General features: G+C 46.0%; 2 non-coding genes across 2 annotated transcripts; both read right to left on the reverse strand.

Annotated features, from left to right (window-relative positions):
- Positions 1–40,278: 40,278 nt before the first annotated feature.
- On the reverse strand, positions 40,279–40,442 carry LOC142443825 (U1 spliceosomal RNA). The gene has a single exon (XR_012783570.1). It is a non-coding gene; the product is annotated as a U1 spliceosomal RNA (small nuclear RNA).
- A 17,921-nt stretch (positions 40,443–58,363) lies between these two features.
- LOC142443814 (U1 spliceosomal RNA) lies at positions 58,364–58,526 on the reverse strand. The gene has a single exon (XR_012783561.1). It is a non-coding gene; the product is annotated as a U1 spliceosomal RNA (small nuclear RNA).
- Between the last annotated feature and the right edge of the window lie 13,563 nt (positions 58,527–72,089).

Below are 72,089 nucleotides of genomic sequence, written 5' to 3' on the forward strand. Positions count from 1 at the left end.
AGACAAAAACAAACAAACAAACAACCACAAGCCCACTTCCATCACCATCAAATTGATTCCAATTCCTAGTCATCCTATAGGACAAGGCAGAATTGCCACCTGGGGATTCTAAGCATATGAATCTCTATGGGAGCAGAGAGCATAATTGTTCTCCTGAAGGACAACTGGTGGTTTCCACCTGCTGACCTTACAGTAACAGGCTAGCCCATAACATACCGTGCCATGAGGGCTTTCAGAAACTGCCCCAGGACCCTGCAACTCTACTTGCAGCTGTAAGGACACAGACGGGCACATGTGCATCCATGTTCACTGCAGCATTATCCACGAGAACCAAAAGGTGGAGCCAACCCAGACGTTCACCCACGGATGAAAGGAAACACAAAACCTGGTGTGTGCACACAAAGGCCTATTACCCTGACATAAAGAAAATCAATTCCTAATGTGTTACACAACATGGATGGAACTTGAGGACATTATGCTGAACAAAATCGATCAATCACAAAGGACATGGGTGTTCCAAAGAGTTTGTGGGGAACTTTTTGAAGCCCCTTCATATTGTATGGTACCACTAATATGACATATCTAACAAAGATAAAGGTATAGAGTTATAGTGTAATAGTAGTTACCATGGGTGACAAGAACGGGCTGAGAGGGGATCCATTGTTTAGGGAGCACAGGGTATTTGTTTGTTTGTTTACTTTTAAATAATTTTATGGGGACTCATACAACTCATCACAATCCATACATGCATCCATTGTGTCAAGCACATTTATACATTTGTTGCCATCCACTTGATATAACCTAACAATAATAACATGTAGTCCACACTAACATATACAGGGAACAGACATCATATATAATTATCAACCGCCCCCTTAAAATTTTTTTTAGGTAGAATTTGGATTTTTTGCCAAATCAAACAAAAATATGCTGAATCTTTTAACTTGTGGCACTGTTAAGTGTTGAGTCTCTGCCTTCTCCAGGGCTTTGAGAAAGTTCCTATTTATGAGTGAAACATTACATTCGTAGATATGGATAGAGGGGCTAGAGGTCATCACAGCCATCTGTCCTAAAACAGACGAAACAGTGGCAAAAATCAAATAAGGATAGAACCTGCAAAAATCAGATGTAGGACCCTAGGATTTAGTCCAAACTAGTTCTGAGTGTGAAGTGGGTCCTTCATGTTTTGTCCATACGTGTAAGAAATGAGCCACGGTTGACGTGAGTGCTGGCCCTTAGGCTCCCTTCTTTGCTTTCAACATGGTTAGGTTCCAATGACCAAGCAGCTGTGTGGGGCATTAGGCAAAAATGGAGCCTGGTCACGTCAGACGAGAAGATGGAGGATGACGAGCTCATTACCCAGCTGACAGATTACAACGTTGCATAACTGCGCAGCCACTGACCCAGCCAAGATGACGCATACTCACCATCACAGCCAGCATCACTCCTATGTTTCTCCTTGGCATCCTTACTGCCAGACATGTATCAGTGGTGCACAGATGGGTTGTGTTTCAGCATCGTTCATGCAAAATGTCTGCTAATGAGATAATTAAGTGAGGAAAGGGTGTAACAAGACAATAAAAGCACACAAAAAAGCTTTAGGAAATGTTTACTTTTAGTTGCTGTATCACAGTTGTTATTGGTGTTAAAAAGGTGCTCAGATTTATAGAGTACAGTAGAACCCTAGACTTTGAAACTGATCCATTCTAGAAGGAGCATCTAGATATGATGCAGTTGATTCTGAATCAATTTTTCCCCTAAGACATAACTGAAGACAGAATAAGCCATTATCGACCAACAAGCTTTCACCATAACCTTGCTTTTTTTATACAAAACATTGCAGAGCAATTTAAAAGTAAATAAGTTCAGAGTTAAGTAATATAATTTAAGTGAAAAACACAACATTAAAAAGTGTTTAACAACTACAGTGTGGCCCTACCTTGATGAGGATCGGGATCTGAGGGCATGGATATGAGGAGGAGGGATGGAGAGAGACTCCTTGTTTGGAAGGGGAATCCCCTTCCATCGAATCAACTGGCAGCTGCTTTTTCAGGAGTTTTTTTTTGCCCCCTTCTTTACCTTTTTTTCACTAGGACCTGGATGGCTTTCTTGGGGAAAAAAAAAGTCTGTCTGATGTGGTCTGCTGTTGGCATTTCCTTAGCTGTTTTCTAAAAGGGTTTATTAAATTATTATCAACAACATCAGTAACACGGCTAACCAGTTCCTTATCATGATGATTGTTTTCAAAAAACTTTCTTAGGACTCAGGTTTTTCTTAATCTCTAAAAAAAGTACAAAAAGTCACAAAAAATAAGAAAATTACAGCAAAATGCTTCGAACACAGCTGGAAAAGGGTTAAACAACACGTACCAACAATGGCAACTAACCTCAGAGTGACTGAAACATGAACTACTTTTGTTTACAAGAATCACGTGCATCGGGTCGGATTCCAATGTTTTGTTCTAGCTGCGATGAAAAGTTTTCTTGCATTTCACATAGAAATCCGATCATGTTGGGTTCTGATATGGGCAAGTACCTGGGTTCTACTGTAATAAGAAATCTCCGTAAATGAAGTTGCCATCTCTTAGGCCAAGGGAGATTTATTGATAAAGGTTGACTTGGATGTGGATCTTTAAAAAGGGGGTCAGATTTGAACACGCAAGAGGGTGCTCAAGGAGGGAGGCTGGGAGAGACGTGGGTGTCCACTGTGTGCAGGACTAGTGTGTCAGGAAAAAGAAAAGCGGCAGGAATAAATACCTGGGGCTGTTTTAAGCTGATCAGGTGTCTGATAAAATCAAGGGCTTTCTCAAAATCAAAGCTGAAGAGAATGGCGCCGTGACTTTGAATCCTTCCAGCAGTTGGTTAGGTCTGGGATGGGGCGCTTGTCTTCCACAGCTGTACTTCTCTGCAGTTTCCCGGTTTCCCCCAGTGTGGCCAGCGGTTCAGGGAGGCCGCCGGTATGAATTCACACTGCTCCCATTCTAGGTCCAGCTTCATGATGCTACTTGAGTCCTCGGAAGGTTCAGGTTCCCAGGGTTAGCCCAGGTGAGTGTAATTACCTAGGGCATCTGCCTACCTTTGGACCAAAGGGGGCCCATCCCTTAAAGCTGTGAGGCTTAGGACCATAAAGCAATAATCACATGGCAGGACACTGGCCCGAGGAGCCGCAATCATAGCATGATGTGATACGAGCAGCATGGAGGTAGTGTCCGGGGACTCTCCTACCCACACACGCGCTGCCCGCTCTGCAGCATTCTAGCATGACTGCATTCCTGACCTCGCCTGGAACTCTTCTTAGAGGGCTTCCAGATCTGGCTGGATGCATTAACTCCCCTCTCAGACCCTCCAAGGTGGATGCCACCCTGCCTTCCCGGCACCATGCCTTCCACAAGTGATCAAACACCCATCTCCAGGCTTCCTGAATTCAGAATCCCCTGGGGTGAGTGTGGAAGCACAGGTGGTTGGGCTCTTGTCCACCTACTGCATCATGATTTCGGCACATGAACGAGTTACCCAGGTGATGAGGGCTGCTCATTTGAAGGCTTTGTTGGGGTTGGAAAGAAGAAAGAAAAAAGATGGGTTGGGTTAGGGAGTCGTGGGTTCTGCCTCTGCTCTACCAGTTCCTGGTTGTGTGACTTTTGCGGTGTTCCTCACCATCTCTGACTGTCTGTGAAACATGCCCAAGGAAAACACTTGTGCATGGCCCACAGGTGTTCAACAAGTATAGGTCTCTTCCATTCCCTTAAGACTGGCTTTTTATCCTTGGGGTTCCTGGGCAGTGGGCAGGTGGAAGAGACCCTCCCAGTGTGAGGATGTAGCAGTGAGAGGTACCGTATAGACCTGTCTATAAACCGAGTTTTTCAGCACAAAAAATGTGCTGACAAACTGGGGTTTGGCCTATATATGGGTTAGTGGTGCCCCAGCGAGGTGTAACATCTCATGGGTGATTGTCATTCCTCCGCTGTTCATTCAATGCCCCGCTGACACTGCAGGGCTTTGAATGTTTGTTTACTCACATCTAACCAATCAGAGCCGGCCTATGACATAGCTCCAATTTGCAGAAGCATCTGTAGTGATTCACTTAAGCTGGCAGCTGAACTGGTAAGGATGTGTCTGTGACTGTGCTCTGTCTCTCCCCTCTGGTCTCTGTGTTAATTCACATCCTGCATTTCCCACCCTAGGCTTATACTCGAGTCAATCAGTTCTTCTGCTTTCCCAGGTAATAATTAGGTACCTCGGCTTATACTCGGGTCGGCTTATATTCAAGTATATACGGTATTTTTAGGATTCTCCAAAGTTTCATTCTTTGTTTTCTCTGTGTGATTCTCAATTCATTTTACTGGGAGTAAGCAAACTCCGGAAGGGTGGCAACTCAGGGCTGTTACTTTGAGGCCTGAAGCATTGTTGAACTTGAATGGTGGCCCTGGAGAAGAATAGTCCAATACCACGGATTGCTACAAAGATAAGCACATATGTTTGGAGAGAAGTGCTCCTTAGAAGCAAGGACGATGAGACTTCATCTCACATATTTTGGATATGTCGTCAGGAGAGGACAGTCACAGGAGTAGGACATCATGCTGGTAGAGAGGCAATGGAAAAAGAGGAAGGCCCTCAATTAGATGGATTGATACAATGTCTACAACAATGGGTTTAGGGCATAAGAGCCAGTGTGAGAATGGAGCAGGATGAGGCGGTGTTTCTTTCTGTTGTGCATAGGATCACTGTGGGTCAGAACTGATTCAATGGCACCTAACGACAACAAAATATGAGACTTAAGGTGTACCTTACCCCAGCCATGGCCTTTTCAATTGCTTCATATGCGTACGAAAGTTGGACATTGACTAAGAAAGACTGAAGAAGAATCCATGCATTTGGATTATGGTGCTGGAAAAGTATATTGCAAGTTCCATGGACTTCCAAAAGAACCAACTAATAAGTCTCAAAAGAAGTGTATCCACAATGCTCCTGAGAGGCAACAATGGTAAGGCTTCTCATATACGTGGACACATTGTTACTAGAGACCAGTCCCTGGAGAAGACATCATTCTTGGTAAAGTAGAGGGGCAGCAAAGAAGACGAAGACGTTCAATGACATGGGTTGCCATGTGGCTGCAATTATAATGGGCTCAGGCGTAGGGACAATTGTGATGATGGTGCAGGGCAGTGTACTCTTTCATTGTGTTGTACTAGGATCGCTATGGATCAGAACCAATTCGATCATCCCTAACAAAACCAACACAACCTAGATGTCTCTGTGCATGTTTATGCATCTATATGTATGTATGAGGCTTTGAAAAACGTATAGAAAAGGGGAATGAATAGATAATGAAACTTTTCCACAAATTTGGAATGTGTGTGTGTTTCGTTCCTACTAGAAACGTGATTTCCCTTGCCTGAGAGCTTGCTAGAAAGGCATACGTGCTGACCCCTGCCATATCTACTGAATCAGAATCTTATTTTAATGTTTTAATGTGATCCTCGGGCATTATATAAAATTGTGTCCTTACCCCACCCCCCACCCCCACCATAAATCATACTGAAGTCATGATCCTTTACATGTGGATGTGGTTATGGATGGAAATACTTTTTTCTTCCTTCTGTAATACTAATGAGGCCATCCCAGAGTAAGGAGGGACCCAAAGCCTAGTCCTTTCTAACTGATGTCTAATAACAGGAAACACAAACACAGGCCAACTTCTGGGGGAGCTCTCACGTGATGACAGGCAGATGCTGACTTAAGCAGCAAAAACAAAACAAAACAAAATGCCAAGGGTTGTTGCAACCACCAGAAATCAGCAGAAGAAGGAAACCACTAAAGAAACCAACATCCCAGGATCGTGATCTCGACCTTTAGCCTCCAGAACTGTGAGAAAGTAAACCGGCGTTCTTTAAAACCGCTCCACGTGTGGCATTTTGCTACGGCAGCCCTAGGATACCAAGGGATGTCAAATACACATCGACGCTTGAGAAGCACTGCTGTAAAATGCAGAACCTTTATTGGAAATAATTATGTTTTCTCCAAACACTTTTAAAAACTGATTTGATTTATTCTAGAGAGATCCTCAACAGGAAGAGCTGGCTCTCATGTATCTCTATTCCGTACTTATAACATACCTGCCCCTTAAATGGTGTTGAATGAGTAATGCAATCGTAACTCTTTTGGTCTCATGGTCACCCCCTACTTTGTCTCCACCTTGCTTGTCATAGCAGGAGGGGGTTGTGACCATTGCAGCAGCTTGTCAGCTGATGCTGTGCACAGAGGTAGGTACTTAGTGTGCAATTAAGGACAGAGTAATCCACTTAATGTGGGCTGTGGGAGAGATTTGGCAAGAAACAAGGGGCAGGCTTTGGGTTTTAGCTTCCAAAGATAAGGTCTTTCCCAGCTAGTGCAAACCCCTAGTCACTTGGAGCACACCCAGACTCCAGAAAGAACCTAGCCTCCAGAAGACAGATTGTTTAACAGAACTCCTTGATCATATTTGCTGCAGGACCAGGACGCTACTAACCTGCTTGTGTGTCTGTGTAAGATGGTGTGAGGGGGCGTCTACCATCGGGACCTCTGTTGAGTCCCATAGATTGACCATCTACGAGAAATGTGCTTTGTTTACTTGCTTGACAAAGCGGCTGCAGCAACGGGCTCAGGCACAGCAACAACTGTGAGCATGGTGCAGGACCCAGCAAGGTTTCGTTCCATCGTGCACAGGGTCACTGGGAGTTGGGCCTGCTTGATGGCACCCATCACCACCAGATAGAGTCCTGGTGGCTCAATGGTTAAGTGGTAGGCTGCCATCCCTACCAAACTGTGTTAATCTGGGTACTTTAGAGAAACAAACCCACCAAAACTCATGCATAAGGGAGAGTTTTATATAAACGTTAAGTTCACATCAAGAAAACCTCCAAACCCAGTGCTGCCCAAGCCCACAAGTCCAACATTAACTCATATGTCCAAAACAAATCCACAAAGTCCTCCTCCTTCTCACAAAACACACACTATGACCTGATTATAGGTGGAAAGCCAAATCAGCGAACGTGTAAACATCTCAGCACTGGCAGGCATCTCCACACGGCTGCTCCAGCACCCAGGACTACATCGGGGTAAGTCCATACAGCTTCCCCTTGGGGATATCTTGGAGGAAGTGAGCCTTGCCAGCTGAAGCAGGGAACTGGCTAAGGCAACTGCACGCTGATCCGACCATCACAAAGCATGAGACCGGAGAACTAGAAAGGTGAGGCTCACTGAACCATTTATCACTGCCCTTCAATTAACCCCATATGTATTTATCAGCCAGGTTGGCACAATAAACTTTAACTATCTCATAAACTTTGGCAGTTCAAACCCACCAGCCGTTCTGTGGGAGAAAAGCCATGATGGTATGTTTTTGTGCAGCCTAGAAACCCCTGAGGGAGCCCTGGTGGTGTGGTGCTTAAGTGTTGGGCGGTGATCCCTAAGCTCTGCAGAAAACCCTCTGGGCAGCTGTTGTCAGTCTGGGTTACGATGAATTTACAGTGGATTTGATGGCATCTCCCAGCAATAATTACCAGATACATTCATGAAAGAATTCATCTGTTCAGTCTTTAACCAGCTATTGCAATATCTGTCATAGGGATACTGTAGTAAGCAAGGAAGCAGGTAATCATTAGGTGGAGAGCTGGACAGTAAACCAAGTCATTGCAAAGAGGTTTGAGGACGTGCAGACGGATCTGCAGAGTGAGGAAGGCAAGCAGATAAGGATCAGTGGTGCCACTCTGGTGATGTCACTGAGTGTGATTACACATGGTGTCCACCTCCACCCTCATGGACCTCCTCTTGTATAAGGCCATAGAGAAATCTTAGCAATGTGTACTCAAGCGTATTCAGAGAGTCATATGTGATAACTAATGTGCTTAAATGTCGTACTTCTTAAATCATATGGATAGCTATCCAAATTGTCAATCACCCTATAAGGCACATTAAATAGTGACATCGACTGAGAAAGACAGAGGAAGAATCAGTGTTAGTGAAACATGACTAGAGTACTGTGAACCACCAGAAGAACAGGCATCTTTGTCTTGGAAGAAGTACAGCCGAAATGCTCCTTAGAAGTGGGCATGGCAAGACTTCATTTCATGTGCTTTGGCCCTGTCATCCGGAGAGATCAGTATTTGGAGAAGGACATCATGCTTGAGAGAGTGGAAGGACAATGAAAAAGAGGAAGACCTTTGAGGAGATGGATTGACACAGCAGCTGAACAATGGTCTCATGCATAATGAGGAGGAGGAGGACAGTGCAAGACTGGGCAGTGGGTAGTTGTGTTGTACACAGGGTCGTTAGGCTCAGAAACAACTTCAAAATGCCACACAACCATAATTACAAAAAATATTTTTCTCACAATTTTTCTACATTGAATGATAACATGATTTACTATGTGGTGGCTTCAGAGAATTAGTGGGAAAATGGAATGAAAAGATAATGGAATTTTCTCAAGAAATTCTTGAAGCTCCCTTCCTACAACATGATTAGAAAGTAAAGCATCTATTTTGATTTTCTACTTCTTTTCCTTTAATTACGGCTTTATTCTTGAAGAAGCTACGGTTGTTGTTGTTAGGCACCATTGGGTCCGTTCTGATCCATAGAGACTCTACATACAACACAACAAAGCACTGCCCAGTCGGCGCTGTCCTGACCAGTGTTGATCCGGTGGGGCCTGTTGCTGCAGCCACTGGGTCAGTGCATCTCTCAAAGGCCCTTCCTCTGTTGCACGGCACCTCTTCTTGAACACGCAGGTTCACAAATCGACTGACTGCAGTGTGGTAGCTACGTACCAGAGGACTGGACACAATGTAGCAACTGGTGCCATCGTGGGTTGCGTGATGGGATGCCAATCCCAAGGCCAGCAGTTTGAACCTGCCCGTTGTTCCTCGGGCGACAGATGAAACCTGCTGCTGTAGAGCGTGTCCACCTGGGAAACCTGCGGGGGCAGTTTGACACGATACTACAGAGTCACTGTGAGTCAGAATTGACTCCATGGTGGTGAGTCTTTTGTTTTTTTTTTTATAACCAGCCATTAGAGCAACAGCAGGTGCTTGTGGCATGTGCAGATGAAGCATCTGTCCTGACCTGAGCACATTAGAAGTTTCAAAGAGTAAAATAATATAGAGTTCGAGACGTATAGGTACATTGATGCGTGTGAGCTAAGCGTACAAGCAATATTTTTTATAACTAACTCAAACCAAACCCACTGTCATTGAGTCAATGCTGATTCATGGCAATCCCCTGTGGGTTTCTGAGACTGAAACTATTTATGGGACTAGAAAGCCCAGTCTTCCTTCTGCAGAGCTGCTCATGGTTTCAAACTGCCAACCATGGCAATTGCAGTCCAAACATGTAATCATCTTGCTACCAGGGGAGCGATCTTTTTATAAACATGAGACATTTCTGTTGAATTACCTCACAAGCATTTTACAGTCTTTCTGGTGTCACCCTTCCTGGAAGCGTCTTCTGGTGTGGTCCACACCCCACATGCCCTCAAGTAACACCACTGAGCAGCGCGTCAGCAGGTGGCTCAGCAAACACTTCCTACAGGAAATAACCTCTAGGCGGACACCTCAAGACTGAGCTGGAGTTAAGCAGTGGAGGTTGTTGCTGTTGTTAGGTTCCATTGAGTCAGCTCCAATTCATAGTAGCCCTGCGTGTAACAGAATGAAACCTTGCAGCTTGATTCCCCCTTTGACTCACTTTGGGTCTGATCTGGTTTTCAATATTCTCTGCCTTTTTTTTTCATATTGAGGATTATCTCCAATGCATTTTGTCATTGTGTGTAGCCCTCTTGAATTGTTGCTATGTTATTCTGTGTTTTTTTTAAATACATGAAATGTGGGATGGATGAATTTATAGAGACAACAGGACTTCCCGGTCCTGTTCCACCCTCACACTTGCCCTTATGTTTGAGTCCATTGTTGTCGTCATTGGGTCAATCCATCTTGTCGAGGGCCTTCCTCGTTTTACTATCCCTCTACTTCACCAAGCATGATGTCCTTCTCCAGGGCCTAATGTCTTCTGAGAGCATGACCAAAGCAGGGGAGACAAAGTCTCACCTTGCCGCTAAGGAGCATTCTGCTTGTACTTCTTCTGAGACAGATCTGTTTATCCGTTTGGCAGTCTGCCACAGCTTCAATATTCGTTGCCAGCATTGCAGTTCAAATGCATCCATTTTTCTTTGGTCTTTCTTATTCAATGTCCCAGTTTCATGTGCAGAGGAGACCATTGAAATCACCGTGGTTACTTGGGGAGGAAGAAGGAAATGAAACCGGTACAAACACTAGTATGAACCTTGGCTCAGGGGCAAGGGACAGCAGCACAGCCAAGGAAGGAAAGTAGATCACTGAAGCGATGGTGGGTGCGGTGTCAGTGCATGCAGGGTGTGAGCTAGGATGAGACAGGAGACTGGAGGTGTGCTAGGGCTCTGTGAAACTTCTTATGAAGTTTGCATTTCATCCTAAGGGCATCTTTGAAAGGTAAGCTATTAGTGGGGGGTTGATATTTGTTTTCAGTTTCCCTTGATAATTGATATCCTGTCAAGTCTGACTTATAGTGACCCCTTGTGTTTCAGAGTAGTTCTGTGCTCCAAAGGATTATCAGTGTGCCTGCGTAGACTTGGACTTCCAATCTTTGGGTTGTCAGCTGAGCATGTTCACTGTTTCTCCCACACAGGGACACCACCTAATGAAATTTTGGCCCCTTAATGAACATGACATGAGGAAGAGTTTTGTCCCTTGTGTCACTTGCCTTCACACCCCCTGATCTGGATGGGATGCTTACCAGAATGAGTTGCAAATGTTCCCTGGTGAACTTCAAACTCTAAGTCTTCCTCCACCGATCTTGACTAGTTGGTCTGTCTCCTGTCTGTCCAATGTGGGGCTCCTCTCTCTGCTCTGTCTCTCTGGATGTCCCCAGCCTGGTGGGTCAATAAGGATGACATTGGGAGGGACAATAGGATCACTGGCTCCCTCGAGCTCCAGGTGAAAATAGCTGCTCTAGCCACCTAAGTGAGATGTCAACTACATCCACCTAGAGGAAGCACCAATAACTGTGACCGAAGGATTATAAATTATGTCATTGAAAGCCGAAGGAAGGAATAGTATCCGAGTTTAAATCGTGAGATTCTGGTGTGCAGAAAGCTGTGGATGACAAAGGAAGCCCAAGATACAGGTGAGAGATCTATGCAGGAAATAAGCCTCCAGTGATTGACCACTGTCCATAATAGAGGGACAAGAATAAACTGGTTCCCAAACAGCGACTGTTAGAGAGATGACTATAGGAGTTCAGAATGATAAACTTGACTTAAATTGTTAAAACCTTGTAATTTGATGTCCCCTTGGACCCACTTTGGGTATGATCTGGTTATCTCTGATGTATTTTGTCATTTTGGGTAGCCCTCTTGAATTGTTATTATATATTTTTTATGTTTTTTTAATACATGAAACACAGGATGGATGAACTTATGGAGACAACGTTGAGATAAGGGCTCCTGGGGTGTATGGCGGGGGAGGGGAGGTTAAAGGGGAGCTGATATCAAGGTGTTCAAGAAGGAAGAACGTGTTTTGAAATGGATTGTAGTAGCGATTGTACAATACTGCTTGATGTGATTGAACTATGGACTAGTGTGTTATCTGTAATAGCCCCCAATAAAATGGGTTGGGGGGAACAAAGAACACAGCTGCTCTGCTGGACCTTAGGGGCATCATCGAGACCATTTCTTGATGAGCAGAGTAGAAAGGTCTCATCTACTTAATCCTTGTACACTCCCTCATGGACAGGCGACACTGACACGTGACTTCAACACCGAGGAGATCCTGGGTGTGCAAATGCCTTAAGTACTTGGGCAAACAGATAGATTGGAGACTTGTATCCATCCAGAGCTACCTCAGAAGAAAGGCTTGGTGACCTACTTGTGAAACAAACAAACAACCAAACAAACTATTGGAGCCTACAGAGGCAGTAAATTATTCCATGTAACTCATCCATCCAAAGTCCCTAACTTCTGCCAAATGACCTTGTCCTGTATGGAACTGCTAATGAGGTGGGGGGGGGGGGGTAGATACCAATAGGATTCACCTGTGAATAATTGCAAACAGGAGTCTCTGGAACGTCGTCCCGTTGAGTATCAAATGAGCCCTCTGAGAAGCAAGCGAGAGGATCTCATTACCAGCAAGAGCGTTGTCCAGGTGTGTAGCACATCCTCTGCACTCCAAGATTACCACACAGAGAACCTCCTGGATCCAGAAGACAGCTGGGACAATAAGAGAGCAGCAGCAGAACCAGGATCCAGAGGGTGCGACAGAGTGGTGGACTTCTTAGCCCATAGAGCAAGTGAAGCGGAGTGTTTTGGAGCAGGAGACAAGCATGTGGAGTCCAGCGTCTCTGGGAACTGAACTCGGGGAGCTAATCATCCTGACCCAGCCAAGTGGACGGCTTCACACTGAGGCTTCACGTTGGAGTCTCTGGGCACTTCACTCAGTGGATTCGCTGGACCGACCACCGAGCTTGAGTAGAATGCCTTTGGGCTGAGGCTTATGGTAGAGTGGTATACCTTTGGGGAATCTATTGGAAGTCCTGAAAGAACTTTGTAACACATCCTCCTGAGCAGTTCTATGCTGAACAGTCCTCACTGGCCTTTCATGCTGTGAACTTCCTAAGCAAACCCTTTAATCGTGAATTTTGCCTGTGAGTCCTGTGTAGCCCTCGCAGTGGAGATGAGGATCTAGAGATAAAGTAGAGCCTACTACCTAAGACAGCAGAGGTCCCAGTTCTACTCCAACACACACAAGGTCACCGTGAATTGGAATCCACTCAATGGCTTTATTTGTCATTGCCAATACCCTGACAGTCAGCTGGAGCATCCCTAGGGAGCCGTCTGAGAGGCAGGGTGGCGTTGCTGCCAGAACACAGGACCGGGGGTCAGAAGAGCTCCACTGAGTCATGGCCCCATACTGCCCTTGTCATGTGCCCTAGTGAGTCACATCTACCTTGGTTTCCACAGATAAAAAACTGAGACCACGAGAGCCTCTGTCCTGTCACAGAGTGGAGTGGGGGTGAGAGCAAACAAGTCCATGCATATGGCATGCTTTGTAAAGTCTCATAAAATATTGGCTTTCATGAGCTCTGTGGGCAACGCTGACTTTGATCTACTCCCATAAAGAGTTGACAGTCCTGGAAACCGACAGCAACACTTCTCACTCTGTCCTATATGGTCACTCGAAGGCCGAATCAACTTTGCATGGAGAGAGTGGAGCCTTTGTCTGATGCAGAGAATCAGGGGTGAGGGAGTGTTGGGTAAGGCTGGTTCAGAAAGCTTCTCAATGCCAGGCTGGCTGTGGGGGCTGCATCTTAAGAGTTGCTGAGTACCTTACAGCAGAGAGGTTATTGGAATCCGTGGGTGGCACAAAGGGTTAAGCCCTAAGCTCTCCAAACCATGGCAGAGGCACCCTAGAAGACAGACTTGGCGATGTGCTTCTGAAAGGTCACCACTTTGGAAACTCCGTGGGGCACCCCGGGGGGTTACCAGGAAACCAAAGCAACTTGAGGGTAACCAACAATAACCATGAGCTAGTGGGCTTCCACGGCACTTGCAAAAGACATTTTCGGAGTGGGCTGAAACAGTGAGGGCAACCGACTGGACGAGCCACTCAGGATGCTTTCGCAGTTGCCTTGGCGTGGGACATGGTGGCAGCTGTATAATTACAAAGCAAGGGACAGAGCCCACAGGCCTTTAGAGTCACCTTGAGCAATAATTTTCTCTTCAGTGTCACTGCTATTGCTGTCTCAGAGGCACTGCCTGTGGTAGTTTGAGAACAAGGAGGACCAGAAGTCCAGGTTTCAGATGTGGCCCTTCACCCATTGGTGCAATAACTAGGTCAACTCTGTAGATTGTTCTGAATCTGCTTTCACACATCTGGAAGGCAAAGGGATTGCCTAATCCTACTGACCCAATCCTCTCCTGAGATTTAGCACAGAACTGCTCTTCCAGAACTGTCAGAGTGCCTGCCAAGTGCCAACTGTGGGGGATGACCCTGATCTTCACCGCCCTCGATAATCACTACATCTGCCAGTGTAAACATGTGTGTGTCCTAAAGACGTCATTCAAAAGCAAGAGACAGGGCCTGCTGATGACCACTCTGACTCAAGCAGAGGTGAGTCTGTTTACACAAGAGCACCTTGAGGGGCGGGCGCTGTGCTGATTCAGGTGCCACCTACTCCACAGTTCCTATGCACTAGGAAATTCAACCTGCTCAAAACGAGTCAAAGGCTCCTGGAACCTTTAACCAGGAAGCAGAGGAATTAGAACCTTCTGAGTGAGGGAGGAGTCAGTGGTAGATTTCTCACCTTCCACACCAGAGATGCAGGTTAGATTCCTGGTCAACGCACCTCATGGGCAGCTGCCGCCCATCTGTCATTGGAAGCTGCTGTGTTGCTGTAGTGCCCAACACCGTTCAGACTAAGACAGGCTCGAAAGGAAGGCTCTGTGAACTGGTTCTGAAACTCAACCAACCAAAGTCCTGTGGATGACACCAATCAGATCCTTGACTGATGATGAAGACGGAGCAGGCCTGGGCAGCATATTGTTTGGTTGTGCATGGGAGTCATCGTGAGCTGGGAACTGCTAACAACAAGTGAGGAGTCAACCTCAGTAGGAGCACAACACAAACACAGAGTAGGACTTACCATATCCTAGTCAAATCAATGTGAGAATACACATTCAATTGTGTCCCTTCAGTTCTTGATTCATCATTTTATAAGCACTCACACACCATGTGTGCTTGCTTGAGTGTTGAACTGAACACATGTTAACCTCCTTGCAGGGGTTAGAGGACACGTCTAGTCCATTAAGGTATCATCAGAGTTTCCTTGTAGGGTCCCTGCAAGTCCTGCACAAAACTCAACTCACTGACCTCAGGTTGATGCTGACTCATCTAGACCCTGTGGGACAGGGTAGATACTGGCCCTGTGACTTTGAGACGATCTCTTTACGGGAGTGGAAAACTCCCATTAAGAATTACTCTTGCCCTACCCTTACAGAAGGGTCGTGGGGAGGAGATGAGCCAGTCAGGGTGCAGTGTAGCAACGGTGAAACATACAACCTTCCTCTAGTTCTTACATGCTTCCTCCCCCCACTATCATGATCCCAATTCTACCTTGCAAACCTGGCTAGACGAGAGAATGTACATAGGTACAGATAGGAACTGGAAACACAGATGAACCCCTCAGGACCAGTGGTGAGAGTGGTGATACCAAGAGGGTGAAGGGAAGTAAGGGGGAACCAATTACAAGGATCTACATATAACCTCTTCCCTGGGTGACGGACAACAGAGAAGTGGGTGAACAGAGACATTGGACAATATAAGATATAGCAAAATAATAACAATTTATAAATTATCAAGGGTTCATGAGGGAGAAGGGAGCAAAAATGAGCTGATACCAAGGGCTTAAGTAGAAAGCAAATGTTTTGAGAATGATGAGGGCAACAAATGTACAAATGTGCTTGACATACAATGTATGTATGTGTGGATGGTGATAAGAGTTGTATGAGTCCCCAATAGAACAATTGAAAAAAGAAGAAGAATGGGTCCTGCATGAGGGCTCTCAAAAACGGAGATGAGCTGGGGCTGGGATCCAGGCTTGACCCTGTTTACCAAGCTGCTTCCTCTTGCTGAAGGCTGAGTCAGCCTGGAAGAACAGCCCGGATGAAGCATGAGTTACAGAAGTCACGAGGGTCCTGTCTGTGTGCTGAACTGCATTCCTGAAGAGTAGTGTCCACAGAGGAGCACCTTTTCCTAAAGCAAACACTTTGTATTGTGAATTAGTGAAGGCTTACAGAGCAGTTAATCAGCTTTACATTCAACAGTTCATCCACACTCCGTTTCAACAAATCCATCAAAATTCCCTCAATGTATGATCTCTATCCCTCGACCTCCTGCTGATTCTGATTTCCTTTCTTCTTTATTTCCTAATCCCTCCAAACTTTCTCCTTGAGTAAATGCTGCTTCTTTGATCTTAAATGGTTGATTATTCTACTCCCAGTGGTGAGTTCAGCTCTGGATTGAAGGGGCACTAAAAACCATTGTCATGTGTGTGTGTGTGTGTGTGTGTGTGGCGGGGGGGGGGGGGGAGTGTGTCTCACCAGCCTCTGTTTCTTTTATGATTTTGAGTTCTATCCCACACTTTCTCCCATGCTATCCTGTTCCTGCGGTCCTTTTCAAATCCGTTATTAGTTGTAGCCTAGCATCATTTAGTTCTTCTGTTCTCAAGGCTGTGTCCCTTGGGCAGGAAGACACCCATCATTGCACATTAAATGGCCGATGATGAGCTTCTAAGCCCAGTTATCACTCACCAAAGCAGGGTTTAGAACATTGTCTTTGTGAACTATGTTAAGCCGATTGAGCTTGGTGTCCCCCAAGACTGGAGTCCTGATCCCCCAGGCTCAGCGACTCATCCTCTCAAGGTATTTGGTTGTATCTAAGAACTTTTAAAACATTGTCACCTGTGCACTCATTTGTGGATATCCTTGCAGCTAAAGTAAAACACACATAGAGAAATCCCCTTGCATTGGTCAGTGTAAGACTTGAAAAATAATAACAATTTATAAATTATCAAGGGGGAGGCAGAGAGAGAAAAAATGAGGAGCTGATAGCAAGGATTGAAGTAGAATGAAAATATTTTGTAAATGATGATGGCAACAAATGGACAAATGTGCTTGACACAATGGATGGATGTATGGATTGTGATAAGTGCACTATGAGCCCCCAATAAAATGATTTTAAAAATGGCCTTGGTTAAACACATATGTATCTGTAGATATACTCCTACTCTCCCTCGCTCAGTCTCCATGTCTATGCCAGCCTGCACTTAGAGGTCACCGCTATTCATGGCTGTGCAATAACAGGGATTGCCTCTCTTGCCTTCAACGCCTGCAAACTCCATGAGCTTTCCCTTGCCTCTGCCTTGTTCTCTAAATCTCTTTTTGTATATTGCCTTCCCCTTCACCCCAGTTAACGCTTGTCTACCTTCTAGCCCAGGACTTCCCCTCCGTCCATCTCTACTTCCCCTTCCTATCCTTGGTAACCTTTGAAGACTGCTTCTTTCCATGTGAAACTTCGTGACTTTTTATAATAGTGGATTTATGCAATATTGGTCTTTTTGTGTTTGATTAATTTCACTCTGCGTAATGTCCTCCAGGTTCATCCATGTTATGGGATGTCTCACAGATTCATCGTTCTTCTTTAATGTTGAATAGTATCCCATTGTGGGTAAGTACCAAACTCTAAACATCCTTTCACTCATGGGCATTTAGGTGGTTTCTGTAGAAAAGCATCTATTCATATTTGTTGTCTGAGAGACAGCATTTTAAAAATTAGAACAAAGCTGCTCTGCTGGGTGCCAGCTGAAGCCATATGTATAATGTATTTAAGGTAAATCCTCCTAAGCTCTGGGTTTCAAGCAACAGATATTGAGCAGCAACTGGGCCCTGCAAATACAGAATTCAATCAGACAAATTTCGGACCTCCAGTCTTATATGCAGGCAGATGGAAACCTGGGAGAGTCGGAATCAACTCGATGGCAGTGAGTTTGGCTTTTGGGTTTGGGTGTGAGAAAGATGGATGCTGAGGACCAAAGGCACCTCCTGCAGTCAGGGTAGTCCTGGAAGCTTCCTGGAAGTTCCTGCTGGGGAAGTTCCCTAAACTGAGTAATGGCTGGCCAGGAATAGAAATGTGGAAGCGTGTTCCAGCCTGGGAGCCAGAGATGTGCATGGGTAAGATGCATGTCAGAGGAATGTAGCAGAAGCAGCTCAGGTTGGACTGAGGTGCAGATTGGCTGCGACCATCTCCAGAAGGTCTACTTTTTCTGCCTCTGGGCTTACTCACTGTGTCTATGATTTCATTGCCGTGGAGCATGGCAGACATTTCTAATCCATGATTTTCTGTGATTGGGATGGAAGCTTGTGGAGGTCAGAGGGCATGTGTTTCTCTGGCAAACAGCACTGTGCCTTGCATAGAGCACAAGCTTAAGAACCACTTGCTAAAGTCAATTCCCATGCAAAGAAGATATCTTCTATTCCTAGGGATTGGTCTTGAGACACTTGTTTTCTTTACTTCAATCGCATTTACCTAAACCCAAACACACTGGCATCAAGCTGATTCCAATTTATAGCAACCCATTGGGCAGAGTAGAACTGGCCTGCATGGTTTCTGAGTCTGTGTATCTGTATATACTCATACTGCCACATCTTTCTTCCACAGAACATGGTGGGTTTGACTCCCAGTCTTTCTGTTAGCAGGTGAGCATTTACCCACTGCACCATCAGGGTTTACTAATTACACTTAAGAGGCTGTTATCATCTCTTTTCCAATTTTCTTATGTAGACACATTTTATATGTCTAGTTATATAAACATGTATACACATATGTGTGTGTGAGAGAGAGACGCGTATGCTGAAATATTTCATGTCAAACTCATCAGTGACTTCCTTTGGAGGGCAGGGTTAGAAACTGGCAAGAAAGGACTGCTTGCAGACCACTGGCTGCTTGTCCCTGCTGTGCACTGGACTATTTGCTGTGAGGCAAGTCTGCACTTCAGCAAATGTAAACAAAGTCAGAGAAACAGAGAACTGATGGAACTTAAATGGAATTTATTTTCTTTCTGGGATCTGGATATTCCCCCAAAGTCCGAAATAAATGGCTATGGCTTTCACACTCAAAAATGATTAAAATGACTAAGTACCTCTGTGAACTATTTACAGAAATACTGAGATATATAAAAAGAAAGAAAAAAAGATCCATGTTTTACCAACTAGAATAAATGACCATGAGGTTTTGTTTGTTTGGGTATGAAAGTCTTGATCTTTCAGGCAATGGATATTTTGTTGCTTCAGTTTGCGTCATAATTCTAACATTTCATTTATTTTTAATTTATTTTAATAAATCATTTTATTGGGAGCTCTTACAGGCCTTATAACAATCCATACATCCATTGTATCAAGCACATTTGTCCATATGATGTCATCGTCCTTTTCAAAATGTTTTCTTTCTCCTTGAGCCCTTTGAATCAGCTCCTCTTAATTTTTCACACCTTAAAATGAAGTATGGACATGTACAAGGACGCCAAGTCATTACTGTCATTGCTAACCTTTTTGTTTTATTTTTTCATTACTAACCTTTTGTGGATCTCCTTGTGGCCCTTCATCAAAGCAATTCGTAATGATAGCACTCATTGGAAGAGAGCTTCAGATGCTGCCAGTCAAAGTGAATGCTTGTCAATCATAGTCTTCTTTCAATCCCACATAAACCTGTGAAGTCAGAGTCATTAGCCCACTTCACAGATGCAACAAATCGGGCCTAAAAACCTGCTGGCTTCAAAACTAGCATTCCGACAGGTGGCACACCCAACAGAAGGTGTGCTTCTAATCTACACACATACACGCTGCGACCGCAGAGCCCTGTTTGTTTCCTTGTCTCTTGGTTTAGTTAATTTGACCACCAGTTCGAACCCAGAGTGATCTCACAGTAGTTGTGCAAAAATGATGCCCTTCAGGGTTTTTTTTCAGTGATAGCTGGGGGAGGAAAGCCGGGTGTTTCTTGGAGCTAGATCACCAGGCCATTCTTCCCAGCTATTGCCAACCTTTGGGTTAGCAGCTGACACACATGAACCCTTGACCCCACCCCTAAGGTGTTTCATTCTATGTTATGCCATGTTTTAGGATGTTATAAAAGATCCCTTTCACAAAATGGCTTGTTCAACATAAAAAAATCTTCCTCTTCCTCCTCTCCCCCCTCCCCCTCCCCCGCTCTTCCTCGTAAATGTATCCTGAAACTATAGTTTCTATATCAGTAGCCTTTGTCACCAGGCCTCCAGGTTCAACCAGGCTCATTCCATTTCCAGTATTTTTTTAAAATAATTAAATCATTTTATTTCAGACTTGTACAACTCTTATCACAATCCCCACATACATCCATTGTCAAGAACTTTTGTACATTTGTTTCCAGTCTTATCTCATCTCCTGGGCTCTTCTCTACAAGCTCTGGTGGCACAATTCTCTAGGTCTTGGGCTCTGAACCAAAAGGTTGGTGGTTCAAACGCACCTGCCTTACTCTGGGAGAAAAATGAGGTTCTCTGCTGCCATCAAGGTGTACACTTTTGGAAAAGCCTATAGAGGTTGAAATGAGTCAGGGTTTACTCAAAAGCAGTGGGTGGGGAAATTCTCCCTGTTTTGTCTTTTGCTTCATCCATTTCCCAATTCCCTCTCCAGCTGGGACTAAGAGAAACCCGACAAGCTGTGTTCATCTGGATCCAGAACTTGCTGGAGGATGCTGTGTGCCTTGATGTATGCAGTTGATGGCAGTGCCTCATATAGGCTGTGTGTGTGTGTGTGTGTGTGTGTGTGTGTGTGTGTATGAGATGTGAGCAACCTTAAGTGGCTGATGAGGCATTTTCTAAATCAAGAAATGCAGAGACAGGTAAAGCAACTCAGAGCATACAGACTCATCAGCAAGGGTGACAATAAAATAAAATGTAATACAATAAAAATCAGAACACTGAATTCCAAACTTTTCATCGAAATCCCGACAGACACCGTGGGCTCCCCCTGCCCCAGGATGTTGATCAGCTGTAGTGTATGCCCAGGACGAGCAGATCTCCCGGGTCTTCCAAACAGATTCCACTGGAAACCTCCATTGGGTTTGGTCATTCTATAGGCAATAGGTAGTTTGAGAAATGCAGTTCCCCAGGTTTTCCATAGAACATTCATTCGGCCACTTCATTTCATTCAATAACTGACTAGTTTCTGGCTGCTCCAAGCATGGGTCAGAAGCATAGCATCCCTAGACTCTCCTTAGAAACACAAGGTCTCTACCTATCGCCACCCTCTCTCTATGGATTTAGAAGCCGAATGCCACTCAGATTCCAGGTGAAAATGGATAAGACCGCTACTGTTAGGCCACACAAGTCCATCACAAAGCGGAAGTCACTGCCCGGTGTTGATTTAGTCCCACACAGCTTTTTCCATGCACACATTTCACGTGATGGGCAATAAGCACGCAAGCAGGAAATGGATCTGAGTAATACCCTTATCAGCCAACTGAGTCCTTATGGGTGAATGCATCCTGCTCTCAGTGCCTCAGTGATCCCCCAAGAGCACCAAGACACACAGCTTTCTCCTAGGCTCCTCTCCTGCCCCTCTAAGAGTGGCTGCGGTCCCCTCACTTGCCTGCCTTTGGAACTGGAGCTGCATCCTGCCTGCCTTATTAGCTGATAGAGCTGGGTGGCCAGGCCCAGGGCTTCAGCTGTGAATGTGCCTCCGCTCAACCGCCTTTAATGCCCAGTCAGCTGTTGGGGCTTCCCATTCAGAGCAAACGCCTCTCTCTGTGACCTCTCCTGGCTCTTGGATCCTGGCCACGTGGCCCAGATGGCATAATCTGTCAGGCTAAAGCAGGTGACAGTGGGGCTCTCAGTTAAGTAATCAGTGACTATAATTAGCTGGGGGGGGGGTGGGGAGGAGGAGAGGGAGTGATAATAGGAGCAACTGCAGGACTGGGGGGAGGGCTGGGAGAAGCTAGGGTCCAAGGCCAGCCCTTGATAGGTGGAGCTTCAGGAAAAAGGCTGGTTTCCTCCTCCCTCCTTGGCCTCTTCATATTGCATTTCAAGCACATGATATGTGTGTAGAGGGGGGAACGTCTTCAATGGGGAAGGTCAGGGTTGAAGTGTAGGCAACTCAGTGAGTGACTTGTTTGGCAGCTCATCAATTTATTTCAAAGGAGCTTCTCTAAGCTGTTGTTTGGTCTGATAAATAGTCTGGCTGTAAGACTGCGCCTCTTGAGTGGTGCAGACATGCTCAGCTGCTAAACAAAATGACTGAAGAATTGAATCCACCCAACTGTACCTCAGAAGAAAAGTCTGGTAGTCTGCTTCTGAAGCATCAGGCATTGGTCCCAAAGCAGAAGCACACCAGCCAGCATCATCAGAGAACAATAAAATCCTAGATTAGAGGACGAGTCAGTATCAGACCTTAAATTCTGAGCACCTGGGTTGCTGGGGGCTAGGGATGCCAGTGAAAGCCCAACATCCATTTATAGCGCCCCCACATGGATTAAGTCTCCATTGAATGCCTATGTCAATCGACTAAGAATATGAATAGTCTTGTCCCCAGAAAGAGTGCATAGTAATGTGGGTTACTGAAGCTATAGTTAGTGTACAGTTTAACATCTTACTAGTCATTTTTCCTCCTTATCCATTTTAACTTGTTCTAGTTTTTAAAAAATTATATTCTGAAATCTTCTGGATTGGGGTTGTATGTTTTATTCTGTTGTAGTTGCTTTTTTAAGCTAAATTAAAAAAATATATATGAAACTCAGAATAAGTAAATCTACAGTGACAGCAACTAGATTAATAGTTTCTTACAGTGATGGCTGGAGAGGTGGGGGGAAATGGCGAGCTAATAATAACATATACAAGAATGGAGAATATGTTCTAAAATTGGGGTGATTAATGCAGAACTCTCTTGTAGTATACTTAAACATCCAATTGTACGGCATATGAATTGTATGTCACTAACACTGGCTTTAAAAATCCACCATTGGAAAGCCCCTGGAGCACAGTTGAATGCTGACATTCACGGTGCAACCTTAAATCAGAATTGACTCCAAGACAGGTGACAAGAGCCATGGGAAGCTGCATGGAGTGGAGGAGGGTAGCAGAGAATTAGAACATGATTCTTGGGAAGCAGACACACTGGCATTCAGAACCCAGCTGTGCTACCCGCCAGCTGAGTGTCCTCAGGCTAGTGAACCAGCTTCTCCTTGGATCTGACAGTAGGGACGATAGCACTCACCTCAAGGGCATGTAGGCGAGGTTAAATAAATAGCTCCACACATATCACATGGGACATACTCATCTATTAGGGTCGGTTCTCTGAAAATGATGTTCTTCTCATTTTCTGCTATGGCAAAGCCAGCAAGGTGATTCCCCACCGGGTAAGCCCATATATGTCATAGTAAAACTGCGCCATAGGCTTTTCAGTGGCTGGTGTTTGAAGAAATAGGTCACTAGGCCTTTCCTCTGAAGCACCTCCGGGTAGACATAATGCTTTAACCCTTTGGTTAGTAGCTGAGCAAATCCACTGCACCCCTCAGGGATGTCCAAGACTCTGAGCGTGATGCCAATGGAGCAGAACTAGCCAGCCTGACAAAAAGAGGACAAACGTGGAAAATAAGTCCAAGTCCTCATGGGGTCCATTCATTGGGCAGCCACTGAGACTGAATGAATCCCTGAAATGATTGCTCTGAGATCATCTTTAAGCTTGAAGTCAATCATATCTCTGGAGCCTTGAAATTTAATGACAGTTTAGTTTGTTTAGTTAAGAATGTTGGCCTTGAACTTGGGCTCTTTAAAAGAACTCTCTCTATATGATCAAATTGACAAGAGCAACTCAAAAGATTACAGCAGGACTATTGGGGACCATGAGTTTATGCTGATGAGGAGGAAGTATTTGAAATGTTCTAGCTGCACTACCTGAAGAAGGCAATCAATGTCGCTGAATTGGTATACTCAATCACACACACACACCACACACACACACACCACACACACACACACCACACACACACACACACACACACCACACACACACACACCACACACACACACACCACACACCACACACCACACACACACCACACACACACCACACACACACCACACACACACACCACACACACACCACACACACACCACACACACACACCACACACACACACACTCACACCACACACCACACACACCACACACACACACACACCACACACACACACCACACACACACACACCACACACACCACACACACACCACACACACACCACACACCACACACACACACACACACCACACACACACCACACACCACACACACACACACACTCACACCACACACACACCACACACACACACACCCCACACACCACACACACACACCACACACACCACACACACACACACACACCACACACCACACACACCACACACACACCACACACCACACGCACACACCACACACACACACCCCACACACACCACACACACACACCACACACACACACCACACACCACACGCACACACCACACACACACACACACACACCATACACACACACCACACACCACACACACACACCACACACCACACGCGCACACACACACACACACACACACACACCCCACACACACACCACACACACACACACACACACCTGATTTCTGAGCCTTGATCATTTGGGGATGGTTATAAAACTACCTGGTCTGTCGTCCATCCTGTCCTGCCACCCTGAAATGGCCTTATTAAAAAGAAAAACCAATCAACATAAAATGTATCCGGGAGGGCGGGGGGAGAGAAGATAATAAAAACCACCTGCTGTTCCAGAAATAATCATTTTGCTATGTCTTCTTCTAGATCCATCTAGAGCTAGATTTATATATATATATATATATATATATATATATATATATATATATATATATATATATTTCTCACCCCAATAGGTCATATTCCCTCAGAACATGATTTACCTTCCATCTAATATATTGAACCTTACTATCTACTAAGAGACACATTTCTATAATCTCTTTACTTCCTTCCACAATCGGTTGACTTGGCTTATAAGGATTTCTACCAATCTTTTTAAAAAATATATCCTTTAAAGCTACAAATCACATACCATGAAATTCACCCTTTCAAAGTAGACAAGTCAGTGAGTCTAGTATTCACAGAATTCCCCAACCACAAATACTATACTATCTAATAAAAAAATGCTCTCATCAACCCCAAAAGAAATCCCATAACCACACCCACTTACAATCGTTCCCTATCTCCGTCTCCCCTCGAACTCACTGCCACCAAGTCAACGCTGACCCATAGTGCCCCTGTGGGACAGGATGGAACTGCTCCTGTGAGTTTCGGAAACTCTAATGCTTTACCAGAAGCCCCATCTTTCTCCCCCTCAGTGGCCTCTGGTTTTCAACCACTGACCTTGCCGATAGCAACCCCACATGTAACCACGATGCCCGAGAGTCTCCTTCTCGGTCCTCTAGGCCCTGGTGAGTCGAAACATTGAACGGGCAAGTTCTTGATAATGACATGATTTCAAACAGGAGAGTAAATGACTCCTCTGGGAATTTTAAAAAATGCCTTTTACTGGGAAGTGGGTGATGGTTTACTGAGCGGGCCAACAGTTTTTCGCTCAACAATTCATACACATTTTATGTCATCTCTTTGATAGCACCCCTTCAATGCAGGACCACACATCCCGCTTCCTCTGTTTCCTGGTTCCATTCTTTCTGCTTTCCTAACCCCTTAAACTTTGTCCTTGGGTAAATGCTGCCCTGATTATCTCAAATAGTTCCTTCTTCTGAGGTGTGCAGGTGTGCACACCTGGCAGTGTTATCGTGTCCTTTAAAGGCTTGTCTGTTGTTTGGCTGAAATTTGAGCCACTGGGGAGAGTTCATTTTCACACTTGAATGGTGACGAAGGGCCATAGGTTCTGGGCTTCTAATCTTCATTTGACTACTAAGCCTGGTCTCTAATAATTTTGAGTTTTGTTCCATTTGGATCTGATGAGACTATCTTTCTGAGTTATGTAAGAGGTCATACATAGTTATTTACTTTGAAAAGGAGTATTGCAGTTTTAGACAGTGTGGTTATGGGAAAATTTAGAATAAGAACAGATCTCTACATATTAAGAATCATAAACTTTTATGGGGGATTTCCCAAGGACAAAGACTCAAAAACAAAACAAAACAAAAAACGGAAAAATCCTCAATGTAAATGAGTGCTCATTACAATATGCTTCTGTAAATACTCTCTGTGGAGTTTGCCAGACACTGGGAGTCATGAAACGATGGCTTTGCAGTTTCACAGTGAAGCTGAATTCCGGACTCCCCGTCTACAGTGGCAGCTACAACTGTGTGTCTGTGTCTGTCTCATCAGCAGGACACAGTAAGAGGCAGGAAAGGGTGGAGTGAATCCAAACCCCTTCGTAAGTTTCTGGAAGTGACTTCGGAAGAGTCGCCTCTAAAGAACACAGACAACATGGATCTGATGGGAAAGGAGTGCGGTCGTTCTCTTCTGAATGCATCATTTCCTTCGAGAATACTCAGGAAAAATCTTCTGATTTCAGAAATGGAGGTCAGAAATACTGTTTAACCAAAATGATGTCTGGATTCCTAGGTGATTGAAATAGTCTGCCCTCTGCTCCTAGCTTAAAGGTGAGTGCTTCAGACCCATGTCTGAAGCAGCACCGGGGTAGAAAGGTTTCCTTAAAGTGGCTGGTTGATGGATGCTGCAGGATAGGTGTGGTGCCTGCAAACTTCACGTGCACAACGTGGAACTGCTCCATAGCCTTTTCTGCAGGATCAGGCTGTCTGGAGTTTCTTCTACGGTGGATTCCAATCTACACCTCTGTTAGCTGGCTGTTAAGCGCTTCACCATTTGCATCATCTTGGATCTGTATTCGACTCTATGGCAACAGGTTAATTATGGTCAAACATGAAGCCGAGTCCACTTGGCATGCCCATTATCCCTGGGTAATTGATCCCTCCCGGCCCGGGTGGCCTAGTGGAGAACACACTGAGCTGCTCAGCGCACGGTCAGTGATTTGAACCCACCAACCATCAGGCAGTCATTACAGGGTTCATTTCCGTTGCAACCTCTCCAGGGTCTTAGCAGCAGCAAGTCTCCACGGATGCAGGTGATGGATGGCTGTGTGTGCGAGGGGCATTGGTCAGAGTCACCATCGTTCTCTGCCGTGGAAGGTGCGAGCTCAACCCCGGAGCCATCACTGTCCTCTGAGATCATGCTCAGAGCGATGTTGCACAAGAAGCAAGATAAGCACAGACTTACTTTTGCTTAATTCTTACTGTGTAGCGAACAGCTTACATGGGTTTAACATATGTAGAACTGTTTACTACAGATTTGTAAGTAAGCACAAATAAGCCCAGGCTTACCTTACATACTGGGTGCCCTGTCCCTGTTAAACCAAGACCAAACCCACTGCTGTTGAGTTGATTTGAACCTTACAAGACAGAGTAAACTGGTCCCTGAAAGTCTCGAAGGCTCTAAATCGTAAAAGAGACAGCCAGCCTCATCCCTCTCCCAGAGTGGCTACGGGGTTTGAACTGTCGATCTTTCGGTCAGCATCAAGCGCTGTAACCAGTGCTCCACCAGGTCTCTTTCTGGGTCATCAGGTCTTGCAAATGTGAAAAGAAGTTTTGCTTCTGCAGGAGGGTACCTTGACGTGGCGAGGCAGGGCGGAGAGAGAAACCAGCAAGACCTAGGAAAAGAGTCCTTGATGTGCTGAGACAATGTGAAACACTTCACTCTGGGCTAGCTCAACAAGCACCAGGAAACCTGTGCTTGCCTTGCTGACTGGGTAATCAGCCGCTAATTGCGGTGAGGATCATTAATGCTTGTTACAAGTCAGGGAGGAAAGAATGCCTTGCCTGGCACTTCCCAGGAGCCCCAGAAAGGTTCCCCTCAAACATAAACAAACAGAACACCTATACCATTGTTTAGTCTGCTTCTTGGATTCTTTCTGCTGCTCCTCCGCTGCTCCTCCAGGCCTCTCCATGAATCCCGGATTGAATTCCAACAACTGAGAAACCCAGAGCTAGGCTCGTGTGGCCTCATTAGCACTTGCTGAGCTAATGAGGACACACACACACACACACACACACACACACACACACTGAAGCGCCTGCGAAAGTCCAATTACAGATGAATGAACGGGTTAAAAAGCACGGGGCAGCATCAATGGAAGACCGTAGAGAGAGACACAGTCAAACTCCCTCCCAGTAAGAACAGAATTCAGCGGCTGTAGACAGATCTCAGCCTCGGGTGGGAGCCAGGAGGGGTTACACACCCAGCTACCTGGTCCATAAAGGAATGGATTTTTTTCTAACCTCCTCGACTCCAAATGGTGCTTGCTGGGCCAGCACCCTAATCAAGAGGCAGAATTGCCCTTGGCAAATCTTATGTCCTAGTGAACAGCAACACGGGTGGCCGCTGGAAGGGGGCGACCTACGCACTGGTGCAACATGGGCTCATGGGTTCCCAGCAAAGGAGCAACCCCCGCGGGCGGGACCCCTCTCACAAGAGGGTGGAGCTGCAAACAGTGGCCTTGCCATGCCAAGGTAGCAAACTGGGTTCAGTTTTCTGTTTCCTAAGAGATTTGGTCTTGGCTGCTAAAGGCTGGAAACTTCAAGTAGAATTTCTCCCCGGAATCCTAACACGTGAAACATCACACATACACTCACCCCTTCTTTATTATATTTGGGGAGGGGGTACGGTAAGATAGGAAGCGCCGTTGCTCTAGCGACACCCTCTACAGCTGTGTCTATTAGGAGTGGGTCCAAGAAGAACATCCGCTTCTCTGTATTTATGGAAAGACGTCCTTAACCAGGCGGCATAAAGAGCCAGCGCATCTATAAATAAATTAAGGAGGCTGGAGGCGGTGGGTCAGCCCCCTGGGCCCTGCCCTGCAGCTGCTGTCTTTGTGGCTGGGTCTGCTGGCCCCATTGTCAAGGTGATTACAAGGTGGCAGGCAGAGGGGCAACTGTGGTGTGAGCCTCCTACAGGGGTGGGGCGCACCTTCCCGGGTCCCAGGGACCAGGCATGCGGGGAGTGACATCATTTACAAGAATGGGTTTCTTGGTGGTGCCTGTGGGTGCATCTTCCTGGGCCTGGAGGCTCTGGCCTGTCTGACTCAGCCAGGCAGGTGACCAGGCAGCAGTGGTCACTTGGAGGGAGACAGCTGGGCTGTAACAGATGGCGGTGCTTGGGGGGTTGGGGAGGGCAGGGAGAGAATAGTACCAGATAACAATGTGTAAGGTTAGGCCAAAAGAGGGAGTGGAAGACCCTTCTTGTATGGTTGACTCGGGGCTTCTAGCTCCTCTGCTGACAGAAAGGTGAGGGTGGATCAAAGCCGTTCGTTGGCACGTGGAAGAAAGGCCTGGCAATCTGCTTCCATAAATACCGAGAGGAAGGAAACACCCTGGAGCTCCAGCTCTCCTGTGGAACAGGTGGGGACACCGTGAGTCACCATCAATGCCACAGTGACCATTTCTGTCTGTCTGCTTGCTTTAGGCGGTGCGCTCAGGTAGTCCTTGTAGAGAGATTGGAGGTGGGAGGTGCCGCTTCATCCCCAGGTGCCTTACAAGGAAGTCCTGGTGCTCTACGCCCTAAACATCAGCCATCGAAAGCCCCGCGGGGCTCAGTGCTACCCCTACACACACGCTATCGCCACCAGTTGTAGTCTCCTCCAGGGTAAATTTTAAAGATTCATTTTAATTTTTTAAAAGTAAGGTGGTGTGAAGGAGAGGCGCTTTCCCAGAGTCGGGGAGCCAGTACCTGGCTTGCTTGCTTCCCCCTAGGATGGGTGCTTCTCCCAGAGTGCTCCTTCCTAATAAGCAGTTACCCCACCCCTCCTCCCTCCCTCCCCACCACATCCCAAAGCAGATCTCTTTCTATGTGCTCATTTGGAGATTTAAAGTCTTCTAAAAGCAGCACTTTTCACAAGAGAAGGGAGCCAAGGACAGCCCCTGAGGAATGGGCTAAGACTTTTATCTCCTTTCTACAAGACACATGTGTCTAGATTCTTCTAGGAGCTCTGGCGGAAGAGTGGGTTACAAGTTGGGCTGCAGACTGCCAAGGTCAGCCGTTTGAAACTACTAGCTACTCTGAGGATGAAAGAGGAGGCTTTCTACTCTCGTAAAGAGTCGACAGTCTCAGAACCCCACAGGGGCAGTTCCACCCTGCCCTGTAGGGTCGCCCTGAGTCAGGACCGACTCAATGGCAGTGTTTGTATTCTGGGACCTGGCCTTGGAAAGTGCACTGCTCAAAGTGTGGTCCCCGGGCCTCTTGAGACACCAGTGTCTCCTGAGAGTGTATTCAGAAGGCAGAGCCTTAGGCTTCCCCATTAAAAACGGATGTCCGGGTGAACCCTGTAGGGCAGACCAGAGTGCCTCATTGGGTTTCCAAGGCTGTCATCTCTACAGAAGCAGATGGGCTGGTGGATTCAAACAGCTGACCTTTCCATCAGCTGCTGAGTGCTGAATGGCTCTGTCCCCGTCTTCTTTAGACACCCCTAGGCCCACAGAATTAGACCCTACATCTTGACAAGATTGCCGGGGAGCTTGTATATGCCTAACTCCAAACCCCCTGCCATTGGGTGGATTCCAACTCATGGTGACCCCAAAGGGGAGAGCATCACTGAGGGTTTCTGAGATGAAAAAGATAGGTTTGCACTGCTGGCTTTCAGCTCAACGAGTAGCCCTGCGTGCCGCCAGTACTCCCTGACATCTGTGAAAATCGGGTCTAGACTAGTGACCCTGGGCCTGGGCTGCACATTAGAAACATCTGGGTCTTTTTTCCTATTAATAGGAGGGACCAGGCCCGAACAAAGGACAGACAACATGCTTGATAAATTACTCAGCAATGACGAGGAAGACCCTCTATAAGACTGTCCGATACAGTATTTACATCGGTGACTTCAAACACACCAATGGAGAGGATAGTGCAGGACAGGGCAGTGCTCCTTTCGGTTTTATGCCGGGGTCATGATGAGTCAGAACCGACTCAATTGTACCCAACAACAAATGTACATTTAAGGCCAATCTCGGTTTCTGAGTGCCATCTGGGACACAAATGGAATACCTAGGTGTGGGCCCAGTAGACTTATGCAATTCGAAGGCAGTCTGTTGGTTGGGAACCAATACTTCTTTCAATCCCATCATCCAAGATGAAATTCCTCCCTCTAGCTTTCTTCCTAGGCTACACCAGCTAGCTTGTCCCCTTCCATTGCCGGGGAACTCACTTCATTGTGGGAACTCCTTATTGTCCAGAGGACTCTAGAGTCCAGTAAGGCTCCCTCTGATTTTCTTCAACACAACAATGACACATCCACAGTCTGAGAGGTCAAGGGACCTGCCAGAGGCCATACAGTCAGCATGTGGCAGATGGTAGCTTTAGATCCCGGCACATGTGTGAGTCGATTCTCCTGATCACTTTATGAGCCAGTCTCCCCAAGCAGCTCTCATGGCCTCGCATCGCAGCTCTTGCTTCACCAGCCTGGGAGACAGAGGCCAAGAGTAGCCCCCTGCTCTTCACACTGTGATGGGCGTGGGGGTGGCAGGGTGGAGTGGGGACAGTGACAGGGAATTGTGGAGACCTCCTGGGCACCCTGGTCTGTGGGACTTGCCACGTGTGCATAAAAAGGTGAGCATACTCAGTGGGAAGCCAGGGTGTGTATTTGAGTCTTGGTCAGGTCCTGCCTCAGACCCAAGCTCCCTACGTGACCCTGAGTAGGTCTCTTACTCTGTGGCCACCTGTGTGCACACCTTGAAGCAGGGATTACGGACTGTTGCTCTTCCCTGGCAGGATTCTCATTAATCTGATTGGTATTATAGACAAGAAGAGGCCCTGAGAACTACACGTTTGATGATTATGTCCCCATCCTTTCTGCACAGGCAGGGGAAGTATTTCCATGGGCCAAGTAGGGAATACACGCACAAAAGGCTTCTCAACTTTGGAAATTGCTCTTCCTGACCAGTCATTGGAATGCTGGTTTCTGCAGTTTCTGGGTTTGGGTGGGAGTAAGGTGTGGGGAGGAAGGATAATCAGGGCCGTGGTCGTGCAGAGAGCTGTCAATTCAGCCATATGCTTCCTTCCCCATTACCTGAGGACACCTTTCACTAAGAACCTGACCGCACAACCAAGGATGGAGCCTGTTCTATTAGGCCGCACTCCAGAAATAAAGCAAAGGGCTGCATTTTCTTATGTGAGTTTGGGTGGGTAGAGTGGAGGGCTTATCCCTTCTTGCCCTTAGAAAATGAGATTCTTCTTCTGGGGTTAATGGGAAACATCTGGTCCACTCACCAAGGTCCCAAAGTCCTGGTACTGTTATAACTCCTGCCCCTAGTTTTTCCTCAATGATCCCTTTACCCTTCAGTCCATACACGTTCTCTTGGCACTTCCGGTGTTCCAGAGACTCTGGGGTACTGTGACTGTGAAATGGATGAAGAATAGTTCTTGCGCTTCAGAAACTCACAGGCCGTCCAAATCAATGATGTTTATCTGTCAGCCACTAGGTACTATGAGAATCCAAGCTCACTTCATTGAGTCAATTCTGACGAACAGTCGCCCTATATAAGAGGGTACAACTGCCCCTGTGGGTCTCTAGGACTGCTACTCATTATTGGATTAGAACATCTCATTGTTCTCCCAAGGAGTATCTGGAGATTTCAAACTGCGAACCTTGGTGCTAGCGACACAACGTGTAACCTCTATGCTGCCAGGGCTCCTTAGGTCATAAGAGGTAGATCAACAAGTTCTATGAGGAGTTCAATGTCGAGGAGAAGCCATGATAGCCATTACTGTTGACTGTAGACTCAGGAGCCGATATCTTCCCCTGCTCCTCTTCCTCCTCCTCCTTCAGTGGATTGAGCTCTGGATTGTTTGGATAACTTGTGACCTTGGGGATGATGGACCCCTTCCCTTAGCTCCAGGGGTGATTGTAAACCTAAACATAGCTCAGGAGTCTGTGCCTGAGGATGCCATGCCAACAAAATTGGGTGTGACCCCGAACCCCGCTATCACTGAGCCAGGGCAGGAGTCCTGGAACCCATGCTTCCACTCTACTTGTGAGGTTCAATAAGGGTATCTTTGTAGTCATTGAGTTGATTCGGAATCATGGCGGCTCCACGTCTCCAGAGGAGAACTGCTCGCCATCAGTCTCTCATGGATGTGAGCTCCTGGAAGCAGACCACCACGCCTTCCTTCTCTGTGAGTTCAAGTTGCCAAACTTTTTGTTAGTGGTTAAGCACTGAGCCCTCTATAGCACCCAAGGACTCCTAAGCCACGGTGAGGTGATTTGTTCTCCTGATTGATGGGCCCTCAATTGTGGTCTGGGCTGGGTTCAAGGCCAGGAGATGGGGCCATGGGGGCTCAAAGGACAACTCAGGCAAGAGGATCTGGCCAAGGTTCCTGAGAGAAATCCAGGAGGGTGTAAACCTTGACAAGCATGTGTGAGCAGGCCCAGGCAGAGGGCAGCCTGGCCCAGGGCGGGCCCAAGTCTGGGTCTCCCAGTGCATCGATTTCTCCTTGCCCCACCCTTTGAGTGCCACGCAGTAGGAGGAGAGGTGCCGCCAAGGCAGGAGCTGGAAGCGGGCCATGTGACCTTGGGCAAGTCACAGCCTCTCTGAGCCTGTCTCTCAAAACTCTCAAATAAACCGCCACTGATTCGATGCTGACTCTTAGTGCCCCTCTCGACTCCTGGGTAAAATGAAGCCAACCCCAAGGGAATGGGGACAAGATTCCAGGAGAATTTACCGCGAGCCAGACACTACTCTCTGAGTCAGTATCATGTCCCTGTGACCTACAGAGCAGGAGAGAACTGCCCCACACGGATTCCTAGGCTTTCTCCGCTGCAGAGCAGACTGCTGTATCTTTTGCTTACGGCGACCCAGCAATCTCTTGCATAACAGCTGGGTGCTGAGCCACTGTGCCAGAGGCTTAGAGAGGGAATTGCCTGCTGGGATTGCCAGCGGTAGTGCTCTGCTCAGCTTCTCTTACTCTGTTGGCAGATGGGAGTCAGCAATTCTCCTGGAGAGCTAGAAACGCAGCCTCCTTCCTTGTCCCTATCTCCTTCTCTCACTCCCTCCCCTCCTTCCTTGCTTTCAAAGTTACTCGTGAAGCCATTTCTATATTGTGTGTTATGGAGAATTTAGTGGACGGTCGCCATGCCACAGTCTCTGCCCTCAGGAACTGCAGTTAGTTGTAAATATCTTCAAATCATTCATCTTCTCTAAGGGACGAGGCCCACCTGCCGTGTGGGGCCGCTCTGGCGCCCAGAGGAGAGACTTCTCTCATCTTCCCTCCTGTTTGCTCCAATCTAGATTAAGCACAACTTCCTGTGCCACACAGACTTGACTTGCACAACTTGAAGGTCAATTTAGCAAAGCCGGAGGAGCCGGCTCTTTTGGTCTTCAAGGTCTCTTAGCAGTCGGTAGATTAGAAAGAGAGTTATTCTCACTCCCTTTGTTGCTTAACCAGATCGGCCTTGCTCGATGGTGTCCTTTGCTGCTGAGTTCTAAGATATCACATTTACAAGCTGGCATTCGTTTGCATGGTTTGCTCCAAGCTAATGTGGCCAAGCGGGGTGGGAAATGCAGTGACAGCAGTATAGTTAGTACAAGAATAGTCTGAAGGAACACCACGCGCTTTGTCTGTCTGCAAGGAGAGACATGTCCACTTGACCAAATTCACATGGATGTGTCCAGAGAAGTTCTAGAATCTAGATCCTTCCATTTCTTTGTCATAGTGAGCAACTTGAAAGGAAAAATATATTCGTTAAGTCCTTATATTGTGCGATGCCCTTTCACTGGATGATTTTGTTGAATCCTCCAGAAACCCTAAATCAACCACAGAGTGGGCATGGAGTGAGTTGAGATGATGTAAGCAAAGCACCAAGTTCAAGGCCAGGTGCACAGTAGCCTTACAATAAATATGAATGCCCACCATTACCCTTACTTAAACTCTGACTGACAGATGAGGGAACAAAATAGATATTTAGGAAGCTGCTCGGGATCTAGCAGTTAAAGAGGACCAGTGTCGGAAGTCTAACACAGACTTATTCTGGCCCCAAAGATCACCCATACAAAGAGAAAGCTTCCATTCACTTGGAATCCAGATTTCTCGGTCCATGGAGTTGGAGTTGGAATGATCTACTCAGACCATCTACCCTCAAGTGTCCTTATGAACCTTGAGCTTGTAAAGAATTGTTTTTCCCAAAAGCCATCTTCATGTCAAGAGGCTCAAGACCATTTTGCTTTGAGTACTGGGCTCTTTTGGAGAATTAAAATGACTGTCTGGAGGGCATCCTGCTGGTCCCCATGAAATAACCTGCTTTCACTCTCGCCTCGTCAGAGTACCTTCTGGTAAACTTGGGGTTGAAGTCGCCATCTTTGACTTGTGTCTACTAAAAGAAAACATATTCTGTTGCCGTCTATTGATGTTTATCTGTGCATTTCAAACAATAGACTTCCTGCAATGCCATGATACTACCTCAGAGAAAACAAAACACGGCTTTTGATTCCTTATTATTTTTTTTCTAAAGTTGCCAAGAGTCTGGTTCCTGGGACCAGCCACATCCCTGACCTAGAGGTCTAGTTCCCCAGCCATATCGCTGACCTAATTTCCCCCCCTCTTTTCCCTCTAGGTCTCTGGTCTCATGAATAAAAGACCCTCGACTTACAGTTGGCTTCCGTTACTTACTGTGACCATTGGCTCAGCTCAATATATAGGCTTGTGATGAGGTGAAACCAACTGCACAACAATGGGTTTAGCTCAAAGCCTTAAAGGAGATGAGCCTGCAACTGGAGACTACAGACCTTTCTCAAGTCCCACACTAGTAAGTCCCTCCACTGTGACTCAAACCCTCTTACCCTCCCCTCTCCCCAGATGAAAAAGGATTGTGATTTACTCTGGCTTTGGACAACCATTCCAGGGCAAGGAATGCCATGGCTCTATAGAGCTGGACCTACCGCTGGGAACCTCAGGCTGATTTGCCCTTTAGTCCAGGGCAACACCATCACTTTATGCGCATGCTCCTTTCAGGGATTGCTTCCTCCTTCCTGTTGCTGATGGGTGCTGTCAGTGGATGTCAGCTCCTAGGAAGCCTGTGGGATGGACTAGAACAGTCCAGAAGCTCTTCAAGGCTGTGATCTCCACCGGAGCAGCTTGCCAAGTCTTTCCCCCATGGAGCCACAGGTGGTTTGAAACAGCAAACGTCTTGGTTGCTCTTAGCTGCTGTCACATGAGCCACCAACCCCATGTACAGTGGAACGAAGTCCTACTGAGTCCTGTGCGATGCTCACGGTTGGTTTCCGAGCAGACTGTAGGGATCCACAGGGGTTTCTGAAAACATTTGATATTCAGCTGCCTGTCCTCCTGGTATCCCAGGCTGAAATCTCGAGCATCACCGCTGCACATGAGCCTGCTCCGACAGATAAGTGGTAGCTCTCCTGACTGGTCAGGAATTACACTCAGATATCTGGCACCCAACTGATGTTGATCCAAACTTACAGTGACCCTGGGAGACAGGGTAGAACTCCCCATGTAGGTTTCAGAGACTGAAACCCTGTCTTTCTCCCATGGAGCAGCTGGTGGTTTCGATATGCTCACCTTGCAGTTAGCAGCCCAGTGCTTAACCACTGTGCCACCAAGACTCCTACTCAAGCACAAAAGCCAAGATTTTTTTTTTTTTGCCACTGGAACACGACTGCTTTCGCCTTGGTCTCACCCTAAAGAACAGTCACTCCAGGGGGTACCCGTAGTCCAACTCTTAACAAAGCTTGCGCCTGAGATCACATGAAGCTCATTAAGCTGCTCATGAAAGGAGGGGCTCCTTGTGGCTGAGTCAGCATGCCATGGCAGCTTTCCCTAGAGGGAAACCAATGCTGAGCCCCTAAACTGGTTCTCCTGCTCCGGTTGGCTTCCCTCCAGGCTGGCCCATCAGCACATCACTCTCACGCTAAAATCTTTCATGACTTCCCTTTAACCTCCATTTAACAAGAGGAAGAAGAGTTTTATGACTTAAATGGAGGGAGGTGGGTGGAATTCAGTATCCTTCTTCACTCCCACCTTGCCTTCCTTCTTCGCCAGACCCCCTGCTGGTTCTGTAGGTCATGGCTCTGCTGCTACCTCTCTTGATTTTCTAGGCTGGGCAAGGTGCCCACTCTGGGCATTTAGCTTACACGTGGGACTTCCTTCGAGTCCAGCCCTCCCTGCACTTCACTGGACCATGGACCCTGGTTATCTGGTTGTCTATTTCATCATCTGCTTTCCCAGTCCAGCCACGAGTGCCTAAGAGTAGAGACTTACAACAGCTTTCACGTCGATCACTGGGCATCAAGGACTTAATTACCACCCTGCTCCCCTGTCTGTCAGTTCCTTGGATAGCATAAGGTCTAGTGTCGAATCCAAAGGAGAGAGGGAGCCTGTGGAAACAGCACGCAGGCTGGACTTCTCGGATGAATACGGGCTTCTTGGAGCCCTCTACAGAGTAGGGAGGTCCAGGGAACGAAAGGAACAGACCGCTGGCTATGCAAAAGACTCCATTGATGGGAGGGAGGTTCCAGTCTCACCTACATTCCTGGAAGTGGTCTGACGCTTGGATCTGGGAATAGAATGATGGGTGACTCATGAACTAGCCCTTCCCCCCCTTTGGTGCTCCCTTGCAGGCTAGTGGGGTGGAACAGATGGCCACCTAATCGGAAACTGCAGCCCAATGTGCTTAATTTGGTCAGTACTGAGGGGCTGGGGAGCTTAGCCCAACGTGAAGGAAGCAGGATGAGTTTCTAGGAATAAAGGTTGGTGGACTGATTTTTTGAAGGTGAAATGAACTAGCTCTTAAAGGAAGAGGCTGATGGTGGTCCCGAGGCCAAGGAAACCGCAGAGGCAAGAATGATGGGATGTGCATGCTCCTGGCTTGGGAGGGGATTTACAAGTAATTAGGTCGTACTGGAAAGTGAATGTGGGAGAAAAGATTTCAGGGTTGGGAAAGATCTAGAAAACGCGGGACTTGATCCTAAGGATGATGGGCTGAAATTGGAGGATTTTCAGCAGCTCAAATTTACGCTGTGAATCGTATTAATTAATGTATTGGTAGCTGTTATGACAGATAAATCCTGAAACCTCGGTGATTTTAGCAAAACACTATTTCTCAGTAGTGTATAATCTGTTACCAGCAGGAGATGTGCTCAGTGAAGTAATTCCGAGTCCTAGGGTGACACCAGCTTCTGTGGTTTTCAACACAAGGCTTTCAGAGTTGCCTTGGGCATGGGCATCCAGTCAGCAGGCCGTGGACAGAAACAAGAGAACTGGGCAAACTGTGGGTTAAGGATGAGGCAAGGGACTCTGGGTCGCCACTTGCATACATACGCCACTGTCCAGAAAATCAACCTACTCAGTTGTCTGACCACAAAAGACTATAAAAGAGACGGAAAGATATAGCCCAGCAGTTGCCTCAGAGAAAAGGGAAATCAGTTTGATGAATGGCTGATCCATCTCTCCTTCCACATACCCCTCTGGATCAGTAGACCATGGATTTAAAGAATCCAAGATGAAAGGGCTGTCACAGAAGTACAAAGTAGAGACGATGGTGATCTCACAAGATTGGAATAGGGAATAGGGATGGAATATAAATAATCCACTACCATCGATTCACTTGAAATAAATTGGCAGGCCTTGAAATGTAGATGGTGAAGAAGTGTGAGGGAGAGGAAGGCGATGACTTTAAACTGCCTGGCTGGGTTGATCTGGCCATAGAGAGAGACCTTATTGGGCAATGAGTACTGAGAGAGGGTGTAAATTATTGTACAGCTTGGGGATTGGAATAAGTATCGCTGGACTGTACATGTAGAAACTAGGTTTCACAATGTATGCATGCAAAAAAATAAAATTAGATAAATAAAATAAATAAAATGCACACACACACAGAGCCCAATTGGGAATTTTAGGAGCAGGAACATGTTTGGAAAGAGTGAGGATGGGTGGAGATGATAAATGATCCCAGGTTAGGGAGGGGACTTAGAAAGCGAGATCAGAATTTAACAAGCCACATACAGATGAGTTCCTTCTTTAAAGGGAAGAAGAAGGAAACAGACATAGCCAGATGGGAACAGAAAACACAAATATGACTCTCCAAAGGGCCCCGACAGCAGTGTGTTGCAGAATAGTCCCTATCCCTGATTTCTCTCCTGGAGAGCATCCAGACTTAAATGCATATACTTTGACCTTCGTCAAGTGGTAGGAATCATACTTGGTGCTGCGGCTGTCTCTCTCTCAACTCAGGAAACTCAGAGTTTAGGAGGGGGAGCGCTTGTATCTATCCCAGGTCTTCCCAGAAGTGTCCCACTCAAGGTGAGTTCTGGGTGACCAGGAGGGGCATTTCCTCCCATGGACTAGGAAGCCCACTGCTGCAGACTGAACACTTTTAACTAAGCGTCTTTCTTTCTTTTTTCTGGGAGACGACCTGATACGATGAAAAGAACACAGACTTTAAAGACAAATAATGAGACAAATCAACTAGTAGTAACTGGTAGACCTTGGGCTATTATTGTTTTTTATGTATTAGATGAGAAGGCCAATACTGATTCATACGGTGGCTCTACTGGTACAATACCAGAATCAAAGGGGTGATTTGATATGTCATATACAGTGCTGCATAGAAAATGATGATGGTGGTACTGGTGATAATGACAGTAGCTAAGAGATAAATAGTACTTCCTGTTGCGTGGTGATGTAGTATTTACATCTTGGACTGCTAACTAAGAGATCGACAGTTTGGAGCCAACTGTTCCATTGGAGAAAGATGAGACTTCTCCTTCCATAAGAAGCTACCGTCTCAGCAATCCACAGGGGGCAGTTCTACCATGTCCTAGAGGGCCTCTTGGAGTTGGGATCAACTCAGTGGCAGGCTAAGGAACCCTCGTGGCATAGTGGGCTACACATTACAGCTCAAGGTTGGCCTTTCAAAACTATCAGCCACTCTGAGGTGCAGAGATGAGGCTGTCTACTCCCAAATATATTTACCCTAAGGAAGTTCCACTGTGTCTTAATGGTGACTATGAGTAGGAACGGACCTTATAGCAGAGAGTGAGAGACTTCCATGTGGGATTTATTACAGGTTCTTTACAGACACTCTCTCCGTGAATCCTTAGAACAATCCTCTGTATCTGTACAAACACCGCTCTCTTTGAAGAGCTAAGAAGAGCAGCAGCAGAAGCATCCGTTTTGAAGCTGTGAGGAATTCTGGGAAGGCAATGCAAGGCTCAGTCATGAATGTACCCCTCAGAATGTGCTTCTTCAGGGACTAGGAGACAAGTGGACACACACACATGCACACACACACACGTCTCTTGTCCACTGGACACTGAAGAAGTGGCCAGGCATGTTGAAAAGGGAAAATACTTGTGAGAAAGCAGAGAAAGGTGCCCTTGACTTTGCAGGTATCACGTAGTCCACGCATTCATCAGCCAATCTCCTCTGTGCTAGGCCAGGGAGGGGGTAGACTAGCAAACCTCTCTCTCTGGTGTCCAGGAGCCCCTGTCTGGTGTTTGGAAGGGCAGAAGTACAGACAAGAAGACATTTAAAAGAGTTTTTCACGCATCCTATTACAGCCATAGATTTTCTTTCTTTTTTTTTTTTTTCATGGGAGAGCGGGAATGCAGTCCCCCTCTACCACAAATTCTGCAGTCGAGTTTCCCACAATTGGGGAAGTCGCAGGGGTCAGCACATCCGGAGTGCAATGGGTGAGCCTCGCCCTGGGAAAACCACCTTCGTGACCATGGTATCTCCCCTGCCAGCCATAGATTTTCTATGGGTGTGAATTTTTCAGGCATCCAAGGAGGTCTGGTGTGTAAAGTGGGGCTGCTTCTGGTGCATGGATGGGAGACGTGTAGCCCTGCTGTCAGACAGAATGCATTGGAAAGTGGACTGATACAGATATAGTTATGTTCACATTTAACACCCTATCACTTTTTCTTCCTTTTGACTTTTTAAAAATTTCTAGTTTTCATTCTTTTTGACAGAGGTTGTTCGCTCCTGAGCATTTAATTTTTGTTGGATTTTGGGGGTATGTTTTGCTCTTTTTGAAATCCATCTATAGAGATAGTGACAGAATTAATTATTTCTTAGGGTTGTGGCAGGATCATTGGAGAGAGAATGGCATCCAATAATAACACGCACGAGAATGAAGAAAATGTTCTAAACGTGTGGTAATGATTATACAACTTTAAAAAATATGTTTCAACCACTAAATTGTATGTTATATGTCAATAAAACCGATCAAACATTTTTAATGCAGAGTTGGTCTACTAACTAGAAGGTCAGCTGTTCTAACCCAGCAGCAGCTCCAGGGAGAACGACGCAGCTGTCTGCTCCGCTAACTGTCCACAGCCTCAGAGACTGAACGGTGCACCCCACGGGCTGCTGTGAATGGGAACGGGGTTCGGTGTTTGGTTTGTGCGGCATCTGTTGTCTTCCTCTTCAGTTTCCCTTTGGGAAGTACCACTCACCCTGGATGGGTTCCTGCCTTGGCCAAGGGCTTATCCTGTGACATTAGTTAAGTCAATTGGGTGCTCCTTGTCCATAATTTCCTTCTCTGGTGAGCCAAACCACCAGTTACCACTGACTCAATTTCAGATCAGGTGACACCTGGGTGTCAGAGTAGGACAGTGTTCCGTGGGGGCTTTTCAAAGGCTGCTTTTTCAGACACACACAGAGCCAGGTCTTTCTTCTGAGGCACCTCTGCTAACGACCAGGCATGTTCACATTTGTGCCATGCAGAGACTTACACAGGAGTGAGCAATGGCTGGCGCGGCTTCACTGGGGCACCAGTTCTCTATACTGACATTCCTCTCGTCCCTGGATCTTAGGGCCTTGAAGCTGCCTGGTTTCCTTAGTCATCCTTTGAGAACCATATCATTTACCTTTTCTGTTACAGCCTTGCACTGTCCCATATGCTTCATCTCCCCCCCTCACCCCCCACATGCAGACTTTTTATCCCCCTGTAATGTAATGTTTGCAACCAAGAGAAATCAAGCTAGCACACGCGCTTCATTTCACACTTCTGTCCTGGTTTTTCCACTTATGCAACGGGGCGAATAAAACGGGCTGCTCACCCTCAGGAGGGTGTGCAGATGAGAGGTGTAACTCGCTGAGGCTTTAATCTGCTTTAATTTCTTATGCAATTTACAGCTAGTGCGAATCATCCTTCTGAATGTTAGCCGTGCTTTCAAAGAAGGACTTGCTTTCTCCGCCATAAAGCAACTTTTCATGGCGAGCAGGAGAGAATGCGCTCCTTGTTTGCGGGCTCTCTGTAACCCGTCCAGGGACTGATCCACGTTTGCTGTTGACAAAGCCGCCATTGAGGATGGACGTTCATCCTGATGGAGGGTGAGAAGCGACTGCAGGAGGCGGGGGCGGGGGAGGTGGGAAATACATTGGTCACACTGCTGCTCTGTGTACTGACGCGCGAGGATCCTGGCGCATGCGGACTCAGGTGCTTATTTCATTAGCATTTTATGCTGGAGAGTTACATTCTTACCGCCGATCGAAACAAAAATGTCAAAAAGAAACCCCGACACCATTTAGAACAGAGTGAGATCGTTTTAGCACCTTTGAGAATGATGATGGCCTGTACTCTATCACAAAAATCACAACTTCTTGTAAGGTCGTTTATGCGTTCTAAAGTCCCTGCCTTTGGTCTTGGGTCAGATTGGAGACTGGAGTAGCAGGAAGATACAAATTGCCATTGAGGTGTTTCTGACTCATATGATCCCTCCCACTGGTCAGAGTAGAATTGTACTCAGTGGTTACTTTTTCAGAAGTTGTTAGCCAGGTCTCTCTTCTTAGGCACTGTGGAAGATGATTTTATGCCAACTTGAAGATGTATGGAACTGTAGGGGTAGAATCCAACCTGTCATTCAGGTTGCAGCTGATGGTGCTTCCTTAAGGGGGTAAAGTTCTCATAAGGAGGGCCCTGGGAGCCTCCTTCTCTCTCTGCCCTTTGCCTTCCTGCCTGCTGGGGCTCTGCTACTGCTCTACGAGCTGCCCATGCCCTGCCCTGTTTGCATCAACCTTGGGTTCACTCTGCACTCATCGGCCTGTGATCGTCCTGCATGCTGCCTCATTGCGTGTGGACGCATGAGTCTGAAGAGAGAGTTGAGTTGCAGTGGGTTGGGATGTTTTCTTCCTTTATAATTGTCTCTTGATATAAAACTCATTCTTGTGTGTAGACGAGCATCATTGGATTAGTTTCTCTAGTCACCCTGGCCTAACCCACGCACATCTGGGTGCATTTGAGCTTCCAAGCATCCCGTAAGTCGCCAAGCACACTCACCATTTACAGCTGCGCCGCTCCCCTTCCCCGCTGTACTGCCAATACTCGACATGACTTTTGAAGATTTTTAAAGGAACCATTTTTATAAGATGCAAACCTGAGAACAGCAATGCATACTCACTTGAGAAAAGTTGGGGGTGCAGAAGTTGAGAAAAATTAAGAAAACTATCAATAATTCATTTGTCTTGCTACCTTAAAACAACCACATTTGATCTGCTCATTTTTCTTTTACTCATAGTTATTTTGTTATTTCACATGACTTGAAAATTTTATACATATATATTTCATGACAAGTTGTTCCATTTTTAATGGGAAAAATGATTACTGCTAATTTGCCTCTGGGTTGGCTTGAAGGTTCTTTGGGCCACTGGTCCGGATAGGACTGTCATACATATCTTCCACTAGGACGTCTGGTCTCTTTGGGTGTCCACAGGCTGGCTGGTCTCCATGTTCCATGATGAACAGAATGGACTTTCCCCTATCATGGTCTCTCATCTCTCAGGAGAACAACACTCGAGAACAACACTCAAACACAAACAATCAGAGTTGATTCTGACTCATGGTGCCTGCCACCCCCACCTGTGTCAGAGAAGACAATGCATTTGCAAGAGTAGATTGCCAAGCCTTACTTCCTGAGTGCACTCAACCCTCCAACCTTTTCATGAGCAGCTGAGCACATTAACACCTTGCACCACCCAGGGACCCTTCTAGGAGACCACCCTAGCTTTATTTCCATGCTGTGATAAGATCCCAAAGAAAGGAGAACCCAGGAGGCTCAGATTCAGCTGACACTTTGCCACGGCCACCACAGCTATTGGCCAGTGCAGGGGTGTGGTAGTCACATAATCTTGTGGCAACTTGAGGGTATTATTAAGAGTGAAGGGGTGGGGTTTAGCCTGTAAATCAGGTCATGGCCTGATGATGCCTCCTTGTGGGCATGGCTTTCTCCTGAGGATTCAGGAAACTTCTTTCTCTGCCTTTGTTTTCTGAGAACCTCTCTCTATCTCTCTCTGCTTCACCTTCCTGTTGGCTAGCCCTGGGGCTGAGACCTGCCATTACTGAGAAGCTTCCACCGGGATTGGATCCACAAGACTTTGCACCCATCAGACTGTGATCTTCCTACATTTTTTCATCATTGTATGAGATTGTATGAGTTTGAAGAAGGATTTATGGACTAGTATTGGACTTATGGGGTAATATCAGACTTACGGAGTTGATCTGGACTGGGATGGAATACTTTCTTAATATAAAATTATTTTTTGATAAGAGCTCTCTCTCACATATATTTGAGTGTCTCTGGAATTTTTTCTCTAGTCAACCTGGCCTAACACAAGGAAAGGGCTGGAGAGGTCGGCACTGCATCCAGTGGGACAGAACATCCAGTGGAGAATTATCGCTCATCTCTGTAACCCATCTCCCAGAATGATGTAAGCTCATTTCTGTAACACCCCACAGACATTTCTAATGACACCAAAGCATTTCCCTGAAAGTTCCCGTCAGAAGCAAAAGTATGGCTGTTATGTTTTCCGATTGGCTTTGCTGGGGCAAAACAAGCTTTGTGTGTGGGAGGAACTTTTATAATGGAGCAATTAAAACAAATCTCAGTTGGGGATCACAATTTGTTTAATTTTTGCACAATATTCTTTTAATTTTTCCTTCTGCATGCTTTCAAAGCTTGTTGCAAAAGAAAGAAACCAGGTTAAATTCTCATTGTCATAGAAACCCAAACCAGAGGTCAATTCTAACTCCCAGCATCCTATGGGACAGGGGAGGACTGCCCACTGAGTTTCCACGGCTACAGTGTTTTTCCTTAACAATTTGCCTCACTTATTTTTTTTTATTTTTTAAATATAGTTTTAGTGACATATCATTCACCATAGTTTAATCATATTAGAAAGAGTTGTACAATCATCTCTCTACCATAAGTTCCACAACATTTTCTTCCCTTTTGTATTTATTTTTAGCTCCTCACTTCCCTCCAACCCCTGGATGCTCAGTATGCTCTGAATCCGATTACTGTCTATTTAGCTTCACTCATATCCTGGAAAACACACAGAGAGAGCAAAAAGGAAAATACCAACCATAATAGTAAACCAGAGGGGCGGGGTTGGGGGTTCGTGGTAACTTAAGGGGAAAAAAAGGAGTATTAAACACTAAAACAAATTTAAAATGAGTCAAAAGGGAAATCAAATAATCAGGTATCACATTTTAATCTGACCGCATCTGCCATGATCCTATGATACCCTTGAACTGCTGGCAAGGTGGCTCACACCACTTGACTATGGCGAGAGGGGATCCATCAGAGGCCTAATCCATTTAAAGAGATGCTGCACGAGGATTTTGGGTTCCCACTGTCATCCCTTGTCTTCTACAAATGACTATGGGTGTTCACAACTTAAGCTCTGATACCATTCCCTTCTTGGGATTCTGCTTTTAGTATTTGCAATCCTCGGATCACAGAGGCTGTGTCCTTCTTCCATGTGAGCTTAGTTGATGCCTCACTTAGATGGCTGCTTGTTTGAAGATCAGTCTTTAAGATCCCAGGCGCTACTCTTTCTGATCCAGGTCATAAAGCTTTATGGAAGCCGATGACCACCTCTTTGTCCCGCAGAGCACCTGGTGCGCTTGAAATTTGATTCAGAAACTGAGTGCTTATTACTGCACTGCCTTTTCATTGACATAAGAATACTTCACTGGTCTTCCACCAAAATTGAGTAGCTTTTAAATCTATCATTTATCTATCTATCTATCTATCTATCTATCTATCTATCTATCTATCTATCTATCTATCCATCCATCCATCCATCCATCCATCCATCCATCTATCTATCTACCTACCTACTATCTTTGCTGAGAAGAATAATAGAAGCCACTATCTCCAGCATTTTGTGAAGGCAATTAACATTATGAAATCTTTGTGGCAGAAGGAAGGGAGCAGGCGAGAGAAAGTCAAGGGATCTTGAAGTGAAGGAAGGTTAGGGTGCTGTGTGCTTGATCATGTTCTAATTATCCACAATTCACACTGGCCTTGCATAGACTTGAAGAGTCCATAATTAATGACTCAGATTCAAGCCAATGCTTTCCTAATTTGACTATAGAACTCATATCTATTTATAGAGCTATATAGCTCGATTCAGTGAATGCCTTAGAACAAGAGTATCCAGTGGGAAGTCTTGGGGAAATAGGATTTTACCTCGGAGAATAGAGTTCAGACACCTGTATGACTGGGGGACCTAGGTGGCACAAACTGGCAAGTGCTCAGCCTTCTTTTGAGTTGGAGGTTCAAATCCAACCAGAAGCACCTCAGAAGCAACTCCTGGTGACTTGCTTCTCAAAACCAGCCACGGTGAGCCTTCTGAAGCACTGTTCTACTCTGACACATGGGGAGACCCCAAGTCAGAACCAGCTCGAACACACTGGTCTGGTTTGGATTGGGAGAGGTTGCCATTGGTCAATCAATTGGTCAAGCTGTGGTCAAGTCAATTCTGACTTCTCATCAAACCCAAACAAAACTCACTGCCATCGAGCTGATTTCGAACTACAGCGACCCTATGGACCATAATGGAACCAAAAAGCTCTCTGCTGACTCACAGTGATTCTATAGGGCAGAGTAGAACTACCCTGGGAGTGTCCAAGACTATAACTGTTTATGGGAGTACAGAGCCCCGTCTTTCTCCCCAAGAGCGGCTGGTGGTTTAGAACTGCTGACTTTGTAGTTAGCAACCCAATGCCTAGCCAGGATTCCAACTAGTGACTGTATAGTGACCTCATTTAGCATGGTATTATTGTCCCATCTGGTTTTCCAGGCTCACATCTTTGTGGGAACAGCTCGCAAACCTTTCTCCCATTGAGCCATGGGAGGGTTCGAACTGATGACCTTTTAGTCAGCAACTGAGTACTTGAACTATTATGCCAAGAGGAGCTGATCCCACAGGTTCAATAGAAAGTAACTGCTTTGAAAATGATGATGGCAACAAATGGACAAATGTGTTTGACACAATGGATATATGCATGTATTTTGAAAGAGCTGTATGAGCCCCCAACAAAATGATTAATAAAAAAGAAAGTAAATGTTTAGAAAAGAATGATGACAATATATGTACACATATGTCTGATACAATTGCTGTATGGATTATAACAACAACTGTAAGAGTCTCCAATAAAATGATCTTAAATAAAGGGAAAAAAAGACTGGTGGAGTCCTATACATAGCAGACAGGGCCATTCCTGAAATCATGCTGAAGCTCGACTGTCAAAGACATGAGCGCGGTCAGCGATCCCGAGGAAATGCTCACCTCCTCTTTTCTCTTAGTTGTCTTTGCACAGCTAACCCCAGGAGCTGTGAGGGCTTATGATCAGGGAAGAACTCTTCCCAGTCCGCAAGAGCACACTGGCATCTCTCTGCCAGTTTTTCTGTGGACGAAAGAGGATGCTTTCTGCTCTCATAAAGATTTATCACATCAGAAACCCACAGGGCCCTAACCTGCCCTGTAGGATCGCTGTGGGTTGGCATTCACTTAATGAGTGTGATGACCTCCTGAGGATTGAGGCTCTTTCTTTCTTTCTTTCATTAAATCATTTTATTGGGGGCTTGTACAACTCTGATCACAATCCATGCACACATCCATTGTGTCAAGCACATTTGTACATTTGTTGCCATCATCATTCTCAAAACATTTGCTTTAGACTTGAGCTCTTGGTATTAGCTACCCAATTTTTTACCCTCCCTTCCCCCCTCCCCACTGAAAATTTATAAATCATGATTTTTCCATGTCTTATAATGACCGATGTCTCCCCTCACCCACTTCTCTGTTGACCATTCCCCAGGGAGGGGGCCATATGTAGATCCTTGTCATCGGTTCCCCCCTTCTACCCCACTTTTCCTCCACCCTCCTGGTATCATCACTCTCACCACTGGTCCTGAAGGGTTCATATGTCCTGGATTCCCCATGTTTCCACTTCCCTTCTGTAAGGGGATGTTCAGTTGCCTACAGATGGGCTTTGGGTCCCCACTCTGCAATCCCATCATTCATAATGATATGATTTTTTGTTCTTTGATGACTCCTACCTGATCCCTTTGACAGCTCGTGATCACACAGGCTGGTGTACTTCTTCCATGTGGGCTTTGTTGCTTCACAGCTAGATGGCCAGTTGTTTACCTTCAAGCCTTTAAGGCCCTAGATGCTATATCCTTTGATATCCAGGCACTATCAGCTTTCTTCACCACATTTGCTATGCACCTGCTTTGTTTTTAGCAATTGTGTCGGGAAGGTGAGCATCATAGAATGCCAGTTTAATAGAACAAAGTGTTCTTGCATTGAGGGAGTACTTGAGTGGAGGCCCAATATCTATCTGTTACCTTAATCCTAAACCTATAAATATATGCACATAGATTTATTTCTCCATCATCATATATACATATATTTACATATGTACATGCCTGTATTTAGACCTCTATAAATGCCCTTTGCCTCTCAGTTCTTTCCTCTATTTCCTTTGACTTTTCTCTTGTCCGGTTAAACTCTTTTGTTCCAAGTGAGGCCTGCAAAGCAGCAGCCTCAGCACCATAGTGACAGGGCCTTAGAAGGTCCCACCTGAGCCCACTGAATCTGCTCAGCCTTTAGAAAAGAGATGTAAAAATGGTTCCATAATGAAACAAAATCTAACTCATCACCAATATGGAGAAACTGACTCATAACAACCCTTTGCGACAGAGTAGAACTGCCCCTTTAAGTTTCTGAGACTGTAACTCTTTATGGGAGTAGAAAGCCCCATCTTTCTCCATTGGAGTGGCTGATGGTTTAGAACTACGGACCCCATGCATCACAGCCCAATGTGTAATGACTATACCACCTGGGCTCCTTAGGATGGTCCCTAGTAACATTAATATTTAGGAGCAGCATCCCAGAGGGCACTTCGCTAAATCAGAGACCTTCTTCCTTTTGGCCAGCACATCCCACGTCCTTCTTTGGCCTCTGGGAATTCTGTATCAGCTGCTACCATGTCATGCCAAAAGAATTACCTGCATATATACATTGCTCTTGTTCCTTTTAAACATTGACTTGGGCATGGCCAGTAGTTCACAATCCCGGCTTGGCTAATACACCCCACTGCTGACAGAAGGTTGGAAGGTTGAGCTTATTCTCGGAAGAAAGGTCTGGTTTATCTACATTTAAAAAAAAAAGAAAGAAAGAAAAAATGAAAAGACAGAAAGAAAATCACCCATTGAAAATTATGAGCTGAGTGATTCATTGACACCTGGCTTGCATTTGAGATTTTGAATTAAAAAAAAAAATGCAGAGGCAAAGTGTGAGAAGATAGGCAAAAGGATGGAGAGGCAACCTGAGCGACAATGCAAACCAATCCTGACGGCACAGGGACGGCTGTCCTTGCTTTGCCCCGCTCTGGTTTCACTTGTGAGTTCTCAGACTACCAGTCTCGGTCCACCCTAATTCTGTCTGAGGGAAATGCCCTCTAAAGCCTGTGCGCTGGAGAACCTGTCCAGGATCCCTGGTTTCAACACCTGGCCTATTCTCACAAGCCCCCGCCCCCCTCACTTACCCCCCCTCTTCTCCCTCCCTGTCAGGGAGAAGCTGTGGAACTCTTCATCATTGCATGGTTAAGAACACGTGAGACAGGACACTTGGGGGAGGGAAAGCTCCCTCCATGTTCAGATTTCTTATGTTTTCCCCAGATGACTGCTGTCTATTTAAAGGAAGCCTCCCTCACTTCAATATTTGGCTCAATGACTTTATTGAAGTAGACTTTTCTGTAGACCAACCATGATATGATATAAGGCACTGGATTCAAGAATTATGAGGACTTGAAGCATGAGGGTGTAGTATTTCTAGCTATAATCTTTGTAAACCTCACCAAATGATGGGTTGGGATCATGTAAATAGGGTGTTTGTGGGTTGGTTACTTTTCCCCTCCTGCTGGGCATAAACTGAGCTGTCTCAGCAGCAAGAACCATCGTTACTACCATCGCAAAAGAAGAGTCAGGAGTGGAGCATATCATTTGGACTCAGAGATCCCTAAATCTCCTCAATCCAGATGATAGCGCTAGGATGCCAAGGAGTGGCACAGCACCAAGAGCTCAAGACAGATGGATGGGCTTGCCAAGGGTGGAGCGAGTAAAGCTGAGTGCCTGTGTGAAGAGACCCACTTTCAAAGGGGGTGCCTCTGGGCCACTTAATTAAGGGAGCTACATTTGCTGATCTGAGGAAGTAGAGCCTAGCATCTTCAAGCTGATCCAAGGAAGTAGAGCCTAGCGTCTTCAGGCTGATCCGAGGAAGTAGAGCCTAGCTTCTTCAGGCTGATCGAGGAAGTAGAGCCTAGCGTCTTCAGGCTGAGGCTTATGAGGAAGTGGGGTGCGCTATGGACATTTTTGTGCAGCAGCTTTGAAAGAGCTGTACCCCAAGAATTCCTGAACCTGCTAACTTCCCTAATAAACCCTACTGTTGTGAGCACTGTCTGTGAGTTCTGTGTGGCCATTGGATTGGATAATGGCCCCAGCAGAGAATTGGCATGCGGGGGGAGGGATATTGGATGGCTGCTAATGAAGATTGGAGGGTAGGGGTATGTCTGATCTCCACCTTAGAGGTATTGGCTTTGGGCTGAAGTGGACTCTGATTCTCCTTCCACCTTGTGAAGTCAGAGATGGTCAGATGTGGGTTCCAAACTGTTTTTACAGGGAGCGATTACTTAATAGCTCCTGGGCTAAATAAATCTAATTTACATGAAGGCACAGGCTGTTTTGGAGACAGGAACTTAAGATGGCACGGGATGGAGGAAATTTACAGCTGTAAAGCACCAGTATTGGAAGAAGCACAGCTGGAGTGTCCCTGAGAAGCAAGGAGGCTGAGACAGAGTCTCAAGTACTTTGGACATGTAGCAAGAGGTATCAGTCCTTGGAGAAGGACGGCAATCATGCTCCGTTAAAGTCGAAAGTCACTTGAAAAGGAGGCAGACCCTTAATGAATCTACACAATGGCCACAACAGTGGGCTCAAATGCAGCCAGGGGAATGAGGCTGGTACAGGAAAGGGCAATGCTTTGCAGTATAAAGATAGGATGCGATGACTTGAAAGTGACTCAGGACACCTAAAAAATCACAACATGGACTTCCATTGAATTGTCTCATTAGCAAGGCCTGGAAACCAAAGACAAGCAAAATCCATTGCTATGGAGTCAGTCCATCCCAACTCAGAGACCCCATAGTGCAGAGCAGAATGTCCCTCCCCTCCCCCCACTCCAAGTTTCTGAAACTGTCATGTCTATTGCTACATCTTCTTCCTGTGAAACTTTTGATGGGTTTGAACCTCTGACCTTCTGGTTAACAGCTGAGCACTAACCACTGTGCTAGCAGGGTCCCTTAACCAGGCATTACCATGGGAGTAATTATAAGAGTGGGTTTTTCAAGAGAGGCTGTCTTGTTCCCACTTCACGGCTTGTGTGACCTTGGCCACATTTCAGAGATTACGTCTCAGGATTTCCATTAAGATTGAAATTGAGGAACAAGAATGAAAAGCTGTCTTTGCACAGGTGCCCACCCCCGCACACCCTGGCTTGTGGGCTGCCGTGCTAACCACTTTTTCAAATGGTTGTTAACAAACAAAACGGAACAAACATCACGCCAATGAGCAGGTAACAGAGGCCGCAGGTGGCCTGCAAAGCCGAAAGTAGGTCTTCTCCTGTCTAGGCTTTCTCCTCCGACAGAGGTGCCACCTCAGAAGCACACAGGGGCTGTGCGACCCTGTCCTGCAGGGTCGCTAAGATAATCAACTCAGCACTGCAAGAGTCTAGTCCAAGTCAATTGAAGAGTCTTTGCCAGGTAGCTGCTAACTGCCAGGCTGGCTGGTGAAGTTTACATGGTGGAGGGCCTGTGGAAGAAAATAGGAAGAATTGTCTCTGGAAAAGCCAGCGCTGCCAACACAGTTCAATTCTGACAGGTCCCAGGTCACCAGGAGTCCGAATCAGCTTGAGGGCAGCTGTGATTTGCTGGTGTTTTGGGTTGGTTTCCTCAAGTGTAAGAGCAAGTCTCCCTTTTCATTGTGGGGTGCCTGCCTTCCCAAACAGTAGCTCTAGAGTTCAAAACCAGTCTTACCTGTCAGGCAGGTCCAGGAGGGGAAGCAGCTTCCAGACTGACACTTTCCCCCTCCCCCCTTGCTTTAAACGTTTCCTTGTTGCAATGACTAAGAATTGTAGTTGCCCTAATTCTTAATATATTTAATTTTTCCAACATGAAATTGCAAGTAGAAGTAAAAATCCTGAATGCATTTGGAACTTGCTGACACCTTATTTTTTTTTCTTTTTCTTCCACAGGAAAAATCCGTGGCATCTCCTAGTTATTTTTATTGCATCTCATATTTATTTTTATTACATCTATAAATCGATTGGGGACAATAAAAACCTAGAAGCTTGAATATCAGGAAGGAAAAGAGGCTTGGTTAGAACTTGCCGGTAACTGTTTAAAATACAGATTTTGTTCCAAGCCGCAGAAACCCTATGTCCCAGCATTAAAAAGAAAAAAAAAATATTGTTGTTGTTTCTTTCATCATGGGCAGTCAGTGGGTTGGTGGGTCAGTTGGGGGTAGGCTGGTGCCTTTTCAGGGGATGGTGTTGCTAATTGCCATTGGGTTGGTTCCAACTCATGGTGTCCTTTTGTATCACCACGCCGAACTCCCTGAGCCCATAGCCCTTGAGTCAGCGCGGGCTCATCGCTACCCTCCAGGACTGGGTAGAATGGCCTGGGTGAGTTTCTGAGACTGCGCATCCCTGTGAGAGTAGAAAGCCCCATCTCTCCCCCCCTTGAACTGCTGGCCTTAGGCCGAGCAGCCCAGCTTGTACCCGCTCTTACTGGGTTTCTGCGACGGTTTTCCTGCGGAACGAATTCACGTGGTGGAAGCATTTTGGTCATCCGAGTAACTTTTATGGGGGAAAGGGACGTTTGGGGTAAGACGGTGTCTGCTCGTACACGCTCTCCCTGGAAACTGTGCAAGGTCACATGGCGGGGGCGCAGGAAAGTTTGCAACTGAAAATGGCTGCTTCGGAGGAGCATGCGCGCGCGCGCGCGCGCGCGCGCGCACACACACACACACACACACACACACACGGAAAACGGCTGGAAAGTGGAGTCCACCCTGGAGTCCGAGAGGAGTGCCAGAAATGAAAAGGGAAGAAGAGAGGGCGAGCCCTCCGAGAGCGTGTGTGTGTGGGCACCGGGCACCCAGGAGAAAGCCCGCCCTCCAACCTGCTAGAGCGCACCTGAAAGAGAGAGGGGCCCACCCTCAGTCTGTGCTACTGATCCCCTCCAACCCCCACTTGATGCCGGGGGTCAGTGTGATCGATCGAGGGTACTGGCTGTTCTTAGTGGCTGAGTTCAAGCCCATGGGGGACATCATGTTGCTGGTGCTCAGTGTGCACGGCCAGGTTGACCTCCCTGTGCCTAAGGGACCCTTTGTTTGCACATGCCCAGCTTTGGATCTTTCCCATTGGTGTCTAATGTGCGCCTGATTTCTTGTCACGCCCTTATTACGGCCTGATCATCTAATTTTTGTTTAGTTTCAGCATCAATGGAGGCAACCTCCTTCATCCCTAATCTGTTTACCTTTCATGATGACCTAGTTGTGTGTTGCCGTGGTAATCATAGTTGGTGTGTTTGACTCCATCTCCTGGCACTCTTCCGTGCAAAGTTCTGTTGTGATCCATAGGGTTTCCACTGGCTAATTTCTGGCCGTTGACTGCCACAGCTTTGTTTCTGGCTTGTCTTTGTCTGGAGACTGAACTAAAACGTGTCCACCATGGGGGAATCCTGCTGGTATTGGGCATACCAGTGTCAAAACGTCCGGGATTACAGCAACATGCCAGCCACCACCACAGGTAGGTGGTATGTTCAGGGAAGAGCTACTCTTTCATTTTCACAATTCCTGTTTTTCTTGTTCCTTCTTCCCCCGAGGGCCATCTTTAGAAATATGAAACACAGAAAAGGACACAGTGTTCAGCATTTATTTTCTGTCTATGTCCTGCTTTTGGCTTTCATTCCCTTCTTTTTCACAGCGTGTCCAGTAGCATCCACAGTTCCATCTGCAAGAGGATTGTATTGTTATTCTGGGTAGACTAGAGAAACAAATTCAGGGAGACTCCTATGTGTCTAAGGAGAATAATTCTACATAAGAAAACAACCCAGCCCAGTCCAGATCAAGTCCATAAGTCCTATATTAGCCCATATGTCTGCAAATTCCTCTTCAGACTCACAAAACATGCAAATGACACTGAATGTAGGAAGCTCACATGCCAGTGGGTGGGAAGGCTTGGGGATGCAGTGGTGTTGTAAGTATCTCAGCGTTGGCAGGGTCTCTATGTGGCTTCACCAGCTCAGGGAAATGCCATAGCTCCGTGTGTCTTGTTAGCTGCAATGTCTCACAGGGAGTTAGTCTGCATCTTGCCTCCAGTGAGCTATTTACCCCTTAGCACCTCTAAATGAGGTCATCAAGCTGAGACCTGATTGACAGGATAAACTCCACCCCTTTCCTCTTAATTTTCTCAAATTGACAACAGATTATATAACTACCACAAGCCCTGTCATCCAGTTCTGTACTCACCCTCTCACTCCCCCCATTTACTCATTAGCACATAAGGCCTTCCATGAGGGACCAGCTGGATCATCTTTATATTCTGATCACCCAATCTAGAGCTTGGCACTTTGGCTTACATACAAGTTTCTTATAAGAACCTAAAACCAAATATATGGGCATGAGGTCCTTCTGCCTCATAGCAACTCTGATGTGTAGAATGGTACGGCCCCTTTGGGTTTCGAGGCTGTAATCTTGACCAGGACATCTGGGTTTATTTTTTTCTCCTAAGGAGCAGCTAGCTGGTAGATTCAGGTCACTGACCTTATGGTTAACATCCCAGCACATCAACCACTGTGCCACCAGGACTACTTCTTAAATGGAGAAGTACAATAGGTCCAAATGAAAGAGTAGGAGAGAGAGAGCACTTTTTGAGTATCCAACATAAATATTTCATCTGAATCAACTAATGGTGTCTTCACTCAAGGGGCCCTAGGATTCCTATTATTATGTCCATTTGGACAGAAGTGAGGTAGGGTGGGGGGGGATGTACTAATATCTACTGAAAACTTGGGTTTCCCCAAACATCTTGGTCCTAGGGTTGCTGCTACAGGGACATAGTTGGGGGATGATAGTGATCTGACCTCAAGGCTTCTTAGATGTTCCTCAAACAATGTTGACACTTTTAAAGGCCCTGTTTCCAAATATGGCCCTCTTCACAAGTCCCGTGGCGTAGGATATCCCTATACTGTGTGTGTGTGTGTGTGTGTGTGTGTGAACATAATTCAATTCATTACAGCCACTAAGGCAAGGGTGAGATTCCCCCAAGCTTATCATGAGGTTGTGTACACAAATGATGTGATCTAGTTCCAGAATGGGAGGTGATGGCCATAAAACAGGATAAGACATTGACTTACCTCCTCATTCCCACTTCTCATCACTCTTTGCAGGTCCCCCAAGCCCATCTTCCCTGGTCTCTGAGCTTTTACATGCCTTATTATCATTGCCTGGAGGACTTTCCCACTCCGTCTTCACCCTTCTGACTCTGATGATAGTTTCAGCCTCCTTTTGATATCACTTCTCACAACTTCTGTCCATCTGACCCCAGCCTGGCCGGTAAAATTACTATCTCTTTTTCCTGTTTTCCCACTCAATCTCCATCATCAGCATAAAGGGAATGGTCAAATAATGCTTTATATGGGCAGGCATCTTTCCAGGGACTGGATTAGAACATACTTGATTGATCCTCCCACAACACCCTTCTAACAGGTATCACTGTGATCTCCATTCACAGATGAGGACAGCTCGAATCCACCCACTACCACTGAGTAGACTCTGACTCATTGCGACTTCACAGGACGAAGTTGAACTTCTCCACAGGGGTTCCCAGGCGGTAAATCTTGAAGTAGGCAAATAACCTTATCTTCTTTCCCAGGAGAGGTTGGTGGGTTTGAAACACCAAGCTTGCAATTAGTAGCTCATAGCACTAGCCACCAGGGCTCTTTAATTTGTAGTTCATAAACTTGAATCATACATTCCTGATATTTGCTTGGGCCAGTGCCAATCTCATGAAAGGATGGTTAACTGTCTGGTCCCTTATCAATTTCAGTAATAATAAGTTTTATTTAATATAAAAAACTTGGGCTTAAAGCAATGGAAGTACTGTCGATCCCAGCCTTGACATTTTACACAGTTGGTGATTGGGGATCGGAGTGGTTAAGGGACTTGTCCAAGGTCACCTGTCCAGGTGATCACAAACAGGAAGGCTTGCTGGCTGGCCCCCAGTCCTATGTCCTTTCCTCTACAGCTGCTCAAACAGAAACTACAGTGTCACATAGGGAGGACAGGGAAAATAAACACCGCCTTTGTAAGGGGAGAGATTAGGACTCCAAACAACATGGAAGGGCGCGTGGCTTCAGAGCTGCCCATAGCTGTGATCAGCCCAGGACAAGCGCAGCATGTCTGATGGGAGGGCCGGAAGCTACTCAGGCTGTCAGGAAAAAAGGTCTTTCTTCTTGTACTTTGACTCTTGCTTTGTGAATGTGGGCATATCTCTCTGCTTCTCTGCTCTCCAAACTCCTCCACTGTTTGATGACAAGGTCTGATTAGCTTGCTCTTGAAGGTCGCTTCTGACCCCGAATCCTAACATTCTTTCTCACTAGGTCAGAATGGTCCCCTCACCACTCCCTCTGCTACTGGCGGGACTCATCGGCTAACACAGTGCCTTCATGCCTGCACCCAGCCGCTCCTTCCCACTAACAAGTGTTCTCCGTTGCCTGGCCTTAATCGAAACCTTATGCCAATTTAGCACAAGTCTCAGCTCCCACGAGTGACGTTTGGATCAAGTCCAGATTCTTTTGCTTGTTATGTGACCTGAAGCAGTTGCTTAACTTCCCTTAGCCTCTATCTGAAAAGTGGGGCTAAGGCTTACTAAAAAATGTTTTTGATGGTGACCAGAAAATGCAATTAGATATGATGTCCATTACCCAATGGTGCCTGTAATATCATAGGTTAGGGGTCAACACATTTTTCTGTGAAGGGCCAGCCAGCCTATCCTATTTGTTTGCTTGGGCATATGGTCCCCCATATCTATCACTGTAGGGTGAATTCAGTTACCATCAGATGTAAATATTAACAAGTGACAAATGGATGGCTGTGTCCCCATATAATTTTATTTATAAAGGTGGCACATGTACACAGATGTCCAAGGTTCATCACAGCACTACTGATCATACCTGAAAGATAGACATAACTGAAATGTCCATCAACCGATGAATCCATGAACACAATGTGATACTTACATGCTACAGATTGGATTGGTCCCTCTGAAGATGTGCTGTACGTTCTAACCTCAATCCCTGTGATTATGATCCTATTTGGGAATGCATCGTTTTGTTGAGTCAGGATTAGTGTAAGATGTGCTTGAGGTCAAACTCTTATCAAATATATATATATATATAGCAGATCAGGGATAAGTAAAGAAGCAGTAATGGGGGAGGAAGGTGTCAAGCCACATCAGGACCCTTCAGGTCCTTCCTTCTGAGCTCTCACAGGCAGGATGCTCTCTGGAGTCAGCATGCTAGGTTTCTAAGCTGAGAGAAAGCAAGTTTCTGCTTCTCAAGGTTCCCCACTTGTGGTGGTTCTGTTACAGTACTATTAGATAATCAAGACAATACATATGAGTTTTTTAAAACATGTTTGTGATAAAGATGGAATTAAAAGAAAATAAAATTTTCTCATGGACCTTTCGAAGCTGCCTCCTTGTACAATGAAATATTAAACTGACACCTCATTGCCGCTGAGTTAATGCTGATCCATAGCAACGCTAAAGGACAGGATAGAACTGCCCCACTGGCTTTCTCAGACTAAATATCTAGTGGAGTAGAAATTCTCATTTTCCTCTCACTGAGCAACTGCTGGGTTCAAACTGCTGACCTTGTTAATAACCTAACATATAATCTCCTCCACCATCAGGGTCCCTAGTCTAAAAGAGAAATGAATCCTGATACTTGCTACAACCTTGACCAACCTTGAACATATTTTACAGAGTGAAATCCATCAATCAGAGAAGGACAAATATTACATGATCCCAGTCCTATGAAACATTTATAATAGGCCAATGTGTACATTTATTAGAGTTTATAATGGATGGGAGGCTGGGAGGAAGAGAGAGCCATTGCTTAGGGAGCAGTGAACTTGTGTAGAAGGTCATAGAGACACATGGAAGGGTTATTGATGGTTATACACCATCTGCGATTTCTATTCACACTGGTGGCCTGGTACATTATACCTTGGGATTCTTCTGATTTTTTTTTTTAAATCAGGGAGAGCGCAGAGTCCCCCGCTACCACAAATTATGCAGTCCAGTTTCCTCCTACATTTGGGGAAATCACAGGGGTCAGCACATCCAGAGTGCAATGGATGAGCCTCGCCCTGGGCAAACCACCTTCATGATCATGGTATCTCCCCTGCCAGGTAAGTATATACCTTGGGCTTCTAACTGCTCAGTTGGCAATTCAAACCCACCAGCCAATCCTCAGAAGAAAGATGAGGCTTTCTGCTCCCATGAAGATTTACAGGCTCAGACAACCCAGTGGGCAGTTGTACTCTGTCCAATAGAGTGGCTGGAAGCCAGCAATCTACTGGGCGGTAGTGAGTTTGGCTTTGAGTTTTGAGGATTGTGAAAGGCTATCGTTTACAGTGGGATCCCGAAATGCATTTCTTGGTCTCCACATAGGTTCAGGATCTGGAGTTTTTTTCTGACAACTGGCCTTCCATGTGAACAGCTTTGCCCTCAGGCAGAGTATGTTTGAAAGTGGATTACTACCACATCTCCAGCCAGCTCAGGTTCTTAAATTATTTGCTCAGCATATAGAAAGAATCAATATTATAAGAGGATATCATTTAGCCCACACATTTCTTACAGTTAAACCATGAAGTAGTCCTTTGTTCTGTTCCCACAACTGCCTCTGCATCCGTGCAGAGGTTCCCATGAGCACAATGAAGTGTTCTGGGATTCTCATTCTTCTCAAGGACACCCATAGCTTTTATGATTATGTGCTGTACAAACCATCCAAGAAGTTGTACTCTATGAAGGATGTAGTATCAGAATTGGAGGAAGGCTTATTAACAACCCGCTGTATGCAAATGACACAAACTTGCTTGCTGAATGTGAGGAGGACTTGAAGTACTTGCTGATGAGGAATAAGGATTGAATCCCTCAATATGGCAGATGAGTGGAAGGAAGGATGATGATTGGAAGGATGATGGTAAGGAAGACCCACATCTTCACAACGGGGCCATTCGGTGCCACCATGATAAACGCAGACAAGGTCGACATGGCCGAGGAGTTCATCTTGCTCATGTCCACAGTCAATGCTCATGGCGGCAGCGGTCAAGAGAGATCACACGGCGCGTTTCATTGGCTAAATCGGTTGCGCGAGACTTCTTTAAAGTGTTAAAGAGCAAGGCTGCTACTCTGAGGTGGACCTGGAGGACCCCAGACATGGCCTTCCTAGTTGCCCAAATGCACGTGAAATGTGGACACTGACTTAGGAAGAGTGAAGGAGAAAAGGATGCATTTGAATGATGGCATTGTCAAAGAATACCGACGGTCTCCTGGACTGCCACAAGAACAGACCAATCTGTCTTGGAAGCAGTACATCCAGAATGTTCCTTGAAATCACAGGTGGGGAGACTGTCTCCCGTACTTTGGATATATTGGCAGACGAGACCAGTCCTGGGAAAAGGCTATCATGTTTGGTAAAGCGGAGGGGCAAAGAAAAAGAAGATCCTCATCGCGATATTGACGCAGTGGCTGCAACAATGGGCTCAGACAAGAACAATTATGAGGATGGTGCAGGACTCGGCCGTGTTTCCCTCTGCTGTGCATCGGATCGCTATGAGTTGGAACCCAGGTGGCAGCACCTACCAGCAACAACCAGCCAACCAAAGGAGCGGCAGCACCACCTTCAGGGACTTGCCCATGGTGGCACTGATGGAGATTATGGTAATAAGTTTGCATAGTCACAAGGCATACACTAACTGCCTCAGAGGACCCTAAATCAATCTTGTTAATTTTTCTGGTGTTCAGAAGTGTTCTGCTCTCAATCATGGGCGCCTCCCCACCTCTGCAGTCCAGCCTGAAACTGATGAATTGCCCTTCAGGCACTCGTGATTATGTGGCAGTTTGCTTTGTTCTGTATATCCTATTTTAGGGGGCAACCTTGGGTACCGTGATGATTTCTAGCTCCTGGGCTGCCTCCCTGGTGATTTGTTTCTGTTGTCTTGGTTCTGTTCCAGACTACGGATGCATCTCTATAAATTCTACTGGAATTTTTCTTTCAAAACCATTTTATTGGGAGTTAATAAAGCTGTATTGCACCACAGTTCAATCACATCAAGCAGTATTTCAATTGCTGGCATCAGTTTCAAAACATTCTCTTCCTTCCTAAACTCTTGACACCAGCTCCCTTTTAGCATCCCTCATCCAACCACCACTCTACCACCCCCCCAATACCTTATTCTACTTGCTGTCCCTACAGGCTCGTCAATCGTAGATTTCATATACTGAAAACAAGATAACACAAAGTGAAGAGGGTGGCCCCGATGCCATAACAACATCTGGGATCGACCCCAATATGAACAAAGAGAAAAAACAAAATGACAGAAAATGTTAAAGACCAGATCAGGCCCAACATGCATCCGTGGAGGGTTGAGCTGACAAGATTCTAACCCTTCAAATCAGGTTTACCATTTTGATCTTCTATAGTGTATTTGAATTTCGCATCTTATTTTCTCTCGTCAGAACTAAAACTCACTGTCAATGCTGACTCACAGTGACCCTCTGGGAAGATTAGAACTGTGAGTTTCTGAGTCTATAACTCTTGATGGGAGTTATACTTGTGAGTTCCTGAGACTATAATTCTTGGTGGGACTAGAAAGACATGCCTTTCTCCCCAGGAGCAACTGGAGGTTTGGAACTACTGACCTCGCAGATTGCACCCCAGCTCATGACCACCAGGCCACCCGGGCTCCCGAGAACAGAAGAATGCCAGGAAACTGTAACGTAATCATATTGAAATGGCAAGTGTGTGGCACGTGGAGCAATGACATTATCCGGCTGCCTTTGAACTGCTCACCTTTCAGTTAGAAGCTGAGCACGTGACCATTTTGAACCCACTCAGAGGCGCCTCAGAAGAGAAGCTCGGCAGTCTGCATCCCCTAGTTTGCAGCCATGACAACCCCATGGACGGCGTGTGGCCTCTTCCGCAATCCCTGGGGTCAGCATGCACTGGAATCCCATCATAGGCAACTGGCGTCCGCAAGCAGAAACAAAACTAAAACCATAAAGCAGACTGGATTTGCATCCCCATGCACCTCTGGGCTTCCCAGCCCCTGAAGTAGAGGAAGGTTCCCTTGATTTCTACTGAAACCTGAGATCGGCTGTATATCTCTTTGATTTCCTGCCCATCTACCCTACATATTTGTGTATAAGCCGAGTTTTTCAGCACATTTTTAATGCTGAAAAATACCCCTCGGCTTATACTTAAGTGAGGGTCCTACTTACCTGTTTTGCCGTCTCTCCTGCTCATCTGTCGGCGCCTGCAGCCTTTGTGGGTGGTCCAATGACTGCCATCACCTCGCTTCTTTTCTCCCGCACGCCGGCAGCCTCTGTGTTGTCCGTGCTGCACCGGGCCAGAACCTGCCCGCTCTGTGCGCTGGTACCTGGGGCGCACCCGCATCCTTGACAGATGAATGAAGGATGCCGCCGCTCTTCTTCTCCCGCTCTTTTCCAGGGCTGTGACCCATGACGTAGCCTTTACAGTCTGACGTGTGCTCGGTCACGCCCCCTTGCTCTGCCCAAGCATTGCTGAATACAAGTACCAGTATATCTCTGGTCTTGGATATATAGTACGTTTAGTTACAGTACTTAGTGGGCTATATTTTATTTTCTTATTAACCCCTATCTGGACCCAGTGTTGGCTATGCTTGCATAGAGCAGCCTGTGTTGGGGCTCATCATATACACGCTGGGTGGAGTACGCACCGTGTGACTGCATGTGTTGTGCTAGCACTCCCCATACATGCGCTAACGCTGTGTATACGATAATGCAGCGCATGCAGTCACACAGCGAACACACAACGCGGTGTGTGTATTATGAGCCCTAGTGCAGGCTGCTCTGTGCAAACAGCCATGTCATCACATCCTGGAGTATCATCAGCCTATGTCAGGCCTCACACTGTACAAGCTGCGTTGTGTGCATGCGGTAAGGCAGCGTATGCAGTGATGCAGCGCATGCAGTAACACAGCGGGTATAGTTATTGTTGACACCATATGGTTTTTGTTGACTCTCTTTTCACTGACAGAACCAATTTACTGTTTTTCTCTAAAACAGTTGCCTCAATTAATTAATTGATGCCTCAATTAATGTAATTTTATTGGTATCTATTTTTATTTTGAAATTTACCAGTAGCTGCTGCATTTCCCACCCTAGGCTTATACTTGAGTCAATAAGTTTTCCCAGTTTTTGTGGTAAAATTAGGTGCCTTGGCTGATATTCGGGTCGCCTGATACTCGAGTATATATGGTATTTCTTTCTTTCTCAGGTGAGGGCTGTCTTCAGGAGAAGGTGAGTTCATTGGTGCCGCTTCAGCCGGAGCGCCAGGCACAAGCTATAGCTGATGAGCACTCTGCGTTTGTTGATTGAACCAAGAGACACTCACTCACCCTCTGGGGCAGATTCAATGGCAGCCTGGTGCCATGGGCCACTGGCACCTGGGGAGAAGGAAGTCCTTTTTCAGCCCAGTGACGTTGCATTGCCAGGAATCACAGTGCTGTGACCAGAGTGAGAAATCTGAGGGAGGCAGGGCGTGTTCATGGCTGAGGGAGGCAGGACATGTTCATGACTAAGGGAGGCAGGGCATATTTAGGGTATGTTCATGGCATGTTCGTTCATGTTCATGGCATGTTCATTCATGTTCATGGCTGAGGGAGGAGGGCATGTTCAGGGCATGTTCATGGCATGTTTGTGGCTACCCGCTGCAGCAGCCCTTGCCCTGGGTGCTGCAGAGGATCTGAAGGCAGGGTAAGGAGCAGTCGTGTCAGTTCACAGAGAGCAATAACAACCATAAAGAGAAAGGGCAGGGAGAGGAGGGAGCCAGCCCACCCTGAGGGGCGAAGTGGGAAATTGCTTACCTGCCTGGTCCGTGCTCTAGGAGCATGGGTGACAGGTGCTGCTTGTCACTCTGTGTTCTTAAGGGGAACTGGGCTTTTAGATGTTTCCAATGGAAAGCTCAGAGAATCCATTTTCATCTGGCAGCTAACCCTGGTGTCCTGCCGAGGGGCCGAGGAGAGGGGAGCTGGGGAAATCATCTTTCTGTTAATTCCAAGAACAGTTGAGCCTGCGCCTGGCCTCAGTATTCTGCAACTTCCCCCACTCCCATCCCCAATGCCACCTGGCTACCCACCCTGCAGGAAGGGCTTGCTAGGCTGAGCACAGTGGCTGAGGGTGACCCTCTGGGAAGGCAAGAGAGTTAATACCTTCTTCCTTAGACGGTTCTCCATATCGGCCTTCCAGATGGGGACCTGTGGGGATCCAGGATGGCCAGGGCTTTCAGAATCCTCTGGGCTTGGGTTTGTTAAAAGGGCAAACCTATCTGTCTTGGAAGAAGTAAAGCCAGAGGGTTTCTTAGAGGCAAGGATGGTGAGACATAGTCTTACATAATCTGGACATGTCAGGAGAGACCCATCCCTGGAGAAGGATGGAGGCGAGCTAAGGGGGAGGGGCAACCAAAAGAGGAAGACTCTCCACAAGTACAACAAAGGGCTCAAGACTAGTAACAATTGCGGGGGACGTTGCAGGATTGTTGCTGAATGATCTCCAGCTACACTTTATCTGCTCGTGGTACTGATGATATTGTTCAACACTTTTTCCAGTATGCTGGTTGCCTTTCTTTAGATTGGGCACAGATATGGGTCTCTTCCTGCAAGTTGACAAAGTTGTCGTCTTCCGGATCCCCTGGTTTAGGCAAATGAGTGCTTCCGGTGCTTCATCCGCTTGTTGCAACATGTCAATTGGTATTTTGTCAATTCCTGGGGTGTTATTTTTGGCCTATGCCTTCGGCGCAGCTTTGACCTCTGCCTTCACTACCCTTGGTTCTTGATCATAAGCTACCTCCGGAAATGTTCAGTTGCTTTTGGTACAGTGTGGTACAGTTGATTCCAGTAATCCATTTTCTTCATGCTTCCTGCATTATTCAGTATTTTACCGTAGAAACTTCCAATACTGCAACTCTGTGCATGAATTTTTTCCTTCAGTTTTTCAGCTTGATATACACTGAGCCTGTTCTTCCTTTTTAGATTTTCTCTTTCTTCTTCTATAAATCACTTTATTGTGGGTTCTCACAGCTCTTATAACAATCCACGCATCAATTGTATCTAGCACATTTGTACATTTGTTGCCATCATCATTTTCAAAGCATTTTCTCTCTACTTGAGCCCTTGGTATGAGCTCCTCTTTTTACCCTTTCTCCCTCACTCTTCCACTCTCATGACCCCTGATAAATTATAAATTATTATTATTTTCATATCTTACACCACCCGCTGTCTTGCTTCACCCATGTTTCTGTTGTTCATTTTTTGAATACCGAGTCTTTGCACATTTCATCATAATGCTTGACTGTCTTCTTGCACTGCCCTTTGACATTTTCTGAACAGCTCATTTGGCACTATATCTTACAATATTTTGCTGCTATTCATAAGATTTTCAGGATATCTGACAGTATTCCACTGCTATTCATAACGTTTTCAGTGGCTAGTCCTTCAGAAGTGAACAATATATTCCTTCTTTGCAGTCTGCTTTTAATCTGGAAGCTTTGCTGAGATATGTTTGTGTATCCAAGCTGGTGTTTGAAATGCATGTGGCATGGCTTCCTGCACCGCAGCGGCACCAAAGCCAGCATAGCTCAGGAAACTGACAGATGCGTGGTGGTCTTCCTGTCTCTCCCTAGCTAGCCCTCACGTGCCCATCTAGCTTGCCCCTGGAGCACTGGGCGTCTGTGAGTGGAGACAACCCTCAGATCAAGATGTATAGAGATCTTCACTGGGGCTGAACCATGTGCAGATGACTTTAAGGATGACCAAGAGATTTGTAGTCGCTACTAGCTAGAGGACTTCACATCCCATTGTATTGAGAACATACGGACCTCCTACCAAATGAAATCATACTTCACTTGGTCAGGAAGGTTCTGGAAGGCTCATGGAACAGAGATTGTGGAGGAGTTCTGAGGATAATATGAATACAAATACGAGCTAATATCTATTAAACGGCTCCTATGGACATCTGCCAACTGTTGGCCAGCTTGTGGTATTAGGGAGAGGCTTGCATATTTCAGGAAGCCATGCCATGAGTATTTTAAATAGCAAAGGTCATCCATGTAGAACATGTTTCAGCCAACCTTCAGGCTAAGGGAGATTAGAAAGAAAAACCTGACAATTGGATTCTGGGAACCAGCCTGTGAAAACCCTATGGATCCCAACAGACTATTCATCTGCCACAGGGCTGGAAGATGAACCCTGTTGGTTGTAAGGGATTGGAAACACATGGCAGCAGATCAATGGCTGAGATGAAACCAAAGACAACGCTGGCTGTTAATGTGCACGGGATTGCCATGAGTCAGTGTCAACTCAGCAGCTCAAATGATCCCAGGCATACAGCAACAACAATGCGATAGACATCTGTGTTAGTCTGGGTAGACGAGAGAAATAAATTCTAAAAACACTCATATATATATATATATATATATGTATATATATATGAAAGAGGTTTATATGCAAGAGCAATTGAATATTAAGAAAACATCCCAGCCCTGTCCAGATCAAGTCCATCAAGTCCAATATTAGCCCACATTGTCCGATACCAATATATAAAGTCCTCTTCAGACTCATGAAATACATGCAATGATGCTGAATGCAGAGGATCACAGTGAAGTTGGGTTGGATGTCTCTTGGATCCAGTGGCACTGCAAGCATCTCAGCACTGGCAGGGGGCTCCACGTGGTTTCTCTGGCTTCAGAGATCTGGTTGCATCAGGGTAGGTCCATGTGGCCTCTCCAGCTCCTAGGGCACAGTGCCATGTTTCTTGTCAGTAGAGTATCTCTCAGGGAGTGAGCAGAGAGAGAGAGAAACATCTCCTGCCTCAAAGGAGGAAATACAGAGTTCCCAGAATTCTCAGGAGAAGGCCATGACCACACAGAGGCCTCATTGGTTGTATCTTGATTGACAGACCAGACTCCACCCCGTTATGCATAATCCTCACAAACTGACAGCAGGTTTTGTAACTTCCATAACACTGTACCGGGAACTCAATTAATGCTCACAAGCACTCTGTGAGTTAGGTGCCATTCATGTTCTCATTTTAGAGGCCTTAGGGTTGACCATCTATAAGGAATGAAGTTGCTATGGGAACCATGGCATTTTGTTGCCACGGCTCCACCCTTCTTGAGACTTTGGGCTGGGCATGGCTCAGGAAGCCCAAGGCAGGTGTGAGGAATGTCCAGCTGAGGGCTGCATACGGCCCACAAAATCATTCATACAAGCTAGCACCACACGCCTCACCAAAGAGAAGTAGCTCCAGCCATCACATTAGAACAGAACAAAACAAACAAAATCCCCACCAGCCCCTGAGAACCATATGGATTACAACAGAATAGCACCTGCCATCGTGTTGGAAGACGAAACCTGCAGGTTGTAAGGTGGTCCGAATACACGGAGGCATCTCGATTCCAACTCTGTAGGACAGGATAGAACTGCCCCTGCGGGTTTCCAAGACTTGACGCGAATAGAAGCTCTCATCTTTCTACCAACCGTCACATTGTGAGTGAGTTCATGAGCTACTTCCTCAGTGTGGATGACCAATGATGTTATAAAGATCCTAGTGACCTTGAAGGCCCTGTGGAGCCATTGAAAACCCCAGGGAGCCCTTCTAACCGGCATTCATGGAGAAACCAGCAATTGCAACAACTTCACTTGTTTTCTCACATTCTTCTTCCTTTGTTAAAATTTAGAACTGCCCTCCGTGGACTGCCCACATGATAGCCCCTCCTTTTTAAAACTTTATTTTCAAACAGCTTTATTGGCACATCATTTACATATCAAACAGATCTATATTGGAAGAAGTAAGGCCAGAGTGCTCTTTCGAGGCAAGGATGGCAAGAATTTGCCTTACATACTTTGGACATATTGTCAGGAGAGACCAGGGAATCTCCCCCAGGGGATCAAATCTGGGCTTTCCCTGTGGAAGCGCGAGCCATCTTCCCATTAATATACGATAATACAAGCCACCTGAAAGAGCTATTCCCATTCTTATTTGAACCTTTAAGATCTTTGTAGACACTTGGCCTCTGTTGAAAGTACCACGGACTGCTAAAAGGACAAACTGATTTGTATTACAAATAGTGCCAGAGTGCACCTTAGAAGTAAGGATGACAAGCTTTGTCTTACATCCTCTGGACATATTTTCAGGACAGACCAGTCGCCGAAGAAGGACATTATGCTTGATAAAGTGGAGAGGCAGCAAAAAAGAGGAAGGCTCTCAATGAGATAGATTCATACAGTGGCTTCATCAATGGACCCAGGCACAGGAACTGGGATGGCACAGGACTGGGCAGTGTTTCATTATGTCTTGCATAGGGTCACTATGGGTTGGAGCAGAGTCAGGGTCATCTAACAACAACAAGTTCATATGTCCAATATTATTCCATATGTCCAATACTAGTCCATAAATTCCTCTTCAGACTCATGCAGCCATGCAATGATGCCGGATGCAGGGAGATCACAGGCCAGTGGGTGGAAAGTCTTGTGGATCCAGTGGTGGTAGAGGTATCTCAGCACTGGCAGGGGTCTCCACGTGGCTTCTTCAGCTCCAGGGCTCTAGCACAACTCCATATGTCTTGTGTGTGTCCCACTTCCAATGAGCTATGTATCTCCAGTGCCTCCAAATGAGGTCATCAAGCTGCAACCTGATTGACAGACTAAACTCCAGCCCTTCGCTCTGAAGTCTCAAACTGACAACAGATTCTATAAGTACCACAGCTTCCATCAAGTTGATGCTTGATTCATGTGACGTCCCCCCCTCCCCCATGCATAATGGAACAAAATCCTATCTAGCCTTGTTCCACCCCCAGGACGATTTGTGATCCATAGGGTTTTCCTGGGCTAGCTCTCAGGAGCAAGCTATCAGGTTATTCCTCCTAGTTCATTTAAACATGAAAATTTCAGTGGAACCTGTTCAGCACCATAGCAACAGGCAAGCCTCCAGGGACAGACAGCAGTTGCCCAGGAGGTGAATTGCCTTGGACTCCAACCCAGATCTGCTTCATTGAAAGGGAAAATCCCCACTGCACCCCGCTTCCTCTGGGGTACCCGATTAGTTCTTCTTCCTTCTGGCAGCACTCTAGACTTACCTGGGGGTATGTAAACATTGACAGACAAGTGGTGAATGTTGAAAGGCAAAGATGTTCCATTGAGGACCATGGTGCCCCTCCCTGATTCAAGCCATGGTATTTTCAATCGTCTGGGATGCATGTGGAAGCTGAACCTTGAATGAGGAAGACAGAAGAATCGATGCATTTGAATTGTGGTCCTGGTGAAGAATATTGAAAGGATCACAGATTGTCAAAAGGACAAACAAATCTGTTTTGGAAGGAGTGTGGCCAGAATGCTCCTTACCCTTCCTGGTGGTCTAATTATGTCAGTAACTCTGTTAAGGGACTTCTCTGCAGTGTAATCCCGAGTGTGGCCCGGGGTTACCACTTCTACCCTTTGCCACACTCGGGGTTACTGCCAGCGCAGTTAGAGGTAAGGTTGGCAAGAGTTCATCTCATGTACTTTGGACATGTCGTCAGGAGAGACCGGTCCCTGGAGAAGAACATTGCATTTGGTAAAGTGGAGGGACAGTGAAAAAGAGGACAACCCTCAACTAGATCGATTGACACAGTGGCTGTAAAAATGAACTCAGACATGAGAACAAATGTGAAGACGGTGCAAGACTTGGCAGCTTTGTACTGGTTTTGTGTAGTCGCTAAGAGTCAGAACTGACTTGATGGCACCTCACAACAACAACAACAACAACAAGTCAACTTTACTGGCATCTGGACTCATACTCAGTCCTTGTTGAGTTGAGGAGCACAGGATGTTTCTTAAAATGCTTCCTAAATAAACTTAACATACACCCAGGCTAAAAGACTACTGGCCCGCTGGGTCACTGGGCCTACCCCTCTGCTATTCCTGGATTCTGGTGATGATGTGAGGGATGGAAAGGGGGAATAGTTATCAGATTTAATTGCAATGAATGTCACGAGAATTGATCTCTGTAATGAATGTAGACAATAAGGTTACCAAAGGATATAACCCCTACTGGTATATTCAATGCACATTGAGTTTAGTTTTCTCAGTGAGAATTTTATTTTATCCAGAACTGATACAATCAGCACAATTATATATGGAATATCCTTCCGCCAGCCTCCTGTTTTCCTCAATCAGCTCCTCGGGAAGCAGTGTAATTGCTGAGTGGCAAGAATTGCCTTCAATATTTGGCTGTAATTAATCTTAGATGTTTGATTCTGGCTACATTTTTTTGCAGCAGTTTTCTTATGTGTGAAACTGGGACAGCATTATGTACCCACGTCAATGCTATTACAGGCTAAAATTGATAGAATGCATGGGGAAAGCAGTTAAAACAGGGCCTACCACAGAATCTTTAAAACAGAATTTATTTTTCTTTTCCTTTCTTCTTGGACCAAGTCAACTAACTGTCTTCTTATATGAAAAAAGAAGACCAGATAAACCATTCTACACCATTTCCTTGAACCCGACATTTCAAGAGAATCTTGTGAGAGAGTTATTTTTGCTAAGATTTCATGAACTGGAAAATAATACTTTTTAAAGTTTTGGGTTTTAGACTAAAGAAAATGCATGAAGCAGCCATCGTCCAGCTTAGACCTGGCATGTTGAAATATGCCCAGAGCAGAATTTCATGGCTGAGTTGCAACCCCTGAAAATAGCATTCTGCGTTTGAAGTCCTGCACCAACCTTGACATTCCAGCTCTATTTAAAGGAATATTTTAAGTCTACCATAAAATGGCATTTGGGTCAACGAAGTTTTTGTTGAAGGAGAGAGGGAGAAGGCAGGCAGCTTTGTGTTTTATGAGTTTGTTTTGGAGGCTTCTCTTCTGGTGAAAACTGGGAAAGATCTCTGAAAAGCATAGGTTATACCAAGTGTTCTGAGAGTACTGCTCTGTGGGGCGGGGCCAGGTTTCTACAATAGCGGTGGGGCTGGTGCTTTCCAACCGCCGACCTTGTGGTTAGCACCCCAACATGCGCATCAGGTTTAGTAAAATAGAGGGGCAGTGAAAAAGAGGAAGACCATGGACAAAGATGGCTACACTCGTGGATCAAATATAGAAATAATCGTGAGGATGGACCAGGACTGGGAGGGGTTTTGTCCTGCTGGACATTTGAGTTTGAACCAACATGGCGGCACCTGACAACAGCAACACAATTCAAAGATATCAACCTAATTCTCCTGCCTCTAAACAAATCCATGTGTGTGAGTATGTATACTTAAATCCATGCGTGTGAGTCTGTATACGTAAATACATGCATGTGAGTACGCATACCTAAGTCCATGCGTGTGAGTATGCATAAGTGTACATGAAAAGCTCAAAAACACAAGAAAGGAGTAAATAATTTATACCCAAACAAGCTCAGGGTTGTTTTTAAAATACTTATTTTAAATAAATTAATAGAACGCCTGTTAGTGCTCTATTTTATTGTAATAAGATGTAAGAAAATAATTTTGAAAACAAGTATTATCCAAAGGCTGTAAACAGGTCTGGCTATGGTGTCGTCCTCCACACCCCACCAACCCAGGGAAGAAATCCAGAGGAAGCAAATCTAGAATTGCATCTTAAAAGCAAAGTAAGCATGGTAGACAGGTGACATGCCATTCATTCACAACCAGGGAGTGTTCTGAAACCACACGGTCAAGTTCACCTACTCATTTGACATTTAGTCAGAGCCGTCTAAAAGGCAGTTGACGCCTCATGCTGTTGTGAGCTCATGCCAACGCTTGGATTCATACTAAACACGATTAGGCCAGTGTTGTTTAGTCACCTTCCCATTGTTTCAAGATTCGCTTTTACAAAGGAGTTAAATCTCTTGAGCTCAACTGAAGGACAAACAACAGTGACCAACAGGTCAGGAGACTGGAAAAGCAGGGAGCCCAATTGAAACGTAAGTGTCTGATCGCAGGAGCGAACACACAGATCCAACCACACATTGAAGTTGATGGTATTTTCTTAACCGGCTGAGGCTTGGTTTTGAACTATAATTTTTCTTTTTGTCTTTTGATTTTTTTTATCTGATTCTGGTGGGCAACAGAATTGGGATTTGGAGCCTGATATCATAGCCTCAGTCTTTGGAACATGTTACATTTGTAAATAGGGTATTAGAAAATTAACTCTTAATCTGAAGTCTAAGAGCAGTCTTAGCTTTACCTTAGAGAGCGGTTGTTCTATGCAAGCCCTCTCTTCTTACGCTAGATTGAGCTGATCATCTACATGTGAGTTTTCTTTATCGATCAGAAACACAACCTGGATGCAAAACAAAAATTAAAAATAAATAAATAATAAAAGAAAGAAATAAAATATCTCTTTTATTGACTCAATTATGACTCAAGTCAACCCTATAAGACAGGGTATAACATGACTCATAGTGACCCTATAGGACAGGGTAGAACTGCCTCTGTCAGGTTCTGAGGCTGTAATCTTTTATGGAAACAGAAAGCAAGCAACGGCTTTCTCCCTGAGGAGCTGGCGGTTTTGAACTGCTGATCTGGTGGCATGAAGTCCAACTCATAATCACGGCCCCACCAGGGCTCAAGAACAGATGTAGAGAAGAGGCCAGACCTTGAGTCCCAATAGGAGCCAATGATAAGCCTGTATAGGCAAAGGATATTGATATTATCATTTTTCTGAATGAGCTTA

The sequence above is a fragment of the Tenrec ecaudatus genome, chromosome 3 (assembly GCF_050624435.1).
Source record: "Tenrec ecaudatus isolate mTenEca1 chromosome 3, mTenEca1.hap1, whole genome shotgun sequence".
Lineage (NCBI taxonomy): Eukaryota > Metazoa > Chordata > Mammalia > Afrosoricida > Tenrecidae > Tenrec > Tenrec ecaudatus.